The sequence below is a fragment of the Vipera ursinii genome (genome assembly GCF_947247035.1).
Source record: "Vipera ursinii genome assembly, chromosome: 1".
NCBI classification, from domain to species: Eukaryota; Metazoa; Chordata; class Lepidosauria; order Squamata; family Viperidae; genus Vipera; species Vipera ursinii.
This window is the reverse complement of record NC_139512.1, coordinates 277,922,457-277,989,097: the sequence shown is the minus strand read 5'-3', so window position 1 is coordinate 277,989,097 and position 66,641 is coordinate 277,922,457. Positions and strand designations below refer to the sequence as shown.

The 66,641-nt window shown below is 39.6% G+C and overlaps 2 protein-coding genes across 2 annotated transcripts; one reads left to right on the top strand and one right to left on the bottom strand.

Moving 5' to 3' along the window:
• Positions 1 to 25,078: 25,078 nt before the first annotated feature.
• LOC310632775 (solute carrier family 22 member 2-like) lies at positions 25,079 to 38,769 on the top strand (the record flags this gene model as incomplete). Its single annotated transcript, XM_083350194.1, has 11 exons — positions 25,079 to 25,495; positions 26,527 to 26,630; positions 27,947 to 28,101; positions 29,275 to 29,443; positions 31,615 to 31,729; positions 32,543 to 32,649; positions 33,432 to 33,646; positions 35,901 to 36,009; positions 36,546 to 36,658; positions 37,633 to 37,732; positions 38,703 to 38,769. The coding sequence occupies 11 exons, from the start codon at positions 25,079 to 25,081 to the stop codon at positions 38,767 to 38,769; spliced, it is 1,671 nt and encodes a 556-aa protein (XP_083206320.1).
• Positions 38,770 to 43,744: 4,975 nt separating this feature from the next.
• LOC310646486 (solute carrier family 22 member 2-like) lies at positions 43,745 to 66,437 on the bottom strand (the record flags this gene model as incomplete). Its single annotated transcript, XM_083372978.1, has 10 exons — positions 43,745 to 43,940; positions 45,950 to 46,062; positions 46,666 to 46,774; positions 48,376 to 48,590; positions 49,282 to 49,394; positions 53,704 to 53,818; positions 56,516 to 56,684; positions 59,902 to 60,056; positions 63,278 to 63,381; positions 66,024 to 66,437. The coding sequence occupies 10 exons, from the start codon at positions 66,435 to 66,437 to the stop codon at positions 43,816 to 43,818; spliced, it is 1,632 nt and encodes a 543-aa protein (XP_083229104.1). The 3' UTR covers positions 43,745 to 43,815.
• Between the last annotated feature and the right edge of the window lie 204 nt (positions 66,438 to 66,641).

The following is a 66,641-nucleotide window of genomic DNA, read 5'->3' as shown; positions in this document are numbered from 1 at the left end:
TATATTTTCCCCAAGAGATTACACATGAAAAACTCTTAACACTTTAGTAAACAGTAATTAGTAAACAGGGGATTTAAAGCAGAACTGAAGATTCAGCCAGTATGCCCAAAAGGCAATGCCAACATGTCATAGGGTAATACAAAAATTATGAACAGAATCCATAGAAATCTATTAAGTCTATAAAAATCAATATTTCTTCCTTTCCAAAGACAATGAAAGGATTATGGCTTTCAGAGGAGATACCCAGAATAAAATTATTTCCTTGGGAGAGGACATTAATTAAATTTTTATAGTAATTTACCCAGCTACACCTCCAGAATCTATGAAGTATTGGTCAATAATCAGTATTCAAGTTCACCCCTTAAACAGACAATTTAGACAACAAAATAAAACTCAAATACAGTTAAGTAACATAATGTTAAAGAACTTATATAACTTGTAAGCCACCCAGATTTTATAGGAGAGCTAGGCGGCATAAAAATTTTAATAAATAAAATAATAAAAATATGACCTTTATTCTGCAGTATTTCATTACACTTTGCTGCTCCCTAAAGAGCCCAATAGAATTTTGTAATCTCGCATGCCACTTCAGAATTTGAATCCACGCATAAGATAAAGATCTTCTCAACCAACAGAGATTTTACAAATTATAGGGTCCAAAAAATATTGTGAAAATGAAATGAAGAATACAGAAAGACATGAATCAGAGTTTCAATTACACTCCATCCACAATACCATCATCACCACCACCACCTTTTTTTTTGCATTTGTCTTTTGGAATTGCTGAGTGAACAATATTAGAACATATCAGAGTAAATGTCATACAACACTTTATTATAAAGAGTGATTCCAACTTGGGGTTGAAACTCCTATTTCCAATTATTATATTTGTAGGAATTCTATTGTGATCTATCTCTCTGTTATTATCAATTATCCTATTCTAGCTTCTTGTTATCCCAACCTCAAAAGCATCTGAGAGACAAACCCAATCTAAACACTTTCTTTTCTTGCAAATGAAGGCGAATATATGTGTCCCAGGATAGTGTTCCAGGATTCAATGTGGGTTGGTCACCAGTCACTGGGTCTGGTCCCAGTGACCAACCCAGATTGGATCCTACAACTTTCTTTTGTACCTCCTACACCCAGGAAGCTTGAAATCACCAATTAGAATTAGAATTAGAGTTCTTGTGGGCAGAAGCTCAATTAATTAACAATTTCTCAAAAGGCTTTGGATCAGAGTTCTGCATTTGGAGTGCAGCTCATCTCTTGAATGGGCTTTGGAAGTACCACATCATCCCCTCAGTCTCACTTTCCTCTGCCGTAAAGTAGCCTGGCCAAAGTTTGGTTGTGAACTATTTAAGTGTAGTTGATGTATTCTGAACTCTTCTTGGTTATAAAAATGTTATTTAGTTTGCAATACTTCTTTATGCTTTCTGGATAGTATTTATGAAGTGGGCTTTATAATTTCCAGTTTATGGTCAAATAAACAATGCAACTGAAACTTGCAGTTGAATCAGCCGTTACTATTTAAAAGTTCACGTCATAGATAAATCTCTTAAGTGTCGTAAGTATTAGGAATAACCAATATTAAGCTTTGGTTTTTGCAGTTTATTGTGGTGTTTTTTTATTTTTACTGTACATTCCACAAAGTCTCTACAGTTCTAGGAAGCTCTTAAAAAATGACTTTAGTGCATAAACACAGAAAACACAAAGCAGTAGCCAAACAAAAAACAAAAAACCCAGAACACACATAGCAGGGAAGAATAAACAACAAAGGCCTTTCTATAAAGCTGTATTGTTTGCTTCTGAAAAATTGTTAGTGAAGAAGTGAAACAGACCTTCCTGAGAAGGATATTCTAAAGCTTAGGCATAAACAATCCTCTTCAAAATGAATCTCAAAAATTGTTGGGTGTAACAAGAGAGCTTCTGAACATGATCGTATGAGATAAGCTAGTCATTAAAATATTCATAGTCCTAAATCATTCAGAGCTGTAAAGGTCATAACCAGTGGTTAGTGTTTACTCTGGAAGCTAAGATGGCTCTTTCTGGAAGAGAGTCTGCTTTCTATAGTCAGCCCTGTTAAAGTATTGATGGATTATGTGCCATCAAGTTGGTGTCAATTCTTAGTAGACACATAAATAGATTTTCTCCATGACGATCTGTCCTCCATGACGATTTGTTAACATATGGATGCTTGGACAATATTTTTTTAGGCAGTTGTTTCCAAAGACTTTAAAGGCAGTGCTGTGTGAAATGCACTGTAAGAATCCAGTTTTGTAGTGATATTACCCAATATGTAAGTGTCATTTTGACTAGATGATAGATCTGCATATTTTAGGAAAGGGTCCTCCTGAATACTGGCCTCCTGGACACTGTCAACACCTGGGTCATGTTTAGGGAAAAAAAATCCAAAATGAGGTGCTCACCTTTTAAAAGAGAGGAGACCATTTCATTCAATCTGAAGTTGAGAAATTATTTCATGAGCAAGAATCTCAAAATTGGAATATTAGGGAATGTTCAAGTATCCTTCGGGAGAATGTTCTTTAATAAATCTATCATAGATTCTTGCGAGATCTATCTCTTGTAGTGAGGCATTTATCATTTCAGCCACCCATTCAGCCAATCGATGTCCGACTGTGTTGTTTACTCAGAATAGACAAATGTACATATTGGCCTCACTTCTTGAAGAATCATTAAAGAATCCTGTGTATGGGTTGCACAACCCACTGAATTGAACAGGCAGGGTTTGAATGTGGTATACTTACCAAGGTATTGAACTAGGACCAGGGAGCCCATGATTCAGGTCCGCTTCTAGCCACATGAGTTCCCTTGATGGCTTTGTGCCAGTTAATATTTCTTAATTTTCCTCACAGAGTTGTTGTCAAGGGATACAATTGGAGGGAGGAGTACTGTAAATATTTCTTTGAGCTTATGCAAGCAATATTGATTCAAGCCGATAGCACAATCGCTGTTAAATATTTAAAGATAAAAGCATGCCCTTGATAAAACCACGAGGATTCCCTTATGTGCTTCTCAAACATTTGAATTTGATCACATATAAAAGGGACGCGGTGGCTCAGTGGGTTAGGACACTGAGCTTGTCGATCAGAAGATCGGCAGTTTGGCGGGTCAAATCTCAAGTGCCGTGTAGCAGAGTGAGCACCTGTTACTCGTCCTAGCTTCTGCCAACCTAGCAGTTTGAAAGCACGTAAAAAATGCAAGTAGAAAAATAGGGACCACTACGGTGGGAAGGTAACAGCGTTCTGTGTGTCTTTGGCGTCTAGTCATGCCGGCCACATGACCATAGAGACATCCTCGGACAAGCGCTGGCTCTGTGGCTTTGAAACGGAGATGAGCACCGGCCCCTAGAGTCAGAAACAACTAGCACACATGTGCGGGGGAACCTTTACCTTTACCTATATATAAAATTTATATTTGTGTCTCTTCTCTTTGTATGGTTTCCTTTTCTCCTTTCCTTTCTTTTCCAAAAGGTGGCAACACTTGATAGATTTATTAAGCATTTCCCAGACTTCCAGGGTCAACTGACAGCTTGCACATTAGCCCTGAGTCATGGGAAATGTCATTTATCCCATCTGCTACATCCTATCCACAGGGTTCCCATCTTTGGGAAGTGTGAAAAAAACTTTATGTGATGTGCATCAGTGTTTCCATCAATCTAAAACATTTTAAAAACTATTTCTTCATTATAAATGCAAGCTGTATAAATATAACGAAGAACCATAATAAGAAATCTTGCTTTGAAGAAAGGTACTTGACACAGATTTCTGGATGGATGGATAAAATATTTAAAATAATAAGTAGAATCAAAATTAATTTAATTTAGGAAAAAAGGTTTTTTAAAGTTGAATAAAGTTAATGATTCTTTTAAATTTATGTTTATTTTATGCAAGCAATTGTAAAAAGAAAGTCAACTACAATACATATATCTTCAAGTCATGTGTGTTTCTATGTAAGTATGTGTGTGTAGATAGATAGATAGATCTTCAGGTTATGTTATACAATTAAATTATTAACATTCAAGATTTTTTATTTACCAGTAGGAAAAACTGGCTTATTAAGAATTTAAATTAGTATGTGCAATCCAAATGGATAAGAGGTAAAAGCTTAATGTCACCCTCTACAAGGCTGCTTTCGATACAGGCATACGTAGTGCTTAAAGTAGTGCTTTCCCCTTTGTCCCAATAGGTAAAGGTAAAGGTTCCCCCGCACATGCGTGCTAGTCATTTCCGACTCTAGGGGCCGGTGCTCATCTCCGTTTCAAAGCCGAAGAGACAGCGCTTGTCCGAGGATGTCTCCATGGTCATGTGGCTGGCATGACTAGACACCAAAGGCACACGGAACGCTGTTACCTTCCCAACGTAGTGGTCCCTATTTTTCTACTTGCATTTTTACGTGCTTTCGAACTGCTAGGTTGGCAGAAGCTGGGACAAGTAACAGGCGCTCACTCTGTTACGCGGCACTCGGGATTCGACCCGCCAAACTGCCGACCTTCTGATCGACTACTGTAGCTCAGCGTCCTAACCCACTGAGCCACCGCGTCCCTATTTTATCCCAATACATGAGTTCAATTTGATGCACATTGCTGACTATTTTGTGGGTGGCAAATGGGAAGGTTACCCAACACCCATTGGCTGGTTCAGGCTGGTTCAGGCTCAGCCGCCCTCCTGAAGTCTCAAGGCATCATCTTCTTGGACTATTTTTGTAGCAGGAATGTCTATTTTTGCTCTCCTATGTACCTGTCAGGTTTCAAACCAATGCCAGGTCAGATACCTGCATCAGTCTGACCAGCAGCAGAGGGGGAGAGCGACACTGTAAAATCAAAAGGATCTCAGTTGCTTCATAACACAACTCTGCTTACATCTGCCAGTGACTTCTTGGCCTCCTTTTAATGCTCTTCCCCCACAGCTTTCAAACTTTACTCAAAAGGAGCTTGAGAATCAGCTGATACCAGCTCATCACTGGACTTAATTTTTATTTATTTATACAGCCATCTCCAAATGAGAATTTGGGTGACATAAGATAAGACAAAACAATAAAACCTTCTTAAAGATTAAAAACAACAAAACACACATAGAAATAAAACTTCTGGAGAGTGTTTGACTCACACAGAATATTGTAAAGCCATGTCACATCTCCTTATTTCCAAGGAATCCCCAGGCTTGTTGGAAAACCACATTTTGAGAGATTTCTAAAAAGGACAATAAGTCTCTTGGATAAAGAGCAAAGGTTGAACGAAAGTTGAATGGAGCGATTCGAAAATATTGTTATTCTGGAAAGGAATCTGATCACCAGCTGACATTGGCTGATGGTGGGGCTCAGTATCAGTAGCAGGACAAGAAGCAATGGATGGAAACTGGTCAAGGAGAAAAGCAACCTAGAACTAAGGAGAAACTTCCTGACAGTTAGAACAATTAACCAGTGGAACAACCTGCCTCCAAAAGCTGTGAATGCTCCATCACTGGAAGTTTTTAAGAGGAGACTGGACAGCCATTTGTCCAAAATGGTATAGGGTTACCTGCCTGAGCAGGGGGTTGGACTAAACGACCTCCAAGGTCCCTTCCAACTTCTTCTTCTTCTTCTTCTTCTTCTTCTTCTTCTTCTTCTTCTTCTTCTTCTTCTTCTTCTTCTTCTTCTTCTTCTTATTATTATTATTATTATTATTATTATTATTATTATTATTATTATTATTATTATTATTATTATTATTATTATTATTACCCACACACAGTAGTGGGGTTCAAATATGTGAACCACTGGTTCTCTGTGTGGATGCTGCTTTCGGAAGTCCATTCTGGGTCTGAGCAACAAAAAAATTAGCTAACGGTTCTGCCAAAGTGATGTGAACTGGCTGAATCCCACCACTGTCCACACAAAACACTTGTAGCTGACGTGAGTAAATTTTGGAAGATGGATAAACCTGCTGGCTTAGTCATCTCTCAAAATTAACTTCGTCCCAAATCTCTTTCTTAGTGGCAGTCCCGTCACCCATTAGGAAGTTAAGATAGGGTAGGGTGGGGGAAATGGGGAGGAAAACAAAGCTGTTATGTGAAAATCTAGTAATCCTTATCCTTATTATAAATTAATGGGGCAGCAAAATTTATGCCAGTGGAGTTTTCTTCCTGCTGAAAGATTGGGGGGAAACTAATGGAGGTGTGAGGAAGAACCCGTTCCATGCATTTTTCTCAGCAAAATATGGAGGTGATTTGGAATTCCTTGATGGTCATCCTTTCCCTGGAAAGTTCAGAAATTCCTTGGTGTTCACTCATCTAAGTGTCAGCCAGGTCTGATCATGCTTAACTTTTCTTGAGAATTACCACTGAATATGCAGTGAGATTCACGTTTTTAAAATATCTCTAGTTAGAGCTTCTGATTTTAAAATGCTTGGTTAGATGTGAAGATGAAGTGACTTATTCAGACTTTTATAAATTTGACAGAGAATCAATATTATTATATTTGTTTGTATCATTTTTTTTCAGCCAGAAAAGCACACAGTATCAATGTCAATTGAATGAATGAACCTTTATTGTCAAAGTACAACCATGTATACATTAAAATTGGCTGAGCCTCCCTTCGTGCCCCCAACCCCAACTCACAGTGACAACAAACCCTCCATCTTATTACACCATGTGAGCTAATTGCACAACACACCGGCCTCGCAAGTCAATCATGCATAAAGTTTATAAAATTATTTCCCGTTCAAAAGCCTAACAGCCCATGGATAAAAGCTGTTCTTCAGCCTGTTGGTACAGCTGGCTATACTCCTATATCTCCTACCCGATGGTAGGAGAGTAAAGAGATACCGTCCAGGGTGTGAGTCATCCCTGAGAATTTTCCTCACTCTTCCAAGGCAGCGAGCCCTGGCGATGTCATCCAGTGGTGTCAGGGGACAGCCCACAATGTCTTGTGCTATGCTCACCACCCTCTGTAATGCTTTTCTATCCGCGGCTGTCAGACCAGCATACCAAACCACAATGGAGTACGAGAGGACGCTCTCTATAGTAGACCGGTAAAAGAGGGTCATTAGCCGTTGTTCTACCCTGTTCTTCCGCAAGACCCTGAGAAATTGTCTCCTGTTATTGAAGTATGTCTAATTTAGCCTCACCCAACAATCAAATACCAGCTGCCTGTCAGGCTCATAGCCTCCATATTAATGGAGAATAAGGCTACAGTATTTCTCTAGACTCCCTGAGAAGTAGAGCTTGGATCAAGTGAGTTCCCCAATAAAGGGGAAGTTTCTTTTGACCTGAGCAGGACTCCTAAAGACTGAAAGGGCACATCCATGTTTTGTTCTTGGCAACAATATAGCAGTTGTTTACTACTGACTTCTGATTTTTTTTAAAAAAATCTGAGTCCATCTACAACCCTGATCTTCCCTGGTTATCTGGATGTGGCATCTAAATCTAGTTTAATAAGGCTGCAATCCTGTGCCAATTTACCTTAAAGCAGGGGTCCCCAACCCCCAGGCCACAGACCGGTACTGGTCTGTGGCCTGTTAGGAACCAGGCCACACAGCTGGAAATGAGTGGCAGGAGAGCAAAATTGCACATGTGCAGTATTTAGGGATCTACTTTCACTGTCAAATTAAGTAAACCTTTGGTTTTCTGCTTCTGAAGATTTCAAGTATATCATCGGATATAATGAGATGGGAAGTGTTTGTGTTTTGAAAGCTTCTTATTATAGTGGTTACAAAAATGTTTGAAACATTTGGGCAATCCCCTTGTCAAGCTGTCTACTTTTATTTCATTCTGTTCACTGAAATCTTGTACATTCCCAGATGCTGGAGAGTTTCCTGAAACAACCTCAAGAGCCCCAGAAGGTATAAAAACCTACTCCCTACATGTGCTCTCTCTCTTTTCTTCCAGAGCCATCTTTCTGTCTGGCTCTTCTCTTCAATAAACTGCAACCTTGTTTCTAAAGCAGTCACCATGTTGTTTATTCCCGGCTTGGACTGAACCACAATGAAAACTTTTCCTTCAATAGTATCCTACCACATTTCCTGTACTTTTGCCCTAGGAATGAAGTTATTCAGGGATAGGTTGGAGCCAAATTGTTCAGAAGCACCATAGAATAGAATAGAATAGAATAGAATAGAATAGAATAGAATAGAATAGAATAGAATAGAATAGAATAGAATAGAATAGAATAGAATAGAATAGAATAGAATAGAATAGATTCACTGTTCTCTTGCTAAGCTTTTGTTATTTAAAGGGATTCTTCTATATTAATATGGAAAGAGGTTAGAAATTCCTGAACAGAGTATCAGAAAGGAACAGGGAACATCTGTTCCAATGTTGTTGTTTATTTCCAACAACAGCATCATCCATTTAAAAATGAGAGTCTTTGTTTGCTGTTAGCTGAACGTGCTGGTGCAATGCCTGGAGGCTCAGTTCATTCTTTGTTTGTCCCTGCATGAAGATACCATATTGAGTTGTTTAGGACATCACTGCTCATCATCCTTCTCAATCTGCCCCAACTTATTGTCAACGCTGCTAACATCGGATGTTTTTGCATTGACAATAGATAGAAATGTAGCCATTTATTACCTTTCGCTTTTAGAGTTAGATGATGTTGGGAGGGGGGATGTGAATGGGAGTCCAGCTAGACATAACAACACTACAACTTAGCGTGAGAACCAAGGTTATTGGACTCAGAGCTGATAAAGAATTGGTGAGCTGGAGAGCTAGAGAGGAAGCCCACGCTTCAAGCTAATTGGGAAATGTGATTTATGACTTAATTGGAGGAGGGAATTGTGCTTTGATACTATGTGCCCAGGGGAGGAGAATTCAGTTTTTGGCTTCGATTATGTAAGTGTCGATATTATGCTACTCGAATAAAATATCCTTTAAGGCAGACATGTCAAACACAAGGCCCGGGGGCCAGATCCGGCCCGCAAAGTGGTTTCATGCGGCCCACGAAGCCATCCTGGAAACAGTGAGGGAATGGCCCCCACTGCCTTGGTCCTGGCCCAGAGACCCTCCTTCTGCCAGAGACCCTCAGATCTGTCCCACTCCTGCCCAGGCCCCCAGAGGCACCCTTGATGCAAACGATGTAGAGCTGGCCATGCCCACCCATCAGGCCATACACACTTTAGCCACACCCACCCAGGCCACGCCCACCCAGGCCACACCCCCCTGCCCCCCTGAGGTCAACTGCAATGCTGATGTGGCCCTCAAGGAAATTGAGTATGACACCCCTGCTTTAAGGTAAACAATGCCTCAAAGTTCTTCTGAAGAGTTTCATCTGTCGGAACCATGACACTTATTTTGAAAGCAGCTTCCTTTCTTGTTTCATTTTAGAAGGAGTTATCTGATTGTATGAATCCCAACTATAAAATTAGCACTACATTTCCTTGCAGTACTTGGACAGATATTTTATGGCTTTCTGGCTTTCATTTCTTTGGATTTCTAATCCCAGTAGGAATCTTACATTTCACTTTTGGACTCTTCTAAGAAAATTATCTTTTGCAATTCAACGTATGATGCTCTGAAAACACATTTTGAAGTTGTCCAGTCACTTTTTTTCTCAGTACTTATTTGTGCAACCATGGCATTGATTGCATCAGAATGATTACAGAATTATTACACATTAAAAATTGCTTATTTTTTTTAAATCTACTACTATAAGCAATTATTTATGTGTAATACATAATGCTTAATTTTTCTGCAGTTTTTCAGTAATGGTATCTTTAGAATGAGGTTTTGGGGTTTATTTATTGAACTTGTTATATATATCATACTGAGTCTTGTGAGTGCCTAGAGTCACCTTTGCCATCTCTCCAAAGGTGACGCTAGACACTCACAAAACTCAGTATGATGCTGATCAGATGATGATGATGATGATTGCTTGTTTATTCTCCTTGCTTTTCTGAAATGCATTTTGAATCAGACTTATTTGTTTGTGTGTGTTTGCTAATCAGACATATTAGCATGGATGTTCCTTTGTAGACTAAAAGGTTACATTAGCCTCTCTGACCTTGCATTTCCCAGCATATTAATTTACTCTAATACCTGCAGTGCACAAATAATTGTGATGTTAATTTCTGATAAGTTCACAATTTATTATTTTGGAAAAGGACAATATTTTCTTTGAGCTTTAAATGATTGATTTTGATTTTATTTAGCTTTATGTTTAAAACACCGGAGTTAAATTGCCCAGCTGGATAGCATATGACGAACATCAAACATTATAATGAGGCAGTTTGGGTAATGTGAAAAAAGGGACCATATATGGTCAGAGATAATTTTTTTAGCAGTTTCTATCCTCCAAAAGATGTTTTCATTCTCTTACTGTTGCTATTACCAGATGTTGTCTTCCTGTTATTCCTTCTGTGAGTGTCAATTCTCAAAAAGATGTTGGCCTAAAAGTCCTGTGGAGAAATCCCAAAACTGGCTATTTTATGAAGAGATCTATAACAATCAAATTATGAACCCAGGTCAATGCTCACTTAACAATGTCTTGCTTGGCAACAGAAATTATGGGCTCAATTGTGGTTGTACTTGACTACCTGTATGGTGAGGTTATTTACAACATGTATTCCCGGGGTATATACAATCCTGAGGTTCACCTAGTATCCTATAGCGTCCCAGGTCTTTCTCCCAGAGAGTATGCCCCTCTTGCTCTCTTCCACTTTTACCTCATCTTGCTCCCCTTGTTTCTGGCTTATGAAGAGAGAGGGAGAAGAAACAAACAGCTGGATTTACTGTAGTGTGCTCAGCACAAGTTGACTTTCCCCTGGATCTGCTCAGCCAAACATCCACTGCTTCTTCACTGAGGGAAGAACCTCTCTCAGGGCAGTGGTGGGATTCAAATATGTGAACAACTGGTTCTCTGTGTGGATGCCGCTTCTGGAAGTCCATTGGTGCAAACCGGCTGAATCCCACCACTGTCTCAGGGTCTTCGGCCCAGTCCTTCCCCAGAGACCAGGGCTTTGCCAATAACCAAAAAACCTCTCCTTTCTATCTTGGGCCTTGAAAGGTGAAGATGCTGCCTGCAGCCAGCTGGCTCCAAATTTCCTGTCTTGGGTGAAGATGTCCTCTCTCTGGGTCTTCACTCTCATTCTTCCAGGGAAGCTATCCATGGACCTTTCTTCTCCCTTCCCTGACCAGGAAGCACCAGCTGCTCTACACATTCAAGTAATTTCATTCTCCAACTTTTCTCTCCAGCCATTCCATTTTGCTCTCTCTCTCTCTCTCTCTCTCTCTCTCTCTCTCTCTCTCTCTCTCTCTCTCCCCCTCCCTCCCTCCCTCCCTCCCTCCCTCCCTCTCCTCAGCTTCCTTCCACACTTGAACATCAGGCTGGAATAATAGGACTGCTATGTCGACATCTCCCACAACCGCCCTGGTTAGCAGCCAGGTCAGTTCATCTGCCTTGTGACAGCACAACCGCATTGCAAGACCAGAACTGAGCTTTCTCCTCTCCTTTTCTCATTCTTTTTGCTGACTCCCACCAGCATAACTATATGCCACAAACCCCATATGGCATGGATCTCTTGTTCTGCTGTTTTATAGGGCCAACAGGAATTAGATTGCAATCTATCTGGCAAGCCCCAAGGGAGAAAAGGCTAGTTTAAATAATGTGTTTTGAGAAAAAGTCTGACCCAAAGAAAGAAGTCTCAGAAGTTCCAGTTAAGCAGATGGCTGCCAGACAGACAGTGATGCATGACAATTACAAGTTCTGGGGCTCAGACATAACACAGAAGTTTCTACTTATTATCTTTTACATTCAGCAAATGTTGATGTTGCTTTATACCGTATTAAATAACTGGTCCATTTAGTCCTGTATTATGTACACTGATAGTTTCTATTTTTCTAAGTCTGGAAACATTGCATCAAACAATATGTGCTATGACACTGAGTTATGTTCTCTCTCTCTCTCTCTCTCTCTCTCTCTCTCTCTCTCTCTCTCTCTCTCTCTCTCTCTCTCTCTCTCTCTCTCTCTCTCTCTCTCTCTCTCTCTCTCTCTCTCTCTCTCTGTTGTGTAGTGGGTTCTTCGTGCAGGAAAGGAGACAAGGCAAATGAGTTCAACAAAGCTCATGGTTTATTGCTTGCAGGATCTGAACTGAGAATTGGGCTGCAGCTTGCAGCAATTTATAGCCTGGCCTCTAGGCGGCAGCCAATAGATTTAAAGTAACCCATTCCCACCTAGGGGCAGCCAATAGCAGCACTTGAGACCTGTAGTCTGGGTTGCTGGAGAGCTGTTAGCTGCTCCAGCTTATCACGTGGTGTTACACTTGAGCCCAATACATAACACTCTCTCTTTCTCCTCCCTCCTTCCCTCCCTCTCTCTCTCTCTCCATGAAAATACCATTCTTATACATGAAATTTGTCGATATAAAGCAAACTAATAGATAACAGCAGGAAAAATTATTAACTGAAACTGAAAAATATAGGCATCTTTTGCTACCGAAAGATATGGAAAGTAGCAACATCCTGAGACTGATTCTATAATTCTTACACATCTACAGCTCAATTTAAAAAAAAATCTAGAATATTTTTGAATACAATACTTATTCAATACAGGCAGTCCTTGATTTTATCACCGTAATTGAGCTCCAAATTTCTATTTCTAAGCAAGGCAGTTAAGAGAGTCATGCCCTGTTTTATGACTTTTTTTACCATGGTTGTTAAGCGAATCACTACAGTTGTTAAGTGAACCATGCAATCTCTAAGTGAATCCTGCTTCCCCCATTGGCTTTGCTATCAGAAGCTCCCCAGGAAGGTTGTAAATGACAATTCCAGGATCCCAGGATGCTGTAACCATCATTATTAGATGCCGGTTGTCAAGCACCCAAAGTTTGATCACGTGACTGTGAGGATCCTGAAATGGTCATAAGTGTGAAAATTGGTCATGTCACTATTTTTCAGTGTCATCGTAACTTTAAATGGCCATTAAAGAAATGCTTGCAAACAGAAGACTATCTGCATTCATTCATAACTTCCATGTTCCATCCCATTTAAATACAAGATAGGGGAAATTTTATCTTGTCCAGCCCCCTTCTCTCAATGGTAAGCAGAAGGTTCTAGAAAATTCTGGTAGCAAGACAACTCCCCCAACTCAACGACTTACTGTCTCTGGGGATAGAATTAGCATAGACTTCCCATGCCACACAGTTCTTAGAAATTTAAAGCATGAATACATTTTTTCCCATTTGTGAGAAACATAATGAACCTTCATATTTGAAGACCATGGTGATGGGAGAAAGACAAGCACAATATAAAGATGGTAGGCATTGAAGGTCCATTCAAGAAGGGCTTTTGTGGAAAAATGGGGAGGAATTAATCATTCTTCTGTAAATCTCTGTGGGGTATCCCTGAATATCTACTCTTATGTCTGTGTTCTTTGCTTTTCCAAAACATTTCCACATTTTGATCTGCACTCTGCAGGAAAAAACAAGGAACACTATCCTATATAAATTCATTTGATTTACATCCTTCTGTCCAGTGGTGGGATTCAGCTGGTTTGCACTGGTTCGGTAGCTAAATTTTGTTGAGTTTGGAGAACTGGCTGAATGCACACTGCTTCCGTATGTCCGTTCTAGGCCTGGGAGGCCTGGAGGAGGCCTCCCAGGCCTAGAACGGCCCACCGGAAGTGCATGGATGGCACTTCCGAAAGTCCATTCTAGGCCTCAGAGGCCCAGACCTGCATCCATGCAGAGAACTGGTTATTCAGTTATTTGAATCCCGCCACTGCTTCTGTCCATGGATAATTCCACCCCAGCCTGAGCAATTTGTTTCCCATGCTACTCCAGGCTGTTTCTTAAACTAGGTTTAGAAATTCCAGTCTGAATTGTCTTGGGACAGGAAGGGGACTGGGCTGGTGTTTGGTTTAGACTCTGGTCACCACAAGACCTCATGGGTTGTTCCTCTGCTTCTAGCGCTACTTATGTATGCAGGAAGGCTAGCCTCACTGGCTGGCTCCTGTGTGGACTGGCCTACCAGTGTCAGCCTTTTCTTTTTATGTATTGTCTGCTCTTCACTAGTCCCCAGGCCTTTTCTTTGCATTCCAAAATGTTTGCACACATGGGTGCTTTCACACTCCCTTCCCACATATCTCACTTGACACTAATACAAGGGCTTTTTCTCCCCCCCCACTTTGTGATACAATAATCAAAGCAATAGGGAACAGATTGTTCTTTATAAATTCCTCTGTAGATCCATGGAAACTGATGGAAATAGAGAAGCACAAGCTTCTATAGAGAAGCTTCATGGAAGCAAAGTACAATTAGTCCTCTACTTATAGACATAACTGGGACCAGAATTTCAATGTTGATCATTGCAGACGTAAATTGAGTTGCATCCAATTTTATGACAAAATTTTGTGGTCTTTAAGAAATCCAGCCTTCCCAACGGCTGCTTTTTGCTGGAAATAAGCAACAAAAAAATGGCAAATCTCAATCGTATGATGGCAGAAAGATGTAACCAGTTGTAAATGCAAGCCAACTGCCTAACACCCAAATTGCAACCACATGAGTGTGGAACTGTCATTAAATGAAAGTGAAAAAGTCTGTCTACCTGTACTAACATATCTTGCAAGTTAAATATTTTTTGAGGGGGGAGAAGGGAAGGGAGGGGAAGGGGAAGCAATGAGAGCATGCCTCCCTCAGCTTGGGCAGAAATCAAAGAAAGGTGCCCACTGGGAGATGTAAGGATTGACTAGAGCAGGGGTGTCAAAATGCCAGCCTGCCGGGCGGATGCATCACACAAAGGCTGCGCCCACCCCAACTCCAGTAAGAGGGGGGGAGTTGTGATATGTCACAACACGTCATGTGATGTGGCAGGTTTGACAGCCCTGGATTAGAGCATGAGTTGAGGATAGTTCATTGATTTAACAGACCACGCTGGATCAGGCACAAGCTTATTTTTGAAAAAGCAGCTGCTGACCAGCAGAGAATACAGAATCCTGGCAGCTCTGGACAAAATAACTTGCTTGGGCAGCTACCAGCCACTGGAGGTAAAGGGCCATGCCAGGTTCTGCCACCAGTAGGAATTGTGGCTGCTGCAAGAATGAAATGAAGCCTTGGGATCATCTGCTTTGAAGAGCAGCTCAGGTTGGGAAACAGCAGTTTTGCATCAAAACGTGGATGTGAGGATCATTTCCAATAGGCTGTGAGTGGGAGTAAGATAATAACATTTGTTTCTTCAGTCAGGAATTGGTGAATGGCCTAAATGATGATGGGCCAAGCAGATCTGCCCCTATGACTAAAGAGGACAAGTCGCTGTTCTTTTATGGGGACACACACACACACAAATTAACCAGGGAGCTATACGGGGGGGGGGGAATCCTCCCTCCAAAAGCAGACTCTTGTTGAATTACAGTCTTCCTCTTACTGTGTCTTGGTCCAACTTGCCATTGGGATGACTTAGACAACTATTGGTCCTTCCCTAACCTTTCCCTGTTGCCTGTGTCAATTCCAGATTTTAGAAGGCGTTTGGCCAGGTGCTCTTGGTCTGCTTCCTTCTCTGAGTCAAGGCCCACCTTCTCCTTGCTGCAGTGGCCAAGATCCACTGATTTCATTCAGGGAAGGAACAATCCAAACAAGCATTAACTAGGAAAAGGGAATCTGGGGCAGCAGCTTTTTCAGCCTGTACATTCCTTTAGGCACAGCAGCAAATCAGCAGAAGAACCAGGACCATATCTGGGATGACTGGGTCCTTCCTAAGAAACTGTGAGGCCCTCTGCAGATTCCTATTGATACAATCAAAATCTCTTGATGGTGTTACTGGTTCCTCTTCCTTTGCTTTACTAGGACCTTGTTTTGAGTGAGAAAAGAGAAATGGCCTCTTGTTCCTTCTTGCTTCCCTTGTTCCCTTGTTGCTTTTCTGAAATCGACAATGTTAAGGAATTTGTTGTGCAGAGGTCTCCTTGTGCTACCAAAGAGTTGCACAGACAAGGAAGGGTACTGAGAGCAGTAAGAGTCACACAGTAACCACAAGAGTACACTGAGTTGTAAAAGCAAAAAGTATTTTACTTTTGAGGTGGTGTAGGAACAAAATGCACAGTCAAAAAATAAACAGTCCAGGTCATACACAATAGCAACAGTAGAAGGAGATCTCTGCACAACAAATTCCTTAACAGACAATGATCTCTTTAGTTTTTCCTATGTTTAAAATGTAGGAATACCTTGATACCTTTGGCTCAATTACTATCTCTCAGCCCAACATAGGTTTGTGAGGTGGGGATAAAATGTGAAGGCAGGCCTATTCCCCAAGTAGTGAGCTCTCCAGTGAAAAGTGGGATCCAGTGATAATTAATCAAGCAATCATTGTTAGATTGCTCAAAGACCAGTGAGATTGCCTCGGGGACACATGGGTAGAGGAGAATAGTTGTAGCTCAAGGTTGACCTAAGGAGTCCTTGGTGCTCTCTGAGCTTGCTGGTTTTCTTGAAGATGTTTTGTTACCCAAAGTAACCTCATCAGTCCTAGAGGAGAATTACTCTACTCTACTACTCTCTCATTAGTAGAATTATCACATAGAAATAGTTGGCAAATGGAGATGCATTAAGATATGAGAGATGCATTAAGATATGAGAAACCAGCCTAGTCAAAGGTTTCTAAGAATGTGCATAAATTTCCCTTTTTCTCATTGAAGGATATTGCTATCATTATGAAGCGTGAATGGGTAAGTCAGGTCTCTGAACAGCTTGGACAGAGTTCAGGCCACTCATATATCAGCTTTCCCAACAAACCAGGCTATATAAGTCAAAGCCACAGTGCTCATTAGGAGCTCTGCCCAAAATACTTTGACCTAATGGGTAAACTAGCTTTGAGCCGCAGCCGCATTGATTTCTTCTTTTATAAGCAGCTGTACTTTTTCTGGGTTTAAGTTCAAAACCATTAATGTTTTTGCAGAAGTTTTTTTAAAAAAAATTAAAAATGACCCATATACCTCTTTTCATATTTCTTCAAAACATTTGTTCCTCTCCTCTAAATCAAAAGCTGTTTTGTATGTGCCTCTGTTGCCCTCAAATGTCAAGATCTTCAGTTTAATTTCTTCTACGTCTTAAATCCTTTTGCATTTACAGATGTTTGTGTTCCAGTAGTATAAATACCTAGAAACAAGAAAGACAGGATCCGCAAACCTTTAAATAGCTTAATTACTTATCCTTCTTTTTTTTAAAAAAAATAAAATAAATAGGACTCTGATCCAGTGTTCTTCTCCCACGGTGGTAAATTAGCTGGAGGTCACCAGCTTTCCAGGACACTGGCCGTCAACACTCTACTTTCCATAGGTAGCAGCAGTGAGTCTATGATATTCTGCCACCCAAACCAGATTCTTCACAGAAATACAAACTCATCCAAGAATGGCTATGGAGTTTAGATGACTTTCCCAATTTCCAGCTCGTCAGTGTTAAATTGTTGCTTGCTCCCCATGTCTTCATTGGGCTTGTTTTCCTTATTTAATCTGAAGACCAGACTTAATGCCTGTGTTATGATTTTAATGCTACTTTAGATCGGTGCTTTTCAGACTTGGCAACTTTAAGATGAGTGGCCTTCAATTCTCAGAATTCCACAGCTAGCATGCTGATTAGGCTACGCTATCTATATACAATCTGATCGCTTTGAGTAAGGCATAAAGCAGGGGGGTGTATAGGCTTTCAGTCTCATAATTAAGGCAACAAACGGGGCAAAGGGAATTACCTTGACTTTCAAAAAGAAAGTCATACTTTTTATTAATGCAGTACAATTGAATTATAAAGATTTATATTTTCTCTCTCTTATCTATATCAAAGTTCAGGAAGAAAAATCAATTTTCAGCTCAAAGGTTTTGTCAGCATATGCTATGGCAAAAAGAAAAGGTGGAACGAAAGCTGACCTTTGTTTCATGGTATAATTACACTTTGGAAAAGACCCTGTGGTTGGGAAAAATTGAAGGCCTTGGTGGAGCAGTGGGCTAATGCCTCCTTAAGTAACACCAGCTGCCTGCAATTAGTGCAGGTTCGAGTCCCACCAGGCTCAAGGTTGACTCAGCCTTCCATCCTTCCGTGGTAGGTAAAATGAGGACCCAGATTTTTGGGGGCAATAAGCTGACTTTGTAAAAAAAAATGCCGCGGGGGGGGGGGCGAAAGCCCTAATAAGCAGGCATATAGGGTGAAGGCTATTGCTAAGTACATTGATTTGTGCTTCTTAGATTGTAAGCCGCCCTGAGTCTTCGGAGAAGGGCGGGATATAAATGGGATTTAAAAAAAAAGGAGAAGGGGATGGTAGAGGATGAGATCGATGCAATGAACACAAATTTGGGCAAACTCCAGGAGACAGTGGAGTACGTGTGCGTGTGGGATGTGTGCGTTTGTGTGCTATGATCCATGGAGTTGTGAAGAACTGGAACTAATTGATCAACCAAACAACAGCTACAACATAGATTATATTGACCATTTATCTGGCAATCTACCAGGAAAAATTTCACCTTTGCCCATAAATATATTTGACCAATGAGTTTATTCTGAAAAAAAAAGTAAGAAATGCACTGAAGATTTTTGCATCTTTATTTATCAAAATGGTGGATTTAAATGAAATCACGAGATTCGTCTTTTTCTTTTTGCTTTAAATATGTTCATTATTTTAGATGAAGACCAAGACAGCAATGACAATGTACCTGTTTCTCAGGTCAGATTGGAAAAGGATGCCAAATTAGGAACTTCAGCAAAAATCCTGAGCTGTACTCATGTTCCTATTTATGAAGAGGTCTAATTCAGTTATTGAAACTTCCTTCCAAAAGTAGGACCTCTAGGAGAAATTGGCCCGCAGATCTGTCTTTCATTCTTGAATGCTGCATAGTTTCTACAGTAAGCAAAAAAAAAAAGAAATTAAGAGAATATGTATATATTCCTATCCAGGAGCCAAAAACACTTTAAAATGCAAATGGTAAAGCCCGTTTCTAAGTCTAGACAAAACGAATAAATATGGGTAGTAAGCATTTTTTTAAAAAATCATGAAAAAGGAGTTGCTTTCTCTGGTGGAAGTACAAATGAATTTGAAAAAAAGAAACCAAATAGTAAAACCAAAGTTTTCATTCAGGCCTAATTGGCATGCTGTACACAGTAGCTGTTGAGAATAAGTGGTGCATATACTTAAAAGTAGCTGGATGATTATAAACAGTTCACTGGGCCCTGAAAACAAGAGGCAACATCATAGAACAGCAAATAGAAACAAGTATAGCAGAAGCAAAAATTAAAAGGTAATGTTCAAATACGTTTCCCTTCTCATTCCACTGCCCTACAACACAACAAAGCTACTTTTGAAACTAAGTGTTTGATTTAATGCTTGCTTTGCAGTTAAGATTACTTGAGAAGAGAACATTCTAATTAAATCCAGGTAATGGCAAACAATCCTTCTTGGCTAGCTTGCCTGACTCTTAGCTACTAGGACAAAAGTTTCCCAAGAAGTTCATAGATGCTTTTGCATAACATGTTGGACGAGAGTTCAAGAGACTAATTGGTAGCGATGAATTCACGGGCCACAGAACTAGAATGAAGAGTAGTAAAGGCTGAAGTTATGCCAAGTGTATTTTTTAAAAAAAAATAAGGGGGGGAGGAAGGATTGTTGATACCCCATCCCCAAAAGAAAGATAATTCAAAGAATAAGAGAAAGCTTACAAAGTAGACTTTTAAGACTTACCTCAGGCCTAAATATTCAGGTTTCAGTATTTTTCAGGAAGTTCAAAGTTCCTTCAGAGGCAGGAAGGAAAGCAAGTAGGATTTTACACTAAGCATGAGATTTTCTGTTGTCTAGTTTTAGAGTTGTGCTCATTAAGAAAGTGAAGGAAAGAAATATAAGGCTCCAAGGCTGGTAGAATGTGGTCATGTTCAGGTATAGCGAAATCAGAACTGGATGTAAGTCACTTGTGTCTGTAAGAAATGAGACATGAGCAGGATCTGGGGCACCAGTGGTTGTTGTCTATGATGTAGTAGCTGTTCAGGAGGCCAAACTAAATCAAGCATCACAATATCTATTGTATAGAGCAGGGGCCTTCAAACTTGGCCCTTTTATGACTTGTGGACTTGTGGCTGGCTGAGGAATTCTGGGAGTTTCAACTCCCAGGATTCCTCAGCCAGCCACAAGTCCACAAGTCAAAAAAAGGGCAAGTTTGAAGACCTCTGGTATACAGCATGTGATTATTATTTGTCCATGTAACTAAAGAGAAATAGGAAACTTAGGAAAACTATGGCAGCTGATGGAAAAATCAATGGAGCACTGAATAAAAGGCCTACAATATGTAGTAGTACACAGTGCTTTTTTTGTAAAAGAAAAAGGTGCCGGAACTCATACATGTCATACCTTGCCTACCCCACAAGGTTCCATCCAAAAAAGGTGCCGGAACTCCGTTCTGAGCATTCTATGAGAAAAAAAGCCCTGGTAGTACATAATATCCTGCAACCTGTCAACACCTGTCAGTAGTACCTCCCACTTGTAATCCCAGCAACTAATACAAAAGATAAATAATCATAATGACAGACAGCCCCTGACAGCCTTCCTTATTCGTGTTAACAAATCTTCTTTGTTCTGGCTGAAAAGCATCTTTACATCATGACATTACTTTGGACTTTAATTAAAAAGGAATACTTCCTTTTATTAAGCCAGAATATCTCTATTCATCTTATTGGATGACTCTGGGAATTAATATTTTTAGTGTAATACTTTAAACCCTCTGCCACTTTTTTCATACCCTGCAATATTTTATCAGTCATCAGATCCTCCCTATTCAGTGTTTTTCTAAGGGAAAAAGTCCATTTACTGTAAGTATTCATCACAGACCTCTATTGACACCTGTGATTATTTTGATTTGTCAAATTTTGTATCTTTTCCAGTTTGGGTTACAAGTGAAGCCCCAAAGGTGCTTTTCAAAAGGCAACTGGATTTTCTTGATAGGTCCATGACCTGGATGATTGAGAATCTCCATAGACATTTACAAGTGAAGCCACCATAAAGTTTGGCCGTGCAAAACTCACCAGCTGCTAATGCCCCCTTATTCTATTCCAGTCCTTCTTGTCCTTCATCTCCTTTTGCAACAGTTACAAATCCAGCAATTCTTATCCTCAGAAATGGAGCAACAACTGCTTGTCCTTTTCAGTGCTAACATTACAGAGTACAAGAGTACTTTTGTGCTCTTCAGGCATGTAACACATCCTGCCAAAACCGTGAGGTTGTGTTCTTTTATAGACTGATGGGTTACTAATTATAAAAGTAGAACAGCTCCCAAGAAACCAGATTTAATGGAAAGCAATTGGAGAGCAATGGTGCTCCTTGGATTCAGAGACTGACATATTTTTAAAAAGGAAGTGAAGAGATATATAAATTATTCAACATCTAAAATCAGATGCACAGGTATACTATAGGTGGTACCTTGCTCTATAGTAGTAACTGTGAGAGAGATCTCCGAGTCCTAGTGGACAATCACTTAAATATGAGCCAGCAGTGTGCTGCAGCTGCCAAAAAAGCCAACACAGTGCTAGGCTGCATTAACAGAGGGATAGAATCAAGATCACGTGAAGTACTAATACCACTTTACAATGCCTTGGTAAGGCCACACCTGGAATACTGCATCCAGTTTTGGTCACCACGATGTAAAAAAGATGTCGAGACTCTAGAAAGAGTACAGAGAAGAGCAACAAAGATGATTGGGGGACTGGAGGCTAAAACATATAGGGAACGGTTGCTGGAATTGGGTATGTGTAGTTTAATGAAGAGAAGGGTGAGGGGTGACATGATAGCAGTGTTCCAATATCTCAGGGGCCGCCACAAAGAAGAGGGAGCCAAGCTATTCTCCAAGGCACCTGAAAGCAGGACAAGAAGCAATGGATGGAAACTAGTCAAGGAGAGAAGCAACCTAGAACTAAGGAGAAACTTCCTGACAGTTAGAACAACTAACCAGTGGAACAACCTGCCTTCAGAAGTGGTGAATGCTCCAACACTGGAAGTTTTTAAGAAGAGACTGGACAGCCATTTGTCTGAAATGGTATAGGGTTTCCTGCCTTAGCAGGGGGTTGGACTAGATGACCTCCAAGGTCCCTTCCTCCTTCTTCTTCTTCTTCTTCTTCTTCTTCTTCTTCTTCTTCTTCTTCTTCTTCTTCTTCTTCTTCTTCTTCTTCTTCTTCTTCTTATTATTATTATTATTATTATTATTATTATTATTATTATTATTATTATTATTATTATTATTATTATTACTCCTCTCCGGGTTTTTTTCTACTTGCTTGTAGCTTTTGTTGCTGCATTTTTATTAAAATTACAAGAGGAAATGTCCTCATAATATTTTGTGGGATGACATCCCTACAGAATAGAACAACAAATAACAGAAGGACAAACTTTATATGATCTGTCCACATACTTTCCATTTGCTAGGCATTCTTTTCTCACCAAGAAAAAAACTCCTAAGGTCATCATAGTTCTTTCTCTTAAAGGGACAGAAATAGATACGCCCGAACAGAATGTTGTTTAAACTTTGTTTTTAACATAAAAGATTCCAAAAGCAATTTGATGGTTTAAAGATGAGAAAAAACAAATAGCAGCAAAAATCATATTGTACTAAGAAGAGAAAAATGTGATAGATGTGATCACAGTTACAAAATTCATAAGGGACTTTCAGTGTGAGATCTTCAACAAATTTGAGAGCCCACTTATTTTTCATGTTATTCTCTTTCTTGGTCTTTGGTCTCATTGATCTCATTTAGTCACAATTTCATGGAATCATACATGAACCAAACCTTCATGTACACTATAAGGTAGAGTAAGTAAGACTTCATAGCATAGTAAGTAAGACTGTATAGCATAGATGCCATCTATGACATTAAACAGAGATGATCCATAAGACTGTTCCCATGTCTAAAAGTTCTAGCCGTAGGAAGTTGTTGAAGAAGAGGGAGAAGTCTTGCAAGGTCAGAAGCATTATTTTTCCCAATCATGGTTGCAGTTCACAGAGAGATTTCCAGATAAAATGTTTCTGTTGCTATCATCATATTTAGCCACTGTTTTTTACAGCGGTCAGATGTCATCTTCTATCTGGAACTTTCTTGTTTCTTATCAGAGAAAAGGAGAATCTAAATGTAAAAACTGATCTCTGTGTCGGTTTTGTGTATGCCTCGATGTTGAGGCTATTGTCTTCCTTAATGTGTACTGCACAGTCGAGGAAAGCTAGACGATTCTCCTTGACATCTTCCCATGTGAATTTAATGTACCTGTCCCACAGTATTGATGTGCTTGGTGAAGGCTACTCCTCCTCCCTTAGAGAAAGTTGCCTCTTCAGAAGCAATGCCCTATTTCTAACTACGTACATTTTCATTCCCTAGATGATAACCTGGCATTCCTGGCAACCTGGTATTCATCCTTTTTTCAATTCCCTTGGAGTAGAGATGCTTTTGCTGTTTCTGTCAGGGTCCATGGATAGAGGCTTGGGGGCTATGGGGCTTGGTTCTGTTTTATGACCCATACAGTCCCCTGTTCTTTCATCCTCTTTCTCCGCTAAAGATCAGGATGCCTTCTTTGTGAAATGTGTTGACCTTGCACATTGCCTGCTTGTGAGCACAGAAGGCGATTATCATCAGAATAATGGCTAGTCTCATTCTATTATTTGGTTCACATTTCCTGCTAAACCATAATGGGGGTTTATTTATTGCTTCTTGGCATGTTATTTTTATTCCAGAAATGGTATGCACCATTCTTTAGCCTCATGTGTGAAGTCAGTCTGTATTGCTTACATGGTCTGCAGAAGCTTTTCAATGTTTCAGCGAAATGTTTTTCTTAGCAGTGGTATCCACATCTATAGAAGTGGGAGAACTGGCATTGCATTGATATGATTCAGGTAGACCTTGTTTAGCAAATGCCTCACATAGTGATCATTTGCGTTTATGACAGTGGTGAAAAAGTAACTTTGCAACCGGTTCCACACATATATGGATGTTACAGGTCTATAAAGCAAAGAAGAGCTGAAGTAAGGTCATAAGGACAGCTGTGGTGTAACTTAATGACCAGTTTGCTTAACAGCTGAATTGCTGGTTCCAGTTATGGTCGCTAAACAAAAACTACCTGTGCTACTTTCTCCTTTTGCACTTCCACCCACCTTTCTGGATGACTCTATTTCTTAGTCAGTCAAGACTGAGATAGTTTTTTCGAACTTGGGGGCATTCTTCACCTGAGCTATAGTCCTTGAATGGCCGCACATTCTGATTAAAAATGTGACTTCCACCTACAGAATAGGAAATGTTAGCTATATTTAAAAAGTAGTACATTATGGAATTATAGTTTAAGCTGTATCACAGGATATAGAATTTGACTCACACTAAAAGTGCACTGATGACGTTACCTTATTTGGCTAATGAAACATCTGCAAGAAAACAACCAAGCTTAGGGGGCACCAAAACCCCCTTACAACAGGGGTGTCAAACTGCTGGCCCGTGGGCCAGGTGCATCATAGCCAGCAAAGGAAAAAAAAGTCATGATACGTCACGACACGTCATGTGACATTGGGAGTTTGACACCCCTGCCTTACAACATCTGGCTTAGTCAAATTTTGGTCTGCCATGGTGCTCCAGGCAGGGTTGTCCACTATGATACATGGAATTGGGGCAAAGCAATGTAGCATCATTGTAGATCCTATTAATCCTGGATGGGCTGGGACCATAAGCAGACACAATGGAAGAATCAAGGTCCATTTAAGCAAACCACAATTAAAAAAAAATGTTTGGACTTGGGTTGTGAAGATTCACAAAATCTTGTACATCTTAAATGACTCCTCCCAGAGGTGTACATTTCATTCCTGCAGATCTTTGTATTATATATGTTGCTGGTTGAAGGGAAGACTATATCAGACAGTTAATACTGGAATGGTAATTTTAACAATAAAAAATCACCCAACGTGTAGAACGTGAGCCTGCAAGTGTAATGTGAATTAGCAGATTAAAAATGAAGTTTGCATGCATGGTTTGTCAATTTACAAAGTAAATTAATGGTTTCCCTGTGACTTTTGGTCTGATCCACCTTGTTAATTTAAGCAATTTTGCCGCCAACAAAATGTTGAGAGATGCTTGTGAGGCTGTCACTTTTGGTGACCTGTTCCTGATGCAAGAATGCCAACCTTAGATGATATTCTAGAGCACATTGGAGAGTTTGACTTCTACCAGAAAAGAGCATTTTTTGTTCTGTGTTTGCTCTCTGCTGCCTTCACACCCATCTATGTTGGTATCGTTTTCTTAGGTTTTACTCCTGAGCATCATTGCCGGACTGCTGGGCTTCCTGAATTAACAGCCAGATGTGGCTGGAGCCTTGAAGAGAAGCTGAATCATACTCTTCCAAAGGGAGAAACCCATGGGGATGTTTTCATTAGTCAGTGCCAGAGATACAATGTGGATTGGAATGTATCTGGGCTCAACTGCACAAATCCAATTAATTTTTTCACTGCTGACAGCAATATCAGCCACATTCCTGCTGTGGCATGCCAAGACGGTTGGATTTATGATTTCCATGGATCATCCATTGTGACTGAGGTAAGGTCCCTTCAATAATCACAAATTACTTGCTAGGTGATAAAGCTACTGTAAAGAGCTAAACCCTCTGCTAAGCCATTTTGGCCAGCTGAGATGGACACCAAAGGCTCTTCTCTTCTCCAGATGTTGTTGTCTCTTGAAGTTTAGACAGATGGCTTCTGGAATAAAAGAGCTGATAAGCTCTATCCCAAGGTAGATCTACTGATTATTTCCACATTATCTTTTAGACATCAAGCAAAACATGCACTAGTCATCTGAGTTTGATGCTAACAGTCACCTCAGAAAAGGTGGTAAAATCAGGCACATTATGACCCCCTTAATTTACAACCATAAATTCAGGATCAATTACAGTCATAAATCAAAGACTACCTGTAATTAATAAAACATATTGTGATTGACCTAAAGAGTTGACTTTTGGTGTATCCTGTATAAATGTTTTAAAGAGATATTTTTTAAAAGCCCTCAGATGTTAAATGGGAAATAGAGGTGATATTATTTAAATGTATTCAGAGAGGACAAATATTAATGAAGGAGGCATGAGACAATAATAATTGCCTTCAAAGAATTTGGAATTACATGATGAAGATTCAACCTTTGTCATGTTTAAAGGAGGCTCATTGATCATAACAGGACAACTTAAATAAGCTGATGTAGTTTTAAACTATAAGATTTAATGTCTTCATTTTAATGTCTGTGTGTTATTGTTAAATGCTCTGAACATTATATACAGCAAAAAATGGTGGGGCAGATTTTTAATTGAATCATGAATGAACACAATATCCTAGCCTTTTTCCGAACCCAACAAGAAAAAAGGAAAGGTTTTTTTTAAAAAAATCCCATTTATATCCCAACCTTCTCCAAAGATTCAGGGCGGCTTACAATCTAAGAAGCACAAATCAATGTGCTTAGCAATAGCAATTTTTGCTATTCTGTCTTAAATTTAAAAAGAAAGTTACTTTTGTGTAAAATATTTGAAACAATGGCATACATTTTGATGCACTTTCTCTAACCAGCACCCTTTATCTTTTCAGTTTAACCTGGTGTGTAAAGATGCCTGGAAACTGGATCTATTTCAGTCATGCGTGAATGTGGGCTTTTTTCTTGGTTGCGTAAGCATTGGCTACCTGGCAGACAAGTAAGTAAGATTTTCCATGTTGAATTGTAATGTTTACTGTTTCTCTATTCCGAAGAAAAGGGGAAGCTGCAGAGACATTCTTTAGAACAAAGTTGCCTTTTGTTGGAAAACTAACACTTGGAACAGAATGTTGTAATATGTATTCAGCAAGTGAGAATATTTGCTCTCGCAGTTGGCCCTTATCTGCCCTTTCATTAGATCCAAAGAGATTCTATGCAATCAAAATATTACTTTGTTCAGAGAAAATCCATTCAGCCAACAGGATATAAAGTGGTCTGACCTATTGTTTCCTGTGGCATCCTTCCCTGATTAATTATTATTATTATTATTATTATTAATAATAATAATAATAATAATAATAATAATAATAATAATGTTGGAAGGGACCTTGGAGGTCATCTAGTCCAACCCAATTATGACCAATTAGACTTTATTAGCTAGTTTGGCTAATAAATTTTACTTAGCCAGTTTGGCGTAGTAGATAAGGCATCAAGCTAGAAACTGGGAGAGTGTTTGTTCTCATCTCTAGGCCCAAAGCCAGCTCTCTTTTTCAGCCCTAGGAAAGAAGCAATGGCTAATTGCTTCTGAAAATCTTGCCAAGAAAACTGCAGACTAACTTGTTCAGAGTCAACACTGACTTGAAGGCAAAAGAAAAGAAAATATTATTTGCATGCTGTCATAATCTCCAAGGACAGCTGCAGATTAGCAACAACACCATAACAATTATATAGTAATAAATGTAAATGTTCATGGTAAACAATAAAAATATTAAATTACAGTAAATGAAGTAATCCAATTCAATCCAATCCTCTGAATTAAGCAACTTTTTAAAGATTTTGGAGCTGGATAGCTTGTGCGGGGTTTTGCAAGATCTATGAACAGACGTTTTAAGAAGACGTGAAGAAGAGGCATGGGACTGCCACCAGCAATAACATGCTGCATCACATTGCCTCCAGTCTGAACATAGATGGCCTTTGATCTCACAATCTTTTCAACATGTTTCCACATGACAGCACTCTCGAACAAGAGGACTATTCTAAATTAATGTGTTTTTTTCAATTATATAGAGTTTCATTGGAAAATAATTCTGTGTCTTCCATAACATTAATACTGTTCATCTCTCTTCCACTTTTCAAGTACATAATAACAGTGCTTTTTTTGTAAAAGAAAAAGGTGCCGGAACTCACACGTGTCATACAACCCACCTTGCCTACCCTACAAGGTTCCATCCAAAAAAGGTGCCGGAACTCCGTTCTGAGCGTTCTATGACAAAAAAAGCCATGCATAATAATGACTGCAATGTCTTTTCTCTCTAGGTTTGGCCGAAAATGGTGCTTATTAATTACCATCCTAATAAATTCTATCTCCGGTGTTCTTGTGGCTGTTGTCCCTAGTTACACATGGGTAGTGGTTTTTCGCTTGATACAAGGATTGGTCAGCAAAGGAGGCTGGTTAACAGGATATATCTTGAGTAAGAGTGTTAAATATTCAGTTAATACTGCATAATATTCTATTGTACATTAAGCATGCTTCTCACCCTACCCTTATACGTTAATTTTAATTAATTAATGTATAAGGGTAAGCTGAGAAGCATGCTTAATGTAATTACTATTTCCATCTAACCACATGGGGTACACCTTTCATTTATTGAATTAAAAGTTGCCATATAGGTTTTTTTCATTATTTCAGAATGTACCTGTAGTAGCTTTTGCTAATATGGAAAGCTGCTTATTTCCTGTTCATAGAAGATGCTTTGTACAATTAATAAAGTATTAATACATAATAAATAATAAAGTGAGATGTAGGAATATTTGCAGGGAGAAGTCAAAACACTCAAGGTGTTGGCCACAACCATGAGATCTGAGCCCTACCCTTCCATAAAGTATGTCATGACATACCTTAAAAGGGGGTGGTGCTCAGGTCCCACAATTGTGAAAGTTTCGATTCTCTTGTGGACAGCTTTGGTGGGATAGTGTGCATATTTTCATCTTGGGAAAGTTCATAAGATTCCAGGAATACTTTTGATGATGTCATAGAAAGATGTGATTTCCCCGTTTTGTAGAAGTTGAATTCTGAATGATGAATAGTAACTCGTACGTTAAAAAAAATATGGAAACCTTCCTGATTGAGTACTGCATGTAGAAGACTAAAATTGAGCTCCCTTCTGATTTATTTTTTATTTTTTATTTTAATCCCATTTATATCCCGCCCTTCTCCGAAGACTCAGGGCGGCTTACAATCTAAAGCACAATGTGCTTAGCAATAGCCTTCATTCTATGTATATTTTATTTATTTATTTTAATTCCATTTATATCCCGCCCTTCTCCGAAGACTCAGGGCGGCTTACAAGCTTAGCAGTAGCCTTCATTCTATGTATATGCCTGCTTATTAGGGCTTTCATACACCCCCCCAAGCGGCATTATTACAAAGTCAGCTTAATTGCCCCCAACAATCTGGGTCCTCCTTTTACCTACCTCGGAAGGATGGAAGGCTGAGTCAACCTTGAGCCTGGTGGGACTCGAACCTGCACTAATTGCAGGCAGCTGGTGTTACTTAAGGAGGCATTAGCCCACTGCTCCACCAAGGCATGACGATGATGACGATGATGATACAATGCTGTTTAATTTCCTCTGCCCTTTCAAAGTTGCAGAGTTTGTTGGTCTGAAGTATAGAAGAACCGTTGGTATTGTTTATCAAGTGGCCTTCAGTGTTGGACTCCTCATACTTGCTGCTGTTGCTTATGGAATTCCTCACTGGAGATGGCTTCAGCTTGCTGTCACATTGCCAAATTTCTTCTTTTTGCTCTATTATTGGTAAGTAAGGCTGCCCTTCTAATTGAAACAGAAGAAAAACAAGAATGCACATAAAATATTGTTACCAAGATGAACCTTGGGGGGGGGGGTTCTTAAATTGGGGCCTAACTAAAGACTTTATTTTTTCAGGAAAAAAATGCACTTGTTGCCAGTTTTGCTTTGACTATCACTCAAATTTAACATTCCAAGATGTTAATTTAGGGGTGTGTATAATACTTTGGATTCAGAACTTGAAGGGTAACGAACGTAGCAATTATCTCTAAAACAGCTGTGGTTTCCTTTGCAGTCATTTGATAGCTACAGAGGGCAGCCGCGTGACACTGTGAAATGCCCTGGTGCTTTAGAGTGGCAGATAGGTGCTGTGTTCACGGTTCTGTGCACTCCAAAATATATTTGGTCAATTATTTCCAAGTTAGTATACTTTCATTATGAAAAGTCATTGAAGACTGGCAATATTAATCCATCCGAAGATCTTAGAAAAGAACTGTTGTGTTGTAAGAGTTGAGTTTAAGCTGGCTTTTCATTTGTGGAAGTTTCATGTCCTACCTAGGTAACATCTTCAGTGCTATGATCTTGGAGAAGTGAGGTTTGCTGCCTATTGTGGAAACTGCTTATATGGGAGTGGGTAGTCTATGCTGCTGCATTTTATTGTGTTCTATTGGGCTATTTTTGTTATACTAATGTGGTGCCACCTATTATAATGTCTTCTGATGCAACTTTAAACAACACCCAGATGAGCAGCAGATGATTCTGCGTCAACATTACAAGAACTAAATATTTATATATATATTTATATTTATTAAATTTTTATACCGCCCTTCTCCCGAAGGACTCAGGGCGGTGTATAGGGCAATAAATATCAAAATATACATACAAAAGTTAAAAAAGATTAAATAATTATGCCCAATATAATACAATAATTAAAACAATGTTAAAACCAAATCCAAACCCCAAACCCATCAGACCAGGCCAGATTGTTCAAATAGATAGGTTTTTAAATCACACCGGAAGGAGCAAAGGCCGGGGGCCGTCCGGAGCTCAACCGGCAAGCGGTTCCATAGGTCTGGCACGCCTACAGAGAACGCCCTCCCCCTGGGGGCCACCAATCGACATTCTCTGATCGGAGGCACCCTGAGGAGGCCCACTCTGTGGGAGCGCACTGAACGGAGGGAGGTTGACGCCGGCAATCACATGGAAAACAGCAACGCTCAACTGCATAGCTCACCCAATCACAGACAATCCTGATAGGGCAGATCACTATACATTCCCCAGCTAACCAACAAGCCTCATTTCTCCAAAATCATAGCACTGAGATATGTTAGGTTCCAAGAACCAAGGAAGACATGTAGTGATTCTTCTAAGCAGATATCTATATTGTTCCACACCCATAGACAGAATCTTACCGAACTAAAGCAGGTTGCTCTCTATATGAAGCAACTACTTTGGGAACTATTAGGGAGGGGCGGTCTTTCTCTCACAGAAATTAATTGAGCTGAGTTGTTGCTTAGTCCTCTGAAATGTACTTCCTCCGTCTATCTATGACTGATATGACCTTGGTGGGTCAAACCCAGACAACTCCTGACACTCCAACCCTGAATAACGTACAGATAGTCCTTGACCTGTGACCATAATTGGGCCCAGAACTTCCGTTGATAAGTGAGATGATTGTTGCATGAGTTGTGGCCAAATTTTACCATCATCTTTTGTTATGGTTTGTAAGCAAATCACCCTGGCTGTTAAGTGATGCACCTGGTTGATAAATGAATCCAACTTCCTCTATTGACTTTGGCTGTTGGAAGCCAGCTGGGAAGGACACAAATGGTGATCGTGTGATCTCAGGACACTGCAACCATTGTAAATGTGTGTTGGTTGCCAAGGGCTCATATTCTGATCACATGACCATGGGTACTCTCTGATAGTTGTAAATTACTTTTTTCATCACTTTGAACAGAGATTAAACAGATGGTTATAAATCAAGGACTACCTGTGTACTCTCTATCATCACAAGTTTCATCATGTTGCAGAAAGGGAACTTGTGCAAAACGGAACTTGGACAGATACTACATACTTACACAAAGAAGCTGAATCTTGTTTCAAACAATTCAAGACAAGTCCTATGTCATCCTGTTTTTGTGTTACCATCCATGTTACACAGATACACTGTTTTACAGGTGTCTTCCAGAATCCCCAAGGTGGTTGATAGCCCAGCGGGAAAATGACAAAGCCCTGAAAATTATTAAACGTATTGCTAAGGGGAACCAAAAGAAGCTGCCACCTTCCATGGAGGTAATCAGACCTATCTCCTTGCAAAGCTATCCCAGGAGTGGTATGCTGTGCAGATAACATTCTGAAATATGGATTTAGCATCCCACTTGGTAAGCCAGGATTCTGGACAGAATTTGTAATTTGTAAGTATTCTTTGCAGATAAATTGCCTCAGTTCACCCTACTGTGGCCTCTGAGTAGATATTGCTGTATATTATTTAGAGTTTCTTGAATGGAGAATGCAGTATAAATATAATAGCAAATAAATAAGATCAACATATTAGTACCTCCAAAGCAAAAGTTATTCCAACAGAATTGCTTCCATGTGGACATCATTATGAACAGCATGGAAAAAGCAAAAAAAAAACAAAAAACCAACCCTGGTTAGGTAAGACTTTTGCACAAGGAAGTGACTGTAGAAAGAGGCTGGTGGAAAATTATTTTCCACCTTAGGTGTATAAGAAGTCTGATTTCCAGAGATTCCACTCCAACTCAGATCAGTACAAATCCATTCATGAGGGTCTGACAGCTTTTGGGAAATGCTTTGTGGACAGATTAAGCTGTTGTGGTGAGGAAAGGATGAGAAAATCATCTCATTTATTGGCACTTTGATTTTACTCCAATTGCTGTCAGTCAGGAAATGAACATGGAGAACAGAAAAACATTTGAGTTACAAAATAGGACACCTTCCCTTTTTTATAGCTAACTGCTCTGTTCTCTATGTATTTTTTACTTTTAAAAAATTGAAAAGCTAAGTCCTCTCATCAGAATCTCTGATACCATGATTTCAACTACCTCCAACAGTTAAAAAATGTTTTGGTTTTTTTTGTCCTAGAAACTTCGGCCTGAGGAAGAAATAAATGATAAGCCTAGCCCTTCCTTTATAGACCTGGTGAGAACACCACAGATAAGGAAACATACATTAATCTTAATGTACACTTGGTAAGAAAAGTTCATTTTTTAAAAAAGGTCCACAGACATCTCCATGTAGCTGACCAGCTGAGGGGGAGGCTGCAGAAATAGTAAGAATGGCAATAGGAGACTGGAAGAGAGAGCACTGAAATCAAACATAGAATCAATCAGCAATGTCAGTGGTTTTCTTTTTTAATTAAACTTTTATTTAATTAAACAACTTATTTAATTTAATTAACTGCTACTTGTTTAGCTTTTGACTGTGGAATGGAAAAGGCTAACCTTTATTACTTGAGCAGAATGTCTTGGCTCAGTTTTTCTTCATGAAAACAATCCATTTTCTCTCACATCCACAATTTTTGAGAGGAATAGCTACACTTAGCAGAGCTCTTTAGTTAATTGACTGGATTTACACATTGTGGTAAGCCATTGTTTGGTTAGCTACAGTTCAGTGATTCATCTCAGTTAGCAAATTTTACATTCTAGGCCAGGGATATCCAACCTTGGCAACTTTAAGACTTATGAACTTCAACTCCCAGAATGCCGCAGCCAGTCAACCAGCCACTGTCAATTCTGGGAGTTGAAGTCCAAAAGTCGTAAAGTTGCCAAGATTGGATACCCCTGTTTTAGGCCACAAAATGTGCTTTACAAATCACAGTACTTAGGTTCACCCAATAATATGCTAAGCCGAAATGAAACAAACCACATTATGGCTAAAGAGGTGTGAAGCAAACCTGTGTCCAGGCATTAATGTCGATAATGTTTTGCAAAAAAAACCAACCCCAAAGCCTGGCTTCATCTTCTTTGCCTAGGTTTACCAGCGCTGTAGTGTATCAGGGCCTCATCATGCATATGGGAATTGGTGGAGGCAACATTTACCTGGACTTTTTCTATTCTGCTCTTGTGGAATTCCCTGCTGCCATCATACTCATAGTCACAGTTGACCGTATAGGCCGTCGTTTTCCCTGGGCTGTGGCAAATTTTATGACAGGAATTGCCTGCCTCATTACTGCCTTAGTTCCTGAAGGTGAGTGTTGTAGTGCTATATTGGGTATGCCCCCTTTTCTCTCTAATCCAGGGTTCAGCAACAGTGGCCTTACATTTTATTGTGTTGTGGGTCTGACGCAAGGAAGAGATGCCAGCCAGAGTGTGAGTTCAGCTCTTTATTGGAGGGGATGGCCCACTGGGGAATGAAGGTTACCTGGCCTCCTTAAATACCTAGCCAGGTAAGCGGACAGCCAATGGGGTTGGCCCTAGGTTTCCCGCTGAAACTGGGTTTCCCGCCAAAAACCGTTCAGGCCAACGCCCCCTGGTGGCTGTTGCTATGCAGGTGCCTGCATACATAACACCTTTGGTTTGAGTTCTGACACCCATGAGCCCCAGCCAGCATGCCTAGTGTTGAGGAATGAAAGGGGAAGCAGCCCAAAGACAGCTGGATGTGCTCAAATTGTCTACTGCTAACTGAAATGTGCTGAAGAAGTTCAGAATGTCAGTTTTCTCTCCTAATCCAATGCTATTCTTTGCTGCTTTTTTCTACTAAAATATAATGTATAGAGCTTGTACCATTCCCCTCCCTCTCATGGGCAAGGGGAAATAGAATTTGGAGACAAGTCTGCAAATGAAGTGGTCCAATAGGAAAGAATCAGGCAGATATTTCTTTGTCCACCCTTCCTTCATCCCAATTGCTTTATAAGTATAATCCATCCTTTTGTGACATACACATGCAAAATTGTTGCCCCCCCCCCCCAGTCCCTGCATGTGCTTTGCACAATGTCTATTGGGTAAACCTGACTCTTGAAGCCTGGACCTATGTATAAACGCCATGCGTGCTTTGGATTCTTTAATTTATTTAGTAATTTTATAGGTTGCCACATTTCATATACATGACTTTGGGTAGCTCACAGTTAAAACCGAATAAAACAGTGAGAAAAAAAAACAACCAGAGTAAAAAAAAAAGCATGAAAAAGGGCATAAAAATAGGAGCTGAGAAGAGTCACAAACATTACGTTTACCCACTAAGCTTACCCATGCTGTCAGACCCACTCCCCACCCCCCAGGCTTGAAGATAGAAGCCAGGTTTTTAGTACTCTGTGAAAGACTAATCTAATTTCAGCATGGGTCTTGGTATCTAGAAGTCAGGCATTAAGGCAGAAAAAACCATCTTCCTGGGTCCTGAGAGGCAACAGCCTTCTCTCTCATAGACAGAGAGATCTGGTCTCCTGCCAGATCTCAGAGACAAGTAGACACCACTGAGTACACAAAGTACTACATGCTTTTATTATCTAATATATAAATATCCATTGTATAACCATGTATTTAGAGAAATACAAAGAAAACAGCAGCTGCTTGGGTCATTCTAGAACACACCAAATCCAGAATAATAAATAATAATAATAATAATAATAATAATAATAATAATAATAATAATAAGAAGAAGAAGAAGAAGAAGAAGAAGAAGAAGAAGAAGAAGAAGAAGTTTTATTTTAATCTCATTTATATCCCTCCCTTCTCCGAAGACTCAGGGCGGCTTACAATCTAAGCACAAATCAAATGTGCTTAGCAATAGCCTTCATTCTATGTATATGTCTGCTTATTAGGGCTTTCACACACACCCCAAGCGGCATTATTACAAAGTCAACTTAATTGCCCCCAACAATCTGGGTCCTCATTTTACCTACCTCGGAAGGATGGAACGCTGAGTCAACCTTGAGCCTGGTGGGATGCGAACCAGCAATAATTGCAGGCAGCTGGTGTTACTTAAGGAGGCATTAGCCCACTGCTCCACCAAGGCAGTAATAATAGTAGTAGTAGTAGTAATAAGTTGGAAGGGACCTTGGAGGTCATCTAGTCCAACCCCCTGCTCAAGCAGGAAACCCTATACCATTGCAGGCAAATGGCTGTCCAGTCTCTTCTTAAAAACTTCCAGTGTTGGAGCATTCACAGCTTCTGGAGGCAGGTTGTTCCACTGGCTAATTGTTCTAACTGTCAGGAAGTTTCTCCTTAGTTCTAGGTTGCTTCTCTCCTTGACTAGTTTCAATAAATACAAGGCATTTATTTATTTCTATGCAATCTGGAGGGTTTATGCCTATGTATTATCCCTTAATCCCTTATTCCCTGATCAAATCACGCTATTTGAGTTGTTACCACTTATCAAATAAAGTAAAATTCCTACCTCTACCACTTTTGCATCCCCCACTCATAAAAAAAAGTACAAAACCAACCCCCTCCCAAGTAGTTAAAGGACAAGATGAAGCTGAGGATATCATTTAATATCTTTTCAGATCTCTATTGGCTAAAACTGACTGCAGCTTGCTTTGGCAGGCTGGGTATTACAATGTGCTATGAAATGGTTTGCTTGGTCAATGCAGAACTCTATCCAACCTTCCTCAGGTGAGTGAATCCTCTTCCGTTATCCTGGGTTGGTTTGGGATGAACCTTGCTGGACCTTTTGGGGGTTTGGTTGGGCTGAACTAAGGACGGATTTCCTGACAAAACAATTAATCAGTGGAATGACTTGCCTCTGCTCCATCATCAGAGGTTTTCAAGAAGAGACTGAACAGCCGTTTGTCTGGAATGGAATAGGATTTCCTGCTTGAGCAGAGGGTTGGACTAGAAGATCTCTAAGGTCCCTTCCAACTCTGCTATTCTGTTATTGTTGCTCAGGTGGTTTTTGATATTCAAAGCCAACTTCTGATGCATACCAAGCTCATAAACGGTTTTTCTCAATTATTTAGTTTCAAAAGCTAAGAGGAATTGTGCTACCACCCCACCACCAAAAAAAAAAGCTTGATAGATTTTCCAAGCATAATGAAAGAACTGGCCTGAGAAATATGGCTGATTTAAAAAAATATATCCATATTGTTTTGGAATTCTTTGAACACACTATTGATAAAGGTTTTTCCCTGTGTTTTTTTTCTTTTTTAAAGGAACCTGGGTGTTCTTGTCTGCTCTTCCATGAGTGATATTGGGGGCATCATAACTCCGTTCATTGTCTATAGGCTGGCAAACATTTGGCACGAACTTCCGCTTATTGTCTTTGGTAAGAATGACCTTTTTTTCTTTTGAGTGATTGAGAATAAGGGCACCATTTGTGCGTCTGTGATAGCAAGTCTCGGATTTCTTCCTGTGTCTCAGAAGTATCCTGGCAGTGCAGCCTTGGGGGATTTCTGGTCAAGCTCTTAAAAAAAACACAAAAAAACCCCCTCTAAATCTCAGGGTCAAGGCAATGGAATTTGTATCTTGTTCTATTAAGCAATTCAGCTTAATCAATGATTTACATAATGTGACTCTTGGCTGCAAACAGGACTTTTTTCCTGTTCATCTGCAAAAAGATAAACATTGCCAAGCAGAGGAAAGACACTGCATATCATTAGAGGTATCTAGGGAGGAAGAATTGCCTGGACAAGAATTATGAGAAAAGGCAAGGAGTTAGATCAGAATGACGTATCATCTCACAGCCCTGAATTTTGGCATAATAACAAGCCACGCCAGTGAAAAGACCAATTTTAAAACCAATTTCTCCCTTGCCCTTCTGTGAGCCTTTGTGAGTCAGCCAATCTGGCAAATGAGCAGGGCAGCCCTTGGATAATCTTAAAAAAAAAAACCTTGATACCGTTGTATCAAGAGACCCTATCAGAGGTCAAACTAAGCATTCCCTATGGGTTTATTTTAAAAAGAAGGCTGCCTAATATTTTTCATTGCAAAAAAAAAAAGCCTGGATTATGAATACCTGCCCTATCCGTGCTCTTGCTTTTTTTATTCCTTTCTTTTCCACTTGTCTGGAAATTCTTTCCTTCCTATAATTTTGTGGTGATATTTAAAGAATACGTTTGGTCTGAATTCTGATTGTTATTTTAGTATATCTAAAGTCTCGGTGGGGGAAAAAAACCCCAATGCATGTCAGGAATGCATTTTTACTTAATTCACAACTAAATTACTGAAGAGGGACGGTCAGTATGCCACCTCCATGACAGGAGTCACATCGTACCCTTTGTTTTTTTTCTCTGCCTAAAGCTGTCGTTGGCCTTGTGGATGGTGGTCTGGTTTTGCTCTTACCTGAAACCAAAGGGAAAACGTTACCGGAGACTATTCATGATGCTGAAAATCTGCACAGGTATGGGCACGCGTTGTGACATTTCTTAAAGAGGAATATTTTCTGTTCAGAATTAGGAAACAAGGTTGCATGGTGATGCAGGCTGAATGTTTCTCTGACCCAGCTTCCCTAACCTCCTGAAAAACAGTGTCTCGGGAGCCCAACTTTATGAAGACTCAACCATTGGTTTGGCCATTGTGATAAAACTGGCCAGCTTCCTAGGATAAAATATTCTAGTAATTTTAAACCATTTCCTGGATCATTCTCTCCCTAAAGTGGGCCAAAATGCAAAGAGCTTCAATTAATCAGGGAAATCCGCCAACCATTTTCCAAAATATCTGTGAACAGCACAGCTCAAAGCTTAAAAAATAACTTTCCAAGAGCTTCGTGCTTCAAAGGTCTTTTCCCACCTCTGAAAATCTTTCAGGCTTACATAGGAAAAAAAATGCACTTATGGGCTCTCATCCAGGTCCTTGAAGTAGCCTAAAGCCTCATGCCGCCTGACTGGCCTAGCAGATAATATTGGCTGTTCACAACATTATTTTCTTTAGCATCCTAAGACACCCACACCGATCTGAAGGAGCACAGGAAACTCTCAGGAAGTTTTCTTGGGGTAGATGTCCTACTGGGGTCCCCGTCTGAGGCCCATGTCTGCCCGCTTTGACAGTTTACTGCAGCAAATTCACATTTTCCCTAGGGTTCTATGATATGGTTGACATTGGGACAGCTTGATAAATTTAAAATAGTCCTTCTTTTCCAGTCATTAGTGTGAAAGCCTGAAAAAAGTTGGGGTCATGCAAATCATAAAGGATCTAAAGGACTTCTTTCAAAACATTTTCAGCTAACGCAGAGGCACAATTCTTTTTTTTTCCAAGAATAAATTGCCCAATGAGCTCATGATAATATACTTAAGAATTTGGATGAAATGGCTGTGGTTATCAGTTTGATTTATTTTGTGTGTTCTCATTCATCTCTTGGTTCATTTCCATAGACCAGGGAGGCCCAAAGAAAAAATGATTTATCTTCATGTGCAGAACTCAGATGTGTCAACTTACTGAAGAACAACTGTGTTCCCCACAAGTTTCCATGGATGCGTAAGGAGAGAAAAGCAAAAGAGTGGATACAAGGACAACTCTTCAATTATCTCAGAATAAACATTCAATATCTTCTGCTTTCAGTCTCCACTTATGACTGTCATACATTCCAGGGAATTCTGTGGTCCTGGTAAACATTTTAAGGCCTTCCTCAGTGTGGCCCCCTCCAGTTATGTAATCTGGCTTGAATTTCTCAGATTGGAGAATAGCCCAAAATTCAACATGCAAATTATGTCTTTATATATAAGCCCCATTGAGTCTAATAAGCCATATGACTCTGTTGATAAAACTGCAGACTTAAGGAACCATACGTGGAAGGAGTCATTCAAATGGAAATACTTCTGTGTAATATAACCTAAAATACGATAGAGAAATTGACATTGTTTGAAAGCTTGATTACAATCTGCTCCTATTTGTTTCCTTAAGTCTTCTTCTGTTTCATTTATCAGCTGATGTTTTCTGCTTCCCACACACAAATGTATATGCGTTTTCATGAACATTTCTTTCAAATACACAATACTGTTAGCTGGGTTCCTAATATACAGATCTCTGTTAGAACTTTGAGAAAGAACCAGCATTGTGGGCCAAGGATCTCTCTTGGCTTAGGGGAGATAAATCAGAGGACACTAACCAAATAGTAATGCATAGTCCCAAAACATCCACCAGAGTTTCATTTTATTCTGCTTATAGGTAGTCTTCATTTAGCAACCAAAATTGGGACTGGTGACTCACTCGTTCAGCAAAATAAGCACTAAGTAAAACTGCAAATGTGCTTATGATCTTACTTCAAATTTCCTTTGGTTTACAAGGTCATAAATACAAGGACCAACCATAAAGTTACTTTTTCGTCACCATCATAACTGCAAACTGTTGTTCAACAAGGCAGTTGCTAAACAAGGAGTGCTTGTAGTTAATCGTGTGATCCTCTGTCCCATTAAACATTATCCTTTGATAACAGCTTTTGAAAGCCTCCAGAGAAGCAAGAAGATTTCAGGAGCAATCTGAGGCTCAGGATCCTTAACCTAAGTGCATCCTGTGAGTGGATAGCCAGTTTCGCAACCCGGAGACCTTTCTGTCAATGACTGGCAAAACCAACTCTTTACAACCAATTCTGAGGGAGAGGTGACAATTCAGTATACGTTTAAAAAATGCTTAGCCATTGTTTCAAAAAGGCAAGGAAAAAAAATGATACTCTAGAAAGAGTACAGAGAAGAGCAACAAAGATGATTAGGGAACTGGAGGCTAAAACATATAAGGAACGGCTGCTGGAATTGGGTATGTGTAGTTTAACAAATAGAAGGACGAAGGGTGACATGATAGTGTTCCAATGTCTCAGGGGCTGCCACAAAGAAGAGGGAGTCAAGCTATTCTCCAAATCGTCCAAAGTCAGGACAAGAAGCAATGGGTGGAAACTAATCAAGGAGAGAAGCAACCTAGAACTAAGGAGAAACTTCCTGACAGTTAGAACAATTAACCAGTGGAACAACCTGCCTCCAGAAGCTGTGAATGCTCCAACACTGGAAGTTTTTAAGAAGAGACTGGACAGCCATTTGACTGAAATGGTGTAGGGTTTCCTGCCTGAGGAGGGGGTTGGACTAGATGACCTCCAAGGTCCCTTCCAGCTCTCTTATTCTGTTAAATTAGAGAAATAGCAGAAGACCTATTCCCCCTCATGTAAATAAGGCAGCTTTGACCAATTAGCCTCACTCCCCAATCTACTCTGGTTCTTAATTTCTCTTCCCCAAGTGTTAAGTGCAAGTTTCAAACACCTGTGCTTTAGAAAATGTATTGATTCACTCTTTTCTTCCTAATTTTGACTGCAACCTGACAAAATTGAGAATCTTGAAGATTATGCAAAAACCACACACAAAACATATCTTTGTAGAGCCCAATTTCATATCCAGAAGCGCACACACACACGTACACACACACACGTACAAACACACACGTACACACACACACACACACACACACACACACACACACCACTGCCTACCTGGACTTGTATGTGCAGTCTTCCAATCTTTTCACTTCCCACTTTTGGAGATGATTTTGGGTGGTTTTTTTATCTCAGTAAAATTGGACACTAGGATAGAAATGTTAACATAAATGATGTGCTGGGGGAGATGCGCTGAGAGGAATCCAATTGCTTTCTCCTACTGGGAAGATTCATAAACATAATCATGCTTGTGTTGTGCAGAGAGCAGTTGATGGTGAATGGGGATGCTTTCCCCCTTTCCCAAATACCCCTGAGACTAGCATCTTGCTCAGGGGCTACCAGTCTAAGCATGGAAATAGCAGTTGTAGGGTGTGCAAAAGCAGGTGTGCGCCTTTTCTTTTAAAAAGGCAGAAGTCTTTTGGTTATCTCATATTAAAACCAAAGACCATCATCTGAAATCCAGAAAATTGGCTGGATCACCAGAAAGGAGATGAATGATTCTGCGAAAAGGGGATGGGGGAGTGAATATGCAGTCCAGAACTTAAATGTATTGAGGGGGAAAAATAAAAGATTATTAAAACCTTGAGCTTATGAGGTAGAACTAGTTCCTGTTTTAACATAATTGCGGATCTCGAATCCAAGGAGTTGATTCCCCAACCTCACTGCAGAGATCCTACTAACTCTAATGCAGTTCCCTTAATCAAACCTACTGCTGATTTTTCTGTCAGTAAGGAGAATCTAAGAGGAGATTTCCCACCTTCCCCTTGAGCTATCCAGTAAGAAAGAAAGAAAATCCAACTTCTTGAATAGACAAGAACAACTTTACTATTGGCAATAGAAAAGCAATAAGCATACAGACAGTATCAAACAGGCCACAGGACTAATTTTAAGCAGAAGGTTGGACCTCCAAGGTCCCGCCCAACTTTATTATTATTATTAATAATAATAACAACAATAATAATAAAAAAACAACGTACTGAGTTCAATGGGGTGATTTTCCATATGTCCCACAGAGGAGCTTGTTCAGAGCCAGCAGTTCCTACATCCATACAGTACATCAGGGTATCAAACTGCCAGTCCATGGGCAGGATGTGTCATGCTGCGCCCACCCCAACTCCATCAATGGGGGAAAAGTTGCGATACATCATATGACGTGGCGAGTTTGAAACCCCTGCACATATATACTGAGCAGTTGCCTTTAGCATGCAGCACATCCAAGGCATACTGCATATTTAAACAATCTAATTCTCTCACCTATCTCGTAAAATGCCCAAAGTGTTATCTCTGCAAAAGTCTCACGGAGCAGTTCTCCCCTTCTCTTCTGGGCTGCTTAATCTCCCCAGTTAATCAGTGAAACAGCTCGCCTTCAAAAGATGTGAGCACTCCATCACTGGGAGTTTTTAAGAAGAGATTGGACAACCATTTGTCCGGAATGGTATAGGATCTTCTGCTTGAATGGTGGGGGGGGGAAGGAGAGGGGGTTGGACTAGAAGACCTCCAAGGTCCCTTCCAACTCTCTTATTCTATAAATTCTGTAAATTTCTTCCTGCCTGGCCCATCTGACTCCTATCTGCTTTTTCCTCTTGGTCCTCCAAGCTATTATCCTCCCACAGCTGATTGATCTGCTGTGCAGGTTGCCCAACAGTGAAACGGTCAGATGCCTCTGTTCATCTGCACTGGCCAAGCTGATACTATATTTGTGAATCTTGCACCCTCAGCACCACCCTACCCTTGTTGGTTGCATGAGTGGAACCCTGCTAGACAAAACCCTCCTTTAACTCTTATCTGATCATGGATGGTCTCTTTTTCTCCCCTACCTTAAGACTTTGCTCATATTCCTTTTAGCTGTTTATGTTACCTTTTCTCCTTTTTCCTTAACCAACATTCTATTTCTTTCTTTTTCCATCCTTGATTCACCCAGTTTTGAGAATCTACGTTGTTTGTGCATCTACAGTCTTTGTTTTTTCCTAGCTCTTCTGGATTGTGTTTCTTTTTCTCCATTCTTTGGGATAAAGTTTATCCGATAAACCTTCCTTTCTTTCTAGACATCTCCATTATTGACTTCTTGATTCAAAGCTGTCCAGTGAGAAGCCTTTTACTGCTTCTCTTAATCTCTGTTTATCTTAGTATCTCCAAGGGTGGATCATTCTTCTACATTTGACTCCTTCCAGAACCAAAGCAAAAAAGAAGGTCGGCAGTTTGGCGGGCCGAATCCCGAGTACCGCGTAGCAGAGTGAGCACCTGTTACTCGTCCCAGCTTCTGCCAACCTAGCAGTTCGAAAGCATGTAAAAAATGCAAGTAGAAAAATAGGGACCACTACGGTGGGAAGGTAACAGTGTTCTGTGCGCCTTTGGCGTCTAGTCATGCCGGCCACATGACCACGGAGACGTTCTCGGACAAACGCTGGCTCTTCGGCTTTGAAACGGAGATGAGCACCGGCCCCTAGAGTTGGAAACGACTAGCACACACGTGCAGGGGAACCTTTACCTTTACCTTTTAGAACCAAAGCACCCATATTAATTTCCTTACTTGTCCTGGCAAACTCTTGCCACTTTGCACCAATTTAAAACCCTTTGGCTATTTTTCAACTCTGCTGTAACCAACAGGATAATATAGACATTTCCATTTATTTATGTATTGATCTCTTGTCCCTGCCAAAGGATGTTTATCTTGTTTCTGGGCACTACAAAGAACCTCCCAATGATTTACAGTATATGCATATACATGAAAAACTAAATGAAGTCACAAAAGTTAAAATAAAAAGTGCTTTTAACATATCTAGAACCTCCGGTCATAAATACAGTGTTTAAATATCAGGTAAAAAGTATTATTTTCACTGCCCTCTTATTTTTATTGTTTACATGCTGCATATATTATATTGACCATGTTCATCAGTTTAACACAGTTTAACTCATGAAAGAAACGAGTGTGGCATGTGTGTATAAAATACCTGTCCAAATGAAAGACTGTATAATGTAAAAAAATTTATTAGTTAGTGATTGGATATGGACTTTTTTATGGACAATAGCTTAGGACACACATTTCAAAAAGAATTAAACTTGAATTTGCTTCAAGATTGATTGTTTAATGCAGATTTGTGGAAGTTTTCTATGTCATCAATGGTCTCCGGCAAGGTGCTTCCTTTGGTCTCAGGCAAAAGCAGTACTGATCCAGCAGCTATTAACCCTATGACAGCTACGAATAAAACATAACAAAAAACATCAGAAACCAAGTTATGACATATTGTCAAGATGGACCACAATCATTTTATTTTGGATGTTTTACTTTTGCTGCATCAATATTATCTGTATTAAAAATTGGGATTCCCAACCTTGTTGTTCCATGGGTCCCTTTGAAGGTCTGGTGACCTAGCCTGAACATCTAGCATTCCTTTTTTCATGTACAGCTATAATTTGTGTTGAATGATCCTAATCAATATTTTTCTAGCGTGTGAAATTAAGGATATTGTACGATTGTTTGCACACTCTTATTAAGTCTTCTTTTGGGTATTGGAATGTGGATTGACCTCTTCCAGTCTGTTGGCTACTGTGTTGTTCTCAAGATTTGCTGGCATAGATTGGTTAGAACTTTTACAGATTCTTCTTCTGCTGTTTGCTATATTTCAGCGTGTATTCCATCACTTCCTATAGCTTTCCGAATTGGTAATGACCAGAATGCTAATCTCTAAATTCACCTTCTAGGACTAGAGATTCTTGTAAATAGGGACTAGCTTTTAGGATATCTTGAATATTGATATCTATACTGTACGGTGCTTCAGTAAACTCCTTCCATCTTTGATGTTCTTTAAATTGCTTGCAACAATGGTTCTCAACTTTTTCATCACCATGCATCCCCTTTAAATACCTCTTGTGGCCAGACCATGGCCATGGACCCCCAAGACCTAACTCAAAATTTAAATCATAACATTTCTTCAAGCCTTTTCGGGCCCCTTGTGAGAACATCATGGCCCTTCAGTGGTCCATGGACCATAGGTTGAGAACCACTGGCCTACAATATATCCATTGGAGTCAATTCATTCAATATAAGGTTGGAACTAGTTCAGTTATCTTTTTTCCCCATGTCTGTTTCCATCCTCCTTCTATTCCATCCCAAATTGGTAATGACTGGAGTGCTGATCTAATGTCACATTCTGGTACTTGAGGTTCTTATAAGTAGGTAATATCTTGGCATCTGTACCTGGGATGTTAAGTAACAGCTTTCTGATATACTTTATTAAGTTCTTTCCTGAGATTTTTCTCTTATTTGGTTTTGGTTTCTCTTCTCTTCTTGGCAATTTCCATGCCTTTTTCTATTCAGTTTTCTTTCTTCTCTTCACTTTTGGCAATCTGTCAATGACTTCTTTAAGTTCATTCCACAGTTCTTTTGGTTCTCTATCAATGAGTTCAGGACTTCAGAATGACTCCTGATGTTCTCCTTGAAAATAGTTGGTATATGTTCAAGATCATATCATGGAAACTGACTGGCTTTCTTCTTCTTTGCACAGGAGCAGTTTGTGATCTGTTCCACAGTAAGCACCTGGCGAAGTCTTGATGCCATAAATGAACTTCTCCATTTCCTTTTAGTTAATTTCATTTCTACTGTATATACTCCATCTGGTAGTGTCCATGCATGAAGATATTCTGATTATTTGAAGACTGTGTTAGCTATGTCTTTGGAGTGACAGAAATTGATAAAATGGTCTTCTGCTTTATTTTGGTTTCCTAAACTATATAATCCAACTATATTTTCCTCTTGAACCATGGTGGTGCGGCAGTTAGAGCGCAGTACTGCAGGTTACTTCTGCTGACTACCAGTTGCCTGCACTTTTGCAGTTTGAATCTCACCGGCTCAAGGTTGACTCAGCCTTCCATCCTTCCAAGGTTGGTAAACTGAGGACCCAGATTTTTGGGGGCAATAGGCTGACTCTGCAAACTGCTTAGAAAGGGCTGTAAAGCACCTTTATATAAGTATATAAGTCTAAGTGCTATTGCTATTTTGTGTTTCCAACTTTGGAAACTTTGGCACTCCAGTCTTAATCACAAGCAGCATATCTTGCCTACATATTCTGCCAATGTATTGTATGATACAGATCTACACAGACCTAAGTCCAGTTAGGTTCAATGGGACTGAATCCCTGGGTGAGTACAAAAGTGCATGATTGAGTATTGATGAGCTGCAGCTGCCACCGATAGAATATTACTTACTGAAGACTACAAGAGGTAGCTCATGCCAGATCTCTGACAATCTGTAGACTATAAATGGGGATATGATTCCACCAAAATCGCACAAGGAAGAACATACCATCAAGCCAAGGTTTCTGAAAGATAAACAGACAGAAAGATCAGATTGAAACACTTCAACGCTATACATACAAACATACTAAGAAAAGAAATGAATACATGATAAATTGTCTTATTAAAAAGCCAAGAGCCAAACCTTAATATTGTTTTTATTCCCTGGAATACCTCTGAGCTCCAGATAAGCCAATGAGTTTGGTGGGTGATTGCAACCCAGTCAGTTGTCTGAAAAGACACTTACTAAGCCCCTCAGATTCCTCTATAATATGCAACCTTCATAAAGGGGTCAGAGGAGGGCACAGAGGGATTAAAGAAAAACAATTACAAACTGAACAGATGCAAACTCTTCCCTACTGAATTCATATATCCTGCAAAAGCCATGGTGGGATTCAAATATGTGAACAACCGGTTCTCTGTGTGGGTGCCACTTCCGGAAGTCCATTCTGAACCTGGGGAACAAAAAATTAGCTACCAGTTCTACCGAACTGGTGCAAACTTTGATTTGCCATGCTAATTCCATTTACTTTCTTAATTCTGAGGGATAGCACCTCAAAACTGGTGATAATTGAGTAATCAAGGATACAGACTTTCTAGATTAAGCCATTCTTTGAAGCAGCACCTACCTAAGAAATGTTGGGTACAATTCGGCATTGACAAAGCAGACCATTTCGAAAGCCATCGTGATTCCCAACCTGCCAAAGGAACCTGCAAGAATCTTTAACCAGTGCATATCTGAAAAGATAACATGTGTACATAGTTTACCCAAAATAATTTATTGGAGGAAGATGATTAATACTGGTGATAAAATAGATAGTCCTCATTTTGCAACCACAGTGGGAATTGAGACAACTGAGAAATGGTCACTGAGTGAAAAATCACATGATCACAACCGTGCTCAAAATTTTACTTCAGCTTTCCTTTGCTTTGCTGCAGGCATGTCAAACTCACAATGTCATGTGATGTCGCATGATGTAACGGGACTTTTTCCCCATTGCCGGCAATGGGGTGGGCACGGTTTTGGCATGATGCATCCAGCCTGTGGGCCAGCAGTTTGACATGCCTGTTTTACTGCATCAGCTCTAAATAATCAGTTGAAGCTAAAAGGTGGGGTAGGTTCCTGGAATTCAATTCATAAAGAAGCTGGGTAAAAGGGCAAAACTTATACCCCCTTTACCCAATTCTCCAACCCTTTGGAATGCTCATCCAGCACTGGGATAATTAGCCAGAAGAGAATTAATGTTTGTATTTACATTCATTGGAGAGGAAGGATCACAAAAGAGTATGCAAGCACACAATGGGGAATATACATCTAAAGCGGGGGTGTCAAACTGCCAGCCCGCAGGCCAGATGCATCATGCCAAAACCGCACCCACCCCAGCTCTGGCAATGGGGAAAAAGTCGCAATATCACATCACATGACCCCCGATCTAAAGGAATGGGGCTTACAGTTGAAAGCAGAGCGTTTTTAGGAGGCAAACAAAAACTTTAGCATGAAATTAATTAGAGTCTTAATCACGGTCAGGCAGCAATGAAAGCCTGCAGAAGAGTTCTAATCAATTAATTAAGGTCACAGAGATGAGCTTGTTAACCTGGCTTAGCACATTTAGGGATGCAGCAATAAATACAGTAGGGAGGGAATAAATGTTTCAAATCATGTTATTTTTGCACATGTCACTATCCATCTCTGAATTCAACTACTTAGAAAACCCATTTAAATATGCCCTTGTTAATTATTTAATGGTATGTGTAGGTACGTCTGTTCAAAATACATTTCACAAAGCTATTGGATATTATTTTGCACTGAAACTATATGTGAAATCCTCCAAATACTTTTATTCTTACCACTATACTGTATTAGGTTTGGCGAAGCGGTTCCAGTGGTGGGATTCAGCCGGTTCGCACCACTCCAGCAGAACCGGTAGCTAATTTTTTGTTGCCCAGGCCCAGAATGGACTTCTGGAAGTGGCATCCACACAGACAACTGGTTGTTCACATATTTGAATCCCACCACTGAGCGGTTCAGTCCATTTCTATCAGAGTTCAGAAAACCTGAATCCCTCAAATCTTTCTATTTATTATTGTGATCATCATTATGATTAACATCTTCATCATGACCACAATGATCATTATTTTATCCTTATTGTGGATATTTCTTTTTTCTTATCAAGCAAGTGTGCCGTGACCCTTCAACATCTTGGGTTGTTCCTCTTTATGTCTCTGCAGAAAGGCTGCTTGTGACCATAATTTGGCTAAAGTAGATTCTTGCATCCTTTTCCTCCAAGTTGCCCTTGGCTAGGGCAATTAAAAAAGATAGACAGACCTTATCTACTTACCTTCTGGGCTGAAAGCTGTAATAAGGCAAGCAATTCCAGCAACCAGATTAGATGCTGCCCAGGGATAACGACGGCCCACACGCTCTATGGTGACAATGAGGATGAATGCAGCTGGAAATTCAACAAGAGTGGCATAGAAAAAATCCAGGTAAACATTTCCACCAGCAACTCCTATATGCATAATAAGTCCTTGGTACATTATGGCACTTGTGAACCTAAGAAAAGAGAAGGAACAACAATTAACTGGGGATAGATTTATTGGCTAGTCTTGAAAGTATCAGTGCTTCAGATTTGACGTGTCAATCCCACATTATATTACCAATATAAGCAACCTGATGCATGATCAAGTTTTGTTAGTAGAAGCTTTTTTGTCTTTGGTTCTCCATGTGGGCATGTATGTTCCTTAGATATGCATCCATATTTCTTCCATTAGAAGAGAATATATGTAGCTCAGAGTCCTTGATGCCCCGGTGATGTTACCTACAGTAGTTGGGTGATTAATCTGCGAGCAAATAACTAAGCTCAGAGAGCATCAACGACTCCATGAGTGGGAATGGATTAAAAAAAAGAAATTAGGCAACGGAAGCTTGTTGGAAGCTTGTTGGAATTGTTTTTCTATTAGCTATTGCCAGGGCTTTTTTTGTCATAGATGGTGTCTAGATATCGTGTTCTTTGGTGGCCTGGTTTTCTTTTACCACTAATAATGTTATAGGAATGTGGACCCAATTTTTTAATGAGCAGAGGAATTTGAGCTTCAGGCAAAATATGAACTCTAAGCAAGGGTTTGCCTGACCCTCAGTTGCACATAAAATTGTAACATATTAAGATTGTGTGTGTACCAATAGAGCCAACATAGCTAAGGCAAACAAGGATTCGATAAAATGCTTGAAATAAATGGCCTCTTACCAGTTATACATCAAAATTAATGTGTATTTCCTGATCTGTGGTGTCCTCACAAGGTCCAGCAGTGAAGGGCTAAGGTTTGTGTCTTCTACCTGTTCTTCTTCGAGATTAATATTCTATAAGGTAATTATTGCAAAATAAATAAAAAGGCAAGGAACATAAATACATACTTATCCATCACATTGTTTTTGTTCAGGATAAACGTTACGCTGAAAACAGAAATGGAGTAAGAAATGTAAGGTATGAGATAACAAAAAGTTAATCTAAAAAGCTAAAAGAAAAAGTTAAAACTAATTAACACCAAGACCAATGTCTTCTCTCTTTGAGGACTACATTCATTCCAGTCAACCACATCTTTCTTGGACGTCCTCTGTTTCTCTATCCATTCACACTGATCAGGGCAATCTGCATTGACCAACTATGACATCAAAATTGCAGGAGACCAGGCAACCAGAGTACTTTTTTAGCATGTATCACAGGAGTCTTCAAACTCAGCCCTTTTATGACTCAAGGACTTCAACTCCCAGAATTCCTCAGTCATGCATGCTGGCTGAGGAATTCTGGGAGTTGAAGTCCATGAGTCATAAAAGGGCTGAGTGTGAAGACCCCTGGTGTATCAAATGCATCACATGTAAAAGGGGTAACGCTTCCACAACCACCATTTAGATGTTAGTGACAGCATCTGCAGACGCACCTAATTTATTTTTTTGCAAATTTAACCCTCTTTCATTCTTTTTCTATGACCAACTCTACTTCATTCAAACTTTTCACTCACTTTCCTTCTCAATCTACATTCATTCATACTTTTACACCCTTGACCCTATAGCTTTTTCTATTGCCATACATATCTTTTAAAAACCTCTTTGCGAGTTTGTTTTCACATTGACATAAAAAGTCTTAGTTTGTAAGACTCTCAGTAGATGCAAACACAATGCCTCCTCCCTTTTACACCAAAAAACATGAGAAAATGATCCAGAACCATGCTGCTTATATTGCCTGAGTATAGTTTTTCTGTTTGAAATTCTTGTGTGGCAACCTCACCTTGCATCTAATAAATATCACTTATCAGAGCTTTGAGAGCTTTATTCTTTAGATTCACCATTTCCATTTTGGATAAATACAAGAGATGTCTGATGCCAACTTCCACTAAGGTCAAGTTACTTTTTGCTGACATACAGTTGAAACTCGAAAAATTAGAATATCGTGCAAAGTTCATTTATTTCAGTAATGCAACTTAAAAGGAGAAACTAATATATGAGATAGATTCATTACATGCAAAGCAAGAGAGTTCAAGGCGTGATTTGTCATAATTGTGATGATTATGGCTTACAGCTCATGAAAACCCCAAATCCACAATCTCAGTAAATTAGAATATTACGTGCAATCAATAAAACAAGGAGTGTACATAGAACAATATCGGACCTCTGAAAAGTATAAGCATGCATATGTACTCAGTACTTGGTTTGGGCCCCTTTTGCAGCAATTACTGCCTCAGTGCGGCGTGGCATGGAAGCTATCAGCCTGTGGCACTGCTGAGGTGTTATGGAAGACCAGGATGCTTCAATAGTGGCCTTCAGCTCTTCTGCATTGTTCGGTCTCATGTCTCTCATCTTTCTCTTGGCATGCCCCATAGATTCTCTATGGGATTCAGGTCAGGCGAGTTTGCTGGCCAATCAAGCACAGTAATCCCACGGTCATTGAACCAGGTTTTGGTGCTTTTGGCAGCGTGGGCAGGTGCCAAGTCCTGCTGGAAAATGAAGTCAGCATCCCCATAAAGCTCATCTGCGGAAGGAAGCATGAAGTGCTCCAAAATCTCCTGGTAGATGGCTGTGTTGACCCTGGACTTAATGAAGCACAGTGGACCAACACCAGCAGATGACATGGCTCCCCAAATCAACACAGACTGTGGAAACTTCACACTGGACTTCAAGCATCTTGCAGTGTGTGCCTCTCCATTCTTCCTCCAGACTCTGGGTCCTTGGTTTCCAAATGAGATGCAAAAGTTGCTCTCATCAGAAAAGAGGACTTTGGACCACTGAGCAACAGACCAGGTCTGTTTTTCTTTAGCCCAGGTAAGATGCTTCTGACGTTGTTTGTTGTTCAGGAGCGGCTTGACAAGAGGAATACGACATTTGAAGCCCATGTCCAGGATCCGTCTGTGTGTGATCCAGCTTCAGTCCACTCCTTGTGAAAGTCCCCAACATTTTTGAATGGCCTTTTCCTGACAATCCTCTCCAAGCTGCAGTCATCCCTGCTGCTTGTGCACCTTTTTCTTCCACACTTTTACCTTCCACATAACTTTCTATTAATGTGCTTTGATACAGCACTTTGGGAACATCCAACTTCTTTTGCAATTACCTTTTGAGGCTTTCCCTCCCTATGGAGGGGTGTCAATGATGGTTTTGTGCACAACTGTCAGGTCAGCAGTCTTCCCCATGATTGTGATTCCTACTGAACCAGACTGAGAGACCATTTAAAGGCTCAGGAACCCTTTGCAGGTGTTATGGCTTAATTAGCTGATTAGAGTGGGACACTTTGAGCCTAGAATATTGAACCTTTTCACAATATTCTAATTTACTGAGATTGTGGATTTGGGGTTTTCATGAGCTGTAAGCCATAATCATCACAATTATGACAAATCACAGCTTGAACTCTCTTGCTTTGCATGTAATGAGTCTATCTCATATATTAGTTTCCCCTTTTAAGTTGCATTACTGAAATAAATGAACTTTTGCACAATATTCTAATTTTTCGAGTTTCACCTGTACTTTTATGTCTGTTCCATCAGACAACCATCTCACTTTTCTGTTGTCTGATGTTGTTCTATACCTTTGCTTTTAATTTTGTATGCTGCTCAGAGGTCAAAAAGTTGGGTTGTTTTAGAAATGTAAGTAAATACATAAATAAATACGAAACTCCCATTTCTCTATAATACAGTGGAGAGAAACAAGCTCAGGAATGCAACTTTTTAGCATCATTCAACCTTCAATCCTCAGAACCAATAACATGACATTCTACCAGTATTTGTGTGTCTTAAAATATCTCCCCGCATTTTCCATCTTTAGTTAACCTTTTTAACAAGATATATACATGCATCCATTTTTTGCTCTAGTTTTTTTGTCAAATTTATGTATGAATTGTAAACGTTCAGTCCATTTTCCCCATCAAAGACAACTACTTTAGTTTTTGATACTTTTCAGATCCATTTACCTTGCTGTATATCCAAGATGTTGATTGTTTTCTATAAAACAGTGGCTAACAAGACTATTATTTGCATACAAAACACATATACATTCACACTCCCAACCAATACATCTCTAATGTACTCGCAAATGTTCCTTATATCATTGCTTCTCAAAGTGTGGTTCAAGGACCCTTCCCAAGGGTCCACAAAATCAATATTAATCGCCAGACTATGTTGAAAAATAATTGGTTGATTATGTACCACCAAACCACCTGCAATTCCCACCAATCACATAATTTTCTCCATGATGATCTATCCTAACATGTTCTTTCAAGTCTCCTAATGAAAAATTCAATATTAAAATCCCATCAAGCCATTGTGAGAAGCAAAAGTGTTAATTTTAGTTTTTAATGTAGTAAATATTAATAATATAAACCATATAACGAAAGTTTTTTGGGGTCCTCTCTTAATTAAGGAAGGAAGGAAGGAGAAAGAAAGAAAGAAAGAAAGAAAGAAAGAAAGAAAGAAAGAAAGAAAGAAAGAGAAAGGAAGGAAGAAAGGAAGGAAGGAAGGAAGGAAGGAAGGAAGGAAGGAAGGATGGAAGAGAGAAAGAAAGATTTTCTTATCATCTTTGTGGCAGTTACAAACATAGTAATGTATTTATTTTTTATTTTATTTTTTATTTTTATTTTATTTTATTATTTTATTTTATTTTATTATTTTATTGTATTGTATTAAATTAAATATGCAACCCATCCCCCTGTCCAAAGTGATTTTGGTCAGCTTAAAATAGAATTACCCTGTCCAGTTTCCTATTTCACTGACATTGGCATAATTATTGGATTATTTCTGCTTACCATGATTAGGAAGAAGTAACATACACTATGCCTATGAAATGTCCTCTAATTCATGGTACATGTATCTTTCTGGCAGCCTGCATTCTGCTCTCTATCTCTCAGTTAAAGCCAGGGCAAGAAATCATATGATAAGTTCTGTCTTTTCATTTCAGAAGGTATGGACAGCTGCAGAAGGATGGAGAATGGTGTAGTGCAAAATGTGTGGTACACACAATCCACCATCCATCTGTTTGCTCAAACTCACCACTGAAAGATTCAAATGCATGAAATGAGGCAGAGGTGGAAGAAAACCAAGAGTAGATTAATAGACAGGCAGCTGCACCATCCTATGACAATAGCCCACCAAGGAATGATAAATAGACATATATAGTGTTTAAGATTCACCTCAAAAAAAGCAGGTACAAATTTTCCATTCTTTTTAGCAATTTCCTCCACAATTTTCATAGCTCTGGCGTTCTGTCCTTGAGTAATCAGCCACCTGGGTGACTCAGGGAGGCACCTAAAAAAAAGAACTGAAATCATTGATCTCCTTCAGAACTGCTCATGGCAAAAAACAAGCCCATGGGGTGGGATCCAGATAGCTCTTTTCTTCTACATGCATTAATTAATTGAGGCTTGACTTCCAGTTTGCCGCACAGCCTCCATGGACGGCTGGGAGACTTGCTCTCTCTGCCCCATTCAGTTTTGGATTACTGGGGTGCCCTAAAAAGGGCTGAAAGTCACCCCAAAGAGGCAGCCAGCAAGGAGGGGCTCTCGCTGGATCGCAGGAGAGCAGAAACTCTCCCGTTAAAGCTGGCAATCCCTCCAAAACGGTGGACGAAAGGACCAGCCATAGAAATATGGCTTGTCCCTAGGCTGCAGACAGCCAAAGTCACACTTTCCATCAGGCAACCTTAAAGCAGCATGGAAGAGACTGGGTGAAATCTACCTCTCTTAACTTCCAACTATTTTTTTCCACCTAAGTAAGTTGCTAAAGTAGTTTTTTTCCCCTGTGGAGAGGGAAGGGGGATTTTAGCCCTCCCTCCAGAAACAACGGCAATTGAATATACAGGGGAGTTTTTTTTAAAAAAATGAAAAAAATAATTGAATCCCAACTAGAATTTTATTTTTAAAAACTTGTGGATTAAAAGCTTTTGATTAACTACTTTTTACTTCCTATTTTTACTTGAAAGTTTGCATTTTCCCTCCTAAAATAATAGAAATAATTGAAAGGATTAAATTAACTTTGAAACTTAAAGGAATTCCCTAAACAGTGGGGGGACATCTTGTGGCTAAACCTGAAAATGCAAGGTATTATTCTTAAAGAAAAAAAGACTTGGCTGACAGTTTTGAAAACAAGATAAGATTCATGTAACCTTGAACACTAGCTGTGAGAGTTTTAGCTGTGATTCTTAGGTACTGAGGAAAAAAACTGTAAAAGTTTTCAATTCAACTCACCACTATGGAAGACCAGGAACAGACTTTTACTATGGAACAAATGCAAAAACAAATCTTTACTAAGATGAAAGTAACCTACCAAACCTACCAAAGCTTTCTTACAGCTGGTGATAAAATAAGAGCTTTTGGAAAAAAGCTAGAAACTGTCTTAGACATGCAAACTCAAACTTTGACTACAATTTAAAAACTATCTATACAGAATACAACAGAAAAAATTGAACAATTAAATATTTTGACAGGAGATCTAAATGCCCAACAAATACACACAACAGAAGATTCATTAAAAAAATCTGACAAAATGGATGGAGGAAGAAAGCTGTTATATAAATCAGAAGGAATTCAAAGAACAAAATGAGAAACAGATGGAAGAAAAGATAAACAGTCCAGGACAACTACATCAAGAGGACAAAACAAAGAGAAGATCTGGTAGTCCTGCCAGACCCCTTAACCTTTCAAAAATGGCGACTGGATGGTCATCTCAATATGACACAATAATACAAGAACTCTTTGACGATCCTGAAGCAAGGACAAGGAAGATGACTTGGCAAAGAAAAAAAGCCAGAATAAGACTGAAGAAGAATGGAGTGTGGACATATTTAGGAGGTTTAAAATAGAATAAATCTAAGTAGACAAGACCCGTATTTTGTATATGAGATATTGTTATGATGTGAAGATAAAGACAAATGTTGGCTAATTAAAATCTAGATGGATGAATGTCAATAGTTAAACTGAGATATTGAGTTCTTTATAAAGGTTAGATAAAGGTGATTAAACATATATATGTTATGATTGATGTAACGTAATTAATATGTTTTGACGTAGTGATAAGAATAAAATTATAAGCTTAAATATGAGAAAGTGGACATAAAGAGGAAGAGAGAGTATGTATTAAATGCTGAAATGGGAGAAATCTTGGTTATTGAACCTATAATTTTTGGAAATTATAATGAAAATAAGAATATTACATTGTATTACTAATCTGTTGATATGGAAGTGAGATAGACAAGATATGTATCTGGAACACTAGAGGTTGGGGAAAATTGTGATAAAGGGAACTGGGGTCATATAAAAATGTGGAAATGATAAATATTAAATGTTTAATTTAAATATTAATGCAAAACTAAAGCTGGGAAAATTTATAAGGTTATTGATGGTCCAAAAGATGGAATGTCAAAATAAATAAGACATGTAAAATTATTGATAAATGTAAGAAAGCTATTAAGTAGCTGATGGATGGAATAACAAGTAGATTAATTTAAACAAGAAACAGTATGTATTAAAGGAAAAAAAACATGAAATATTGGCTGTAACAGTTGGAGATTTGTATTAATACACATATGTATGTAATGGAATTATTGTAACCCAGACTGGCCCCTTATTAGTGACAATACCTATTGCAGATTATGTTGCAGATAATCATCCTTTATGGCAATCTCCGCACACTTGCCTCTCAAAAAGGAGAGTGCTTTTATTACAAGCTCATTTTGAAATCTATCCTTGATCACTCTAGTTCTTAGGATATCAGGTGGCAACCATGATTTAGGCTAGACTGCCTTAATGGTTTAGTGTTTTGTGAAAAACAGCCACTAAATGGAAATTATATGTAGGAATCATTTATTAGAAATAAGCAGACTATGGGCCGCCTGATGTTGTTAAATTAGAGCTTCCACAATCCATGGTGGACAGGGCTGCTGGATGTTGTAATCTAACATCACCCAGAGATTAAACAAAAGACTGACTCTGAGTAAGAAGTTCTTACCAGTAGTAGAGTAAAAGAAGGAACATTGGAAGAGTAACAGCAAGTTGAAGCCACCTCCAGTTGGGAATTGCATACGCCAAAGCATTAAGGATGAGAAGGCCAAAACCATATGCTAGTTGATAGAGAATGGCCACAGTCCTCCTGTAGCTTGGGCCAACAATTTCTGTGACTGGAAAATAAAATGAGGGCTTTCCATATTAATTCTCAATTGAGAAATAGCTTATTCATAGATTTTGATTAGGAAGAATGCTTGTAAACAATGAAAAACAAAATCAATCTTGAAACTGCGTAGAAATGATATATATGCTGCCAATATCTATCATCTCTTTGACCTCTCAGTGACTTTTAATAGTATTAATCATGACTTCTTCCTGGACTGTTTCTCTGAGTCAGACCTAGGAGCATGGAGCTGTAATGTTATTTATTTACAGCTATTATTTCATAGCTGTAATTGCTATTTATTTATTTAATTTGTGGCTGCCCATCTCACCATGATTTGTATGGAATGTCTCAGAAAATAGAGCTGTAGCTTTTTTTCTTATCCCATTTTGGATTCATGAGGTACCTCTAGAAGATTCATTCTTATTGCAACATTTGGATGAAATTAGTGGAGGAAATCATCCAGAGATCTGGGCAGAAAAACTAAGAAAGCAGCCTTAAAAAGCATATTAAACTTACAAATGAACCAATTCGGTTCATTGGGTTAAATCCATATAGTTGCAACAAGAGATGCATTAAAGGTATTTGTACTCTCTTTGAGCCTCTGCTCATCTGTAGCTAACTGCAACATAAAGATAACCCAGCAACACCTTTGTTGTTCCATGCCCTCATGAAGCTGCCATCATTTGATCCCTAGCTGTACGAGAGGTAGCTTTAACTCTTCTTTGGCTGTTTTGGTTTTGAAGTGCTGTTTTCTCTCTTTTTTTTCTCCAACAACATTTTTTAATGTGGATATATTCTGGCATGCTTTACCAACTATTCTGTACCTTATGAGATCAGATTGACTCCCGGGAACTAGGACCCAAGCTCCTATTGGCCACTTCAGGCTGGTATGGCCACACAGCCTCACTTATAATTCCTGGGGACTGTTCTTTAGGGAAATTCTTGTTTGGACAGTTGGAAACTGTTTGTTTGTTTGTTTGTTTGTTTGTTTGTTTGTTTGTTTAAATGAGCTCTCCCTCTATGCCTGCCAAATCTCCAAGACAATTCCTGCCTTGAAGAATTGCATCAACCCAGCAGCAGCTGACCAGCAGTAGGGAGAGAGAAAGGAGATGACTCTTCCTTTATCACTTCCTCACACAATCTTTCCCATGTCTGCCAGTTCATTGCTTTTGAAACCAGGTTTCGTGCTTTTCCAGACACCTAGATGTCAACTGATGTCAACTGATAGCCAAGCTCCTTTTGCACATGGGTTTATGCACTTCTGGAACAGTATACTACTGTTCGGCACTTTATGAACTCTGGATTAGCGCTTTTTGAGATACTCGTACAAAACAGAAATTATCTCTTTTTATCCCCTCTCCCCATCTTTTATTAAGAAGCATGACTGGTGTATGTTTCTCTCCCAGATGATAATGTTTGGTGACAGAGGAAAGGAAGGAAACAAGCCTGGGGAAATCTATCAATTTTTTTTGCCCCATATATGTCCTGTAGACATTCAGTAGGAACAGCGCCGTATTTTGGCATTGGGACTGTGGCAGGAACAGCAGCTTTTATGCTGGTATAGCATCTTGCTAGCTCATAACATGGATAGACCTTTAATCTGGTCACGAGAAGGAAGCCTTTAACTTTAATATGTTAATATACACTGTAGCAAAAGCAGGGCTTTTTTTCTCATAGAACGCTCAGTATGGCGTTCTGGCACCTTTTTTTGCAAAAAAAGAAAGAAAGAAAGAAACAGCTCCCTTATTGGCTTTCCTAAGCCTATTGCAGGGCTAGGCAATCTTGGCCCTTTTTTATGACTCGTGGACTTCAACTCCCAGAAATCCTGAGCCAGCCATGCTGAGGGGAAAGGGAGAGGTTTCCAAGCTGAGCCATGCTCTGCTCAGGAATTCTGGGAGTTGAAGTCCTTGAGTCATAAAAGAGCCTGCACTAGAGGAGGACATTAAAATTATTTACAGGATTACTTCTTTAGGAACTAAACTTTTAGAATCTAAAACAGCTAATTCAGAAAAGCCAACAGGAAAGAACCTCACATTTTTCATCTGCTTCTGTCTTTTGGAAGGTAAAATTAGATAACAAAATAATCTATTCTTATGTTAACATCTCTGCAATGAAATCAAAGGTAACAGGAAAGAAATGAGAAACATTTTTCTCAATGTAATATGTCTAATTTAGCTGATTCTAGAAAAAAATAGTATCTTTTGTACACTCTTGAAAACTATTTTGAATCTAAACAATTCTTAAGAATGAAATATTCTTAATTTGGACCTTACTTTTACTGTTTGGACTGTTGTGTGTTTTGAAAAATAGATTATTTAGAATCTAGTTATGTTGCACTTCAGTCTTTAAATAATTAACCTAGTACAGGGGTGTCAAACTCAATTTCATTGAGGGCCGCATCAGCATTGCGGTTGCCCTCAGGGGGCTGGGTGGGTGTGGCCTGGGTGGGTGTGGCCTACTGGGTGGGCGTGGCCAGAGTGCGTATGGCCTACTGGGTGGGCGTGGCCAGCTCTACATCATTCGCATCAAGGGTGCCTATGGGGGCCCGGGCAGGAGTGGGATGGATCTGAGGGTCTCTGGCAGGAGGAGGGTCTCTGGGCCAGGGCCAAGGCAACGGGGGACGTTCCCTCACTGTTTCCAGGATGGCTTCGCGGGCCGCATGAAACCACTTTGCGGGCCGGATCCGGCCCCCGGGCCTTGTGTTTGACATGTCTGACCTAGTATATACATAACAATATATGATGTTTTCCCTGGTGAGCTTAACATCAATAACAACATGTATTAAAAAGGCTAAAATAATTTCTGGTGGTATTATCTGTATATTAAAATTTTGGACAAGCAGTGATCATGTATCCTAGCAAAAGATGTTACATATGTGCATAAGTGTAGCCTTTTTAAAATGCGGGCTCCCTCGACTAAGCAAACGGAGATGAGCACTGCCCCCTAGAGTTGGACATGACTAGGCAGGGGAAACCTTTACCTTTTTATTAATCTAATGTAAAATGATTTCTTAAAGCTTCAGGGACATCTTTTTCCTGAAATTATTAAATGTACTCAAAACTTTGGTTTTGAGTTTCAAGAATGGGTTTGATTTATTAGAGTTGGGCTTGATCAGTACTAATTTAGAAAATAGGGTTAAAGATTAAATCTCAGTTGGATTCCACTAATGTGTTAGATTCTGTCCTCTTGCAGAATACCAATCTGTGGGAAAGTGTCGTACTTACTCAGACTGTAACCTGCCATCCAGCTGCCTTTGCTGAACAGACCTTGGATGAAACGAAATATCACAGACCATAAGTAGTTTGGTGAGAAGGCAACAAGTACTCCAGAGATTGTAGTTACCAGGATAGCAATTAAAAGGCTTACTTTCCGTCCAAATCTGCATTAAGAGAAGTAACAGATAAAGATGCTCAGAAAGATACAAGGAAAGTCATAAGCTGAAGTTGCCCTAGTGCAGGGGTAGGCAACCTCAGCATAGCTGACTCAGGAATTCTGGGAGTTGAAGTCCATGAGTCATAAAAGAGCTGAGGTTGCCTACCCCTGCCCTAGTGGCACTGCCCTGAGTAGGAGATGGACCTGTAAGGTGCCTTCTAACTATCTCATTCCAGCCAATTTGTTTAGCTCTGTCTAGGCTCATCATTGCCGCCTTGGTTCACACAACATCTAAACCTTAAATTTACTCTACTCATGTAACATGCTCTTCCAAAATAGATTAACCAGATATGGCTTAAGATGATTTACAATTCATATAATTGGCTAAGACAATGACTGGCCACCCACAACACACTGAATCCTAAATTTTCCAGCTCTAGGTGAGATTACTGTAGTGTAGCTCAGCAAACTAAGTTTTGAGTTGCTAAGAATTTTCTTGGACACCATGAATAAAGATAGATTATGATCAACCTATCCCTGCCTCAGCTGACAAAACCACTAGTTGAGTAGCCTTGCCTAAAGGAATGCATGTTTTTCTTCAGCAATAGTAAGCAACCTGCATCATAGCGTTTGATTAACAGTAGTGAATCTGGACACAAGTTGGCAATGTTCACAGCAATATAAAGCATTGTAGGTCCAATTTTCTATTATCCTTCTTTGATGAGACATTTATATCTGCACCCTAATTTTATTTATTCACCAGGTTTAAGAATAGAAAACTTTACAAGCTTCTTGCCTTTACAAGAGAAGGCAGAAAAAAATGTAAATAATCCTGATACCCATCAATCTGTCAAGATCAAACAAAAGGACTTAATGTATACACGTATCGTATGTTTATGTGCATGAAAGTATGTGTGTTCCTCATGTATGTGTGTGTGTTTTTCAAGCTGCTAAGGAATTGGTTTAAAGCAGGGATTAATAACTGAGGCTCCGGGAGTGTTTGGCACCAGGAAGAGAAAAGTCTTGCCTTAACCCCAAATCAAAATAAATGTTGAAACAATATCAACTGCATTTTCCATAGGTTTAGTGAAACAATAACTCAAAAATACGCAATTTGAGGGGGCCAGGGGCCTCTATATCTGCCAAAGAGCTGCAGGTGAGCATCACCATAAGGAGCAAACCAAAATATCCCCCCACCTTTATTTCCTTTAGGCTTTTAAGTGTGGGAACAGAAGTAATTCACTCTTAAATCATTACCCACAAATGTTAAAATCTAGGAGATAATTAGGATCATGCTTTAGATTTGCAAGTAAAATGGGAGAAAACTGTCACCTTAATCAAATTCACAATTCCCATCTTATTTTGAGCGTGTGTGTGTGTGTGTGTGTGCGTACCAAAATAACAAAAATCTTGACATTGAAATTTTACCATTGCTGTTGCTAGATTTGGAATTCATAATGGGTCATCTATTCCTGATCTCACAAAATGTTTGCCACAGATAGGAATACAGGGAGAAGCACTTCCTGTTAAGTTTCTTTACACATAAAAATATTTTCTTCTTGTCCCAAAGGTGGCTTTTTTCCCCCAAAAGGCAATCTTTTTTTCCCTCCTTTGGAAACTCCAAGAAGCTTCTTCAATTCTGACTGGTGGGGAATGGAAGGATTTATATTCTTTGCAGTCATATTCTTTGTTAGCTCTCTGAGAGTCACTGAGGCCATGTGAGAATTTATCTGTGTCTTCAGGTTCACCTGAATCAGAATCAAATGAGTGTGGAATCTTCTTGGGACTGTTGAAAAGGCTCCATTGTAAACAGGAGATGGGGGTGTTGTATCCCTCCCCTTCATGAATGAGCAAAATGCTTTTAAAGAAAAAAACCCCAAGAAAGTCCAGTTGCCTTTTGGGGACAACTATGACTTGGATGATTGAGAATCTCCATAGATATTTTCTTCTTTGTTCTTACTTTTTTGCACTTTGCCAAACATTGTTCATCCTGAAAGCATGCTGGCATGAATGTATATACATTTATTTTAAAAAGTTGGATGAAAATTGGAGCATTAGGAGAAGAGTTTGAAGAAGGGAGGGATTCTATAAAGCTTTTAAAAAGAAGACCAGAAGGATGGTGCAGCTTCGGCAGGAAATGTGAGAGGAAACACTGGAACATTTTTAGCTTCTTAGGGCTAGGAATGGTGGAATCCCCATTGCTTTCAGCTAAACTAACAAATCCCATTGAGAATCATGCACTGAAAAACAACATAATATTCAAGAGCAAAGCACCATGGAAAGAAAAATAAATAAAGCTTTATTTTATTTATCCTCTCTTCTCCCCATCCAGAGGAAAGCATCTTTCTACCACTGGTCTTTTTAAAGCAGCAGTACAGGGTCTTTGCAAGCCAAGATTTGAGTGCCAGTTTGGATTTTAATCTCTGTTTATTTTCTCAATCAAAACCTCATTTTAGAATATTGGGATTCTTTTTACAGATAATTCCTTGTAAGATTATTTCTCTGAGTTCTGACTGTCCAACTCAGCTTGTATGTCAAGCTTATTCATTTTACCATGTGCTTTCTCTAAATTGGCTCACTTTCTTCATCATATTCAGACACTTCTCAGTGACCTGTTGAAGAATAAAAATCCTTTTGGCAGAATTTCTGCCCAGGATACAGCCATATGGTGTTTCCCACATTTACCTGATTATCACTCTTATATCTTCATGTCAGAATGCTGGCACACACTTTCCCCAAACCTTTATCATACTAATCCTCCTGTAATTTTTGCTTTCATGCTTCTTACTTTCCCATAATTTTTAGGAGCAACATTTTTCAAACCAGCAGAAGTAGGAGCACAAATGCACCATCAGCAAAACATACCCACATTTTAACATTTCTTCGTTGTAACATTTTTGCAGCCTTCCCATTTTTCTGCATTCTCACAACTTTTATAATTTTCTATAAAGCTTTTTCTTGGTCAAAAATATTCCCAGCATTTGTTTCAACTCCATTCTTTTATATAATCATTATTGTTCTGGAACCCATCTCAAAAGTATTCCTTCCAGGATTACCTCACTTCAATTGCATCCAAAATAATTTATTCACTTCTGTTTTTAATTCCATTCACTCTAATGGAGACAGTTTAGTCCTCTTCACCCACTTTCAGAACAGATTTTCATTTCCAGCAATCCTTGCTTTCCATTATTCATACTTAGTTTCAACAAGATTAAACGATGCACCTACCTGTCTGCTATGTAGCCAGTGAATATAGATCCAACCAGAAACCCAGCATTCACAGCTGACTGAAACACATCTAGTTTCCAGGAATCTCCACACACCAAGTTAAACTGAGGAGACAAAAAGCAGTAAAGTAAAATTATAGAGTTCTAATCATTAAGACAGTTGAGAGCTGTTCACAGAAAAATCTACAATGAAAAGGGAAACATAAAACCAAACTAAATCAGATTTATTCCCAGATCCCTTCCTGAAAACTGCTTTGCTCCAAATTTAAGAGAATATTTTTTGTTTTTGTTTTTCTGGTTGTATTCTACTAAATTATTGTTGAACAGGCCAGATCTTTAGTTTTCCATCGTCATTCAAACAATTCGGGAAGACAAAGGAAGATACTATTTGACAAGTATGTATGTATGTATGTATGTATGTATGTATGTATGTATTTTCTTATCTCATTTGCCAAAAACATATGATTCCCCATGGTAGTTTGGGAAATTTCATTCTACCAAGAGAACACAAAATGCTGATGCAAGCCTTGGTAAGGCCCCAGCAGCTGCCTTGTGAAGGGCCGAGCCTGGTGTCCTTTATCAACTGAGGGAGAAGATAGCAAAGGTCAGTTGCGGACACCAGGGATGATAGAGCAAGGTTAGCCAAAACGGCAGAGATGGGGTGGGGGAGATGACATTTGAGTGGAGTTGAAGTAGAAGTAAGTGCAGCAGGGCAGGAGAAGCGTGAGGTAATTACCTAACAATGCATGGTTCTGGTCTAACAACTGCAATGGGGACTATCAATATTGCTGTCACTAAGTGGTGCAGTCAGCTGATGTTTCGCTTAATACCTGCTTTGTTTAGTCACATAAATTGGGTCTGTCAGGGGAGAGATTGCAAAATGATGTTTGGTAGCCAACTGATTGTTCTGCAGAAAGGATAGGCAAAACAAAAAATGCTGAACTAAACTGTAGCAAGTGAAGGTCCTTCACTCTTATCTCCAGATGAGTAAGTCACTATCCAGGAAATAACTACAAGTTCAGAAAACATGGCAAAGGGATTTCAAAATGAAGAAATTTTTAATGCAGTTGTTTATCCTATGGAACAGATCCTTTAATGTTATAACCAGTAAATATGCTTTCTCTTCTTTGATCACCTTCTCCTATGGATTAGGAGTTTGCAGACAACTATCAGAATAGACAAGAAATGTGTTACAACTGTATCTGTAAAGACATTGAGGATGGAAACAGAGATGGGGAAAAAAATCTCTCAACTACCATGTTTCTCTGAAAGTAAACCACCCCCAAAAGTAAGCCCCAGCTGATTTTCAGGGGGTGGGCCTAATATAAGCCCTCTCCCCGAAAGTAAACCCTACTTAAGGGCCTGCACGGACAGCCTGCCTCTATGACGAGGTGAAGTCAATGGAGGAGGGGGGGAATCTGATCCACAGTACAGGTATACTGGTTCCTTACCACCGCCTGGCTTGTTCTGCAGCCTCATGGCAGCAGCATTGGGCATGAAGCTTGAGGCGGCAAATAGCCAGTTTTGGCATGACACGGCCGTTTGCCTCTAGCCACGGCCATTTGCCACCTCACATGTCGCACCCAATGCCACTGCCATGAAGGCTGGTGGGTCTTCCCCTCTTCTGACCCACGTGCCATTATACCAGTTCCTTACTGCCGCCCGGCTTGTACCTGACTCCCAGCCCCATGCCATTTCTCCACGATCCACTGCAGCAAAGTGCAGGGGAACAAAATAAGGTTTTTTGTGGGGGGGGAAGGTCAATCAATTCCAACTTCGTGAGATCTTTTTTTTCCACGAGAAGTTGCAATTGATTGATTGACCTTTTTTGTTCCTCCAAAAAACTTATTTTCTTTCCCTGCATGTGGTGGCGGCGGATCGCGAAGGAGAAATGGCTGGAAGTCAGATAAGGAAAGAAATGGAATTCCCGGGGGGAGTGAGGACATCTGGGCAGTGGTGTGCCAAGCTCTCCAGCTCCATGGGGAAGGGGCAGCCAGCATGGGTGCTGATGGCAGGATTCCTGCCCACTTCACCACCCTCCCCCCTCCAGCATCTGGTGGCTCTGTAGGCAGAGCTGACGTGTGTGAGTTCTGGCACCTTTTTTTTTTTTTTACAAAAAAAGCACTGATTAGATCATTATCCATTTGGAAGGGTATAGGAAGAGATGGAATACCCACTGAAATATAACCACCAAAAGAAGAAGAAAAGTCCTAATCAAGCTATGTTAACAAATCTGGAGAAAATTGTGGCCAACAGACTGGAATAAATCAATCTACAGCCCAATACAAAAAAAAAATCCAATATACAAACTGTCATGCAAAATTCTTAATTGTACATGCTAGCAAATAATGCTTGGGATCATTCAACACAAATTAGAGCTTCTTAAGGCCATTCACTCCCTCTCAGCCCTAAGAAGCAAGCAATAGTAAAGCATTTCCAAATCTTGTCAAGAAACCTGTAGGTATTAGTCCAGGTAGTTGCTGGAAGTAAACATTGAGTCAAAGGCATATGTACACATGCGCATGGACAATAGAGAAAGAGAGGGATAAATAAGTTTAGTTTGCTCTTTAAAATGTTTACAAATTTTAACCCCTGGGTATGCACATTCCAGAATTCTCTGTCATAGCCATGGGAAAAATGCATTTCTCCTCTTGCTGAATAAATCCAAGGGGGAAACCATGACACGGCAGATATTTTTAAAACAAAATCTTATAATTGTTAGATCTGAAACAACTGCAAGACTTTACCTCAGTCACAATGGATATGATTGAAGCATCATAAAGCCAGCCATCTTGACAAGTGGTCACAAGGAGGCTCCTGTTCTCCTGACTGGTGAAGTCTTCCAGGGGATTTGTACAGCTCAGTCCACTTTCATTCCAGCTGACATTGTATCTCATGCACTGAGGGGTGTAAGTATCCTCTTTAGATGTCCCTTTTGGAACAGTGTGATTCAGTTCTTCTTCAAGAGTCCAGCCACACCGGTTGCTTAATTCAGTAACTCCTGGAGTCCTACAACGGTGCTCTGGTGTAAACCCTAGAAAAACAACTCCTACATAGACTGGGGCAAAGACAGCTGAGAGAAAGCAAATGAGAAAGAAGACCCTTTTCTGGAAGAAGTCAAATTCACCAATGTGTTCCAAAAGATCATCAAAGTCAGGCATTTTGGATAAAGGCTGGTTCAATTGCAATCCAGTATTTAATTGAACTGAGAAGAGAGATGCTTATACAACAAGGCATTTAGCCACAAGATGAAGAGTTAATTTATGAATGATTAAGCCATCCATTGCAACCTTTATAGATGTTTCACCAGAGGAAAAATAATCTCAGTAAGCTTCAAATATATTTAGTGGCTTGTTTGACTTATT